A 72,089-nucleotide genomic window follows, 5' to 3' on the forward strand; every position below is an offset into this window, starting at 1 on the left:
ATTCTTGACAAATAATGTTCAAGATTTTGTTACTGGTTTACGTTTGATCAATAAGAAATAATAATTATTTGTTAATGAATTATTTATAGGATACTTTTATAAAAGATGCTAAATTTGAAGTGAAGTACAGCTCAAAATTAGTAGTTTTTCTGATCATTGCTGGACTATTAGTGATCTTTTTTGTTAAAAACTTCATGCTATACAAATATGCTGTGAAGAATCTCCCTCCAAGAAAGACCAAACCAAGATCGATTTCGAAAAAGAAGATAAAAAAGGAGAGACTGCTCAAGCAGGGAGAGTAAAAAACAGAGTTGTGTTGTGCTAGTTTGTAGTACTTTAATGCCTTTTTTCTTTTTTTCTTTTTTTTTTTTTTTATGTTTTTTCAGTTCAATGTGGCTAAAAAATAAAGTATCCAAACCCTTGTTGTTGTTGGTTGTTTAATATGTGTTTAAAAAGGAATCTTAGGTGTATTTATTTATCATGCTCTTGAATGATAAATAGAATACTCAAACTCTTCCTTTGCTTTTTTATTTTTTTTTTTTTTTTTATTTTATTTTTTTGTGATAGTAAATTAGTTAGACAACATATTTATATATACATACATTACATGAAAAATATTAAGTTTACTTTTTTTCATATAATAATTTACTTAATTTTGCATTGTTGTTTTGATATTTTGTGTGGAAAGTAGTTTGCTTATTGTACTCGATGAAGAATCAGATGGGTGATTGTCGAATTACAACTGAGAATAGAAGATCGAGATTTATGTTCCATTGTTTTTTAAACTGATTTTCTCTTGTTTTTGAATTATAACCTGTTTTTGAGTTATTATGTATTATTTGTTTTTATTTAATTTATTGTGGAACCGATTTTGTTTTAATTTATGTATAAGTATTTTAAGAATTGACTCCTTGTTTGTATATATTTTTTTTATTAATTTTAACCGATTCCAAATACTTTTTATATTGTTAATTTTTTTTTTTCCATCCAACATATTTGAATATTGACCCAAATTATGATTTTGCTAGTTATGTTGCGAAGATCGTGTTGTATTTATTTTGTATTCTTTCTAAGCTGATTTTCGATTTAGTTAAAGATCGTGTTACATTTTATTGGTGTTATTCGCAACTAGTTTCAAATGGATCTCCTAAAAAAACGCACTAGTATTTGTGATGTGGTATGATTTATATTTCTTTTTTTTTCAAAAAATTATAACTGATTTTTGAGTAGTTATTTGTTGTATGTTTTTATTCTTTTTTTTTGGTGTAAAACCGATATTTAAATTATGTCTCAATGTTGTTGGAACAATTTTTTTTTTTTTTTAATTATAACCGATTTGAGTTATTCTATGTTATTTGTTTGTATTCATTATGTTATAGAACGAGTTCTATTTTAGTTATAACTAGTTTGGGTTATTATGTATTATTTGTTGAACCGATTCTATTTTAATATATATGTGAGACATTTACTTTTGATGACTTTTTCAGTGACTTTTTTGGTGACAATAATTTTTTCAGTGAATTTTTCGATGACTTTTCCAGTGACAATAACTTTTCCAACACTAGTGACTTTTTCGACGACATTTCCAACACTAGCAATTTTTTCCACAAAACCTATTATTAAGGGCTCGTTTGGAACGCCGTATTAGGTCGTATTGTATTGTATTGTATTATATTGAATTGTATTTTATGCAATATTTTTATGTAAAACTATATGTGGTATTGACTTTTATGGACACCTAACTATATAATATTTTAGTATAAATTAAAGTTTAACATAGTATTATATAAAAATATAATATATAGTCAAATTTAATATAATACAATACAATACAATACGACCTAATACAACGTTCCAAACGAGCCCTAAAAGTTTTATCAAATTTATTTATTGTTTTTCATATTTTAATCTCTGATTTTTTTTATTTTTTTTGACGTAGTAATTAAAATTACTCATGAATCTACAATGCAGATATCCGCAAACCGCACAAAATCTCCTCGAACCAGAATAACTCATCATCTAACCAAAGGACATATTTTTTCAAACCATGAACTGCTAAAGTAAGCGAGCAATATGAAACAAAACTACCCGGAAAATTTAAACAATAAAACTATAACATCTTCAAGCACACCAAAATAGCTAAAGCTTCAACTCTATATCTTTAATCCCATATTTTTTACATCATTTATTTATACCATATAAAAATAAACTAATAAATTTTCCCTTATTTAATTTTTTTAAGAGGACCAATACATGCCCAAGACTACATCCGAACCTATATGTAATGGGAATTTTGATTTTATATGCTTAAATAATTAAAAATTTTTATTATTATACCAAAAACTTAAACCATAAAAAAACTATACTTTTTTTTTCAAAACCCCAAAAATACCCCCCTCACAATTCTCTCTCTCTCTCTGCATCATCTCTCTCTCTCTCTCTCTCTCTCTCTATCTCTCTCAGCCAACTCTCTCTCTCTCAACTCACAGTCGGACCCAAACGCCACCCACGAACCCAAACCCCATCGGACCCAAACGCCACCCACTCTCGGACCCAAACGCCACCCACGAAACCTTCGGCTGTGGGACTTTTCTTTTTTTTCTTTTTTTTGTTCTTCAGATTTCAGAGAGAGGAAGAAAGAGGTCCGATGGTCGGACCTTGGGGTCCGATTGGTCGGACCCCATCGGACCCCAAGGTCCGACCATCGGCCGTGGGATTTTTTTTTTTTTTTTCAGATTTCAGAGAGAGGAAGAGAGAGGTCCGATGGTCGGACCATGGGGTCCGATGGGTCCGATTGGTCGGACCCCAAGGTCTGACCATCGGCTGTGAAACTTTTCTTTTTTTTTTTCTGCGATTTGAGAGAGAGAGAGAGAGGAAGAGAGAGTGGGTTTCGGTCCGAGAGTGGGTGGCGTTTGGGTCCGAGAGTGGGTGGCGTTTGGGTCCGATGGGGTTTGGGTTCGTGGGTGGCGTTGGGGTCGACTGTGAGTTGAGAGATAGAGAGTTGGCTGAGAGAGAGAGAGAGAGAGAGAGAGAGAGAGAGAGAGAGAGAGAGAGAGAGAGAGAGAGAGAGAGAGAGAGATGATGCAGAGAGAGAGAATTGTGAGGGGGGTATTTTTGGGGTTTTGAAAAAAAAAGTATAGTTTTTTTATGGTTTAAGTTTTTGGTATAATAATAAAATTTTTTAATTATTTAAGCATATAAAATCAAAATTTCCTATGTAATTATATAATGGGCATGTTAAATAAAATTTAGAAAGCGTTGAAAATAAAAGATTCAGAATCAGAACAAATTACAAGAGTACAGAAATTCAGGAACAAACTCCCTCAGTTGTTAATTGTCAAAAATTACAAATACCAGTGCTTTAAGGGACTTCTTTTTATAATTTGATCCAAATTCAGAATCCTATCTGGTACAACAAACCTTGCCCAATCAATGCAGAAAGTTGATCCAAATTCCAAAAAAGCTTAAACTCAAATAAAAAATGGAGTCCTTGGTTGGTCAATGTACTTAGAAAGTCCTCGAGTACTTGCGAATTTCATACATTATGGAAGATATGGATACCAAATCCTTGTTGAGTGCAGAGCCACCGACGATCTTCTTTATGCAATCGGAGAGTCTGGTGTAGTAAAGGAGGAGCTGAGTCAATGCAGCCCTCAATATTTCCATACCACACAAGAAGTTGCTGAAAGAGGTGATGACATCTTTGTGCATCAGCTCAATGGCAACTTTCCATCTACTACCAAAATCTTTCACCAGTGGCTCAACCTCACCAACGGTTATAGGCTTCTCAGTAGTAGCAGTTGGGTCCTCCGCTGTTACACAGTACAAAATTGGAAAATCGGTAAATTTATGTGATGATTCAACAGAGTACATACTAGTTGTCGATTACAAACTTACAAGCTCGAGTTTTCACAAATTTGATCAAGTCATTGAAATGCTCGAGAAGCAATTCTTCCTGCAAAGATAAACAAATGAAATTAAGACAAGCTACAATGCGAGTGAAAGAACACGACAAAATAATGCAATCTAATTAAGAGGTCTCATAGTTCTCTCTTGTGTGTGTTTTTTCTGTTCACTTTAATATTTTATGGCCAAAAATAAAAATTGAACTGTTGTCTTTCATCATTAAAAGTTTCTGTGTGATGTTACCACAAACAATGCAGTGTTACTCTTCAACAACTCCTCAAAGTGCATTTGAATTTTTCCACCTTCTGGGCCAGCTTCCTGAAATATAAGTGCCAAAGGTTGTGTAAAGTCAGAGGCCAAAGGATATAGAAAAATTCTTGACCAACCAGCAAAGTATCAGATAAAAGGTATTTTATAAATAAGAAGACCGAATCCAACAAACTCATCAACATGAATGCCTTGTTCAATTTTATGGTAGCATAGATCCCCTAATTTAAAAGCAGAATTTAAATGATCCTTTTACCTTCAGCACAGCAATTGTCATATCATAGTTGTTAATCAAAAACACAGTTTGTAGCTTGGGTTTCGGGAATGTCTTGGCAAGCTTAATCAGCAAATCATCAATAGCCATTCGCAATCTTTCTAGATTCAAATCAAGCTGCGAAACATGGAGGGTATTATCAGAACTGACTATGAATAATTGACTAGCTTGATTAGTTTCTTCAATAAATTTTTTCGACTTCTCCACACTAACCTGGCCATCTCCATACTCAACATTGAGATGAATCAGCGAAGCTGTGAACTCGGCATAACGCCTCATTACATAGTGAGGATGAATATCATCTTCCCACAAAGTTCTCACGTTTGCATTCCTTAGGCTATTGAGATGCATGTCAAACACCATTTTAAATCGAGGCCATAAGACAATGTTGATCTGCTCAAAGTAAATCATCAGTTGAAGTCAGAATACACAATTTACCAATCCGACAATTTTAACACATCCCACTTACTCAACACTTGATGAATCTATGCTTTTAGGCTATAAGGATTATTATGTTCACACAAACTATTGAAGGACACAAACACAGGTGAGTGACACTGAAAAACAATCATCTATGGGTACTCGCATGCAGAAATATGAATATGAAACAAATATTACCTTGTCTAAATATGAATCCAAGCATGGTATCCGTCGCCTTGACATAATAAGCTATAAAAAAAAATGTCATTATCAAATAAAGAAATAGATATAAGGGCTTACTCAGAGCAATGCTTGTATTACGGTGGCTGCTATTTTTACACGGTAATACTTGCATTACTAGTTTAGGTGTATGATTGAAATAATACCTGATGCTGGTGTATGATGCGAATCATAAGCATTAAGCCTATAGCATCATAACAATTCGGAAGTATTGAATTGAAATGTTCATCAATGACAGCAAATGGGCCTGATATCCGAGAAATTATTTAATTAGTTATTTAACACCATCTCTGATATCATAATTAGTTATTCTAATATGACAGCAAATGGGCCTGACATCATAATTAATTATTCAAAAAATCCAATTTGAAGATGTGAAAGTAATGCCACAGCCATATTGTATAGCTTTAGAAATTAATTTTGCTGCCATATAAAGTTCAAACATCACAAATTACTAGAACTAATGCTGTTTTCCATTGCTTTTTTCTTAAAAAAATTTAACATCTAAGGTGGTAGCACTCCTTAAAGTAGCGAAGAGTTTATCACTGACAAAGTAACCATGCAGGACACAATAGAAGTTCAGAAGGAACCACACAGATGACGCTTTCATTTTCAAAGTACATTTAGTATTTACCGGCAAAAATATCATAAAATATAGATTCCTCCCCAAAAAAATCACCACAGAAATGATACCTGCAGATTTTAAACCAGAAAATTAGTGAACATATCGATGTGGACTATATCTTTGTCTCTTTTCTGAATATTATACGTAAAGATATTAAGGATCAGGGAAAAATCTTCAGTACTCAGAAGTAGCAGTATCCATAAGCAGCTTGTGCAAGCTCCGGAAGAGGACTTCGTAAGGGTACTTGCTAGAGCTGGCTTCAGCTATATGTGGGATTAAAGCTGGTTCCTCAACTTCCTGAAAAAAGAAAAATAATGAAAACTGAGAATACTATAAACTGCAAATAAAACTTAAATTTGCCTTCAGTGAAAAACTCACAAATTATTTTCACAGTTTTAAGTGAATTAACAAAGCATAAAAATGAGAGGAAAAGAATAACATGTTTGAATAACCTTTAAAATTTTACTTCTCTCTCCAAGAGCAAAAACAGCAGACCGGTTCTTCAGTGGTTCTCTTCCTCTTGAGAATAGACTAGTATTTCTTGTATCTACACCGATCAGATCACTCGATGTAGCAATGTCCAACTGTAGTTTCTCTAGGGCCTGAATATAAGCCCGGAAATGGGCACCTAAAACCTGTAATCATTCATCACACTTCAATATATGCAAGGAATATTTTTTATTACATTAAAACTAAATCTTCTAAGAAATAATTCATAATTACAAATTGAAGTACAAAAAGGACCTTGTTCATTGTGTCAATATATGCTCCACGAACCTCAACATACACATCCTTGCCATTTTCCTTGAGAAAGGTAACAATATACCTACATTTCCATGGATTTACAATATGAACAAAAAATAAATGTCTTAGCAAGTTTAGAGTTGAGAGATGTTGGAATAAGTAAACACTGTATAATATGATAATAAAAGCATGAGCTTAAATGTAACAAAAGCATTAGCAACCATAAATTAAAGAGAAACATTAACAATTCAGGAAAAGAGAACTACAGGATGTTACCAGAATTACTCACTTGTACTTCAAAAGAATGTTCTGTTGAAGGATCTGGATATTAGTTTTTGGTTTTCTCAATGCGTAAAGCTTCTGAACAATGAAGTCATACACCTGAAAAAAGATAAATATAATAGGCTCACTGAGATTTTAAGTACTAATCAAAGGTCCTTTAGTAACCTTCTATTTTCTGCTTTTCTTATCAAAGCTTGTTAAAAGAAAACCTCCACCATTTTTTTTATTGCTCAAAACTAAAAAATCAAGTAAAAATGCTATAAAGCAAGTTTCAAAACATGATTAAGTTGATGAATTTTAAAAAAAAAAAAAAACAAACAAAAAAAAAAAACACACTTATGGGGCTAGCTATGAATCTTAGCATCATAATTTTAATTAAGACGGAGTACTTCCAATCCACAGCAACTACGCAACCAAAAGTTCTATAAGAAGACATGTACATAGGTAATAAATTAAAGCAGCCAGTATACATATCACATGCATAAAGTTTGCCAGGATACAAGTACAGCATAAACGTTTTAGTGAAATAATTCCTAAAACAAACGTGAATATAAAAGTAAACAATCTATATCAGGTTACACTGGTAACTTTAAACGTAAATAAAACGTTTTAGTGAAATAATTCCTAAAACAAACGTGAATATAAAACTAAACAATCTATATCACTGGTAACTTTAAAAAACTCACCCTCGAAACTGCTTTCTGTCGAAGTTTTTCAAGCTCTGGTTGAACATCTTTTAGAGCTTTTGACATTTTAACCATCTGATCCACTTCTACGAACTTCAATTTCTTGCTAAGAATCTCAAGAGTTCTCATATACTCATCATTGACCTGGTGTACAAATGAAATCGAGTGCGTTAAAAGCTGTAGAATGTCAGGGTCAGATTAAGTTCCACAATAATAAAACAACCAGAAAATAAATGTACAATTCATCGTCTATGGACATGTTCAATGTAACTGCATTTAAGAATTTAATGACTTCTTTATAAAAAAAACACAAAAAAAAAAAAAACAAAATTCTGTGGAAAGATCAAAAGGCCGTATAAAGGAGTTAGAACACCACTAATGTCTGAGCATTCTAATAAAACAATTAAAATGGTGAACATAGAGAAAAAAAATGCCAAAACTGACAGTTTAACAAGAACTTTCAGACAAGGAAAATACAACCAAAATTAATCAACATCATTATCTTCTTCTTTTTTTTTTTTTTGGAATTTGGCCCTGCCATTCGACTGGGAGACCTCCCAATGGCCCCAAGTTTTTTCGAGTACTTAAATTTTTTTGACCTCCATAGGATATTCCAGAAAAGAAAAAGAAGATTGCACTAAACAATAAGGAATATATATATATATATATTTATATATTGTAATACCCATTAAGAGTGCACCCATATATGTATATGTATCTAATATTGTAAATGTCTATATAAATACACACACATACACACCACTAGATATGTAACTACAGCATACATTATACCTATGTGCACATGCGTGGTTGGAAGTGGATAGGTAATGCATATATACCTCTCCATCAATAATAATGTCCACCATCCTTGGAGGGACTATAATATCCTCAACAAAATTTGCCAATTTTGACTCAGCCACCTGTTAAGAAAATATAAACCAATCACATACAGAAGGATGTGAAAAATAAGAAACTAATCAAGTTTTTTTTTTTCTTTTTGAAAAATAGACAGGTTACACTTGTCTTAGACTGACCTCCTCCCAATCTAGAAATTAATCAATTATTTATATTAATATGTAAGAACCACATGAAGGAAAGTGAGAAGCACAATTTTAAGCAATATCAATTATGTTCAGGAATTCAAAATGGCATATTATTGCACACAACATAATATCTAAGAGCCACAGCAACAGAACAAGCAATAAACAGCTTGAAACTTGTGTGCCAAAAGATTTGTACTTTTAAACCTCAAGAAAAGAAACATTACAAAAGATCCTACCTTGCGATTCTTAAGCTTCAAACCCATGTCCATTGATTTCTCCTGGAGTATTTTTATATCTGAACTTATCGAACCAATTTCAGTCTGGAGAAAAGTCACTGAAGTATTAGTCATAACTCATGATAATAACACTACCCTTAAAATGAGGAAAAACGGTTCAGTAGGGTATAAAGAAAAAGTATTGTGGAAAATTGAGGGGAAATGATTAAAGAAGCTAACTTAAGAGCACGAAACATTATATGACGTGTTGATATAGCTTTAACAAAAGACAATAAGAACTGAATAAGAAACCTTATAACAAATGAATAAACAGATTGCCAAAACAAAAATAAAAAAAAGTAAATTCGGAAGAAGCACATATGAAGCTTGGGATTCTATATCCTAAAATGAAAGGCTGAAATTTATTGATATTACATTCATAAATAGATGCACATATGTTGATTGGGATTCAATATCCTAAAATAAAAAGGCTAAATCTTATGGACATTACATATATAAATAGTTCCTCTAGCAAATTATACAGAAACAACCAAGCCAGACAGACAAAAAAAATACCAAACATGAGGCAAACTACCTGAAACCCACTGAGAAGTGTTTCCATCTGTGACAAAATGTTATCACAATCACGAATTTGGTCATGAAGAGAAACCAAATTGTCACTCTCTTGTATATAATCCTGCAATAAAATTGTTGAGATATAAATAAACAATGGTATTGTGTTAGGAATATGCCACAAACATAGACAAAGAAATCCATGAAATCAACAATTTTACAAGGCTCTCAAATAACATCCTAAAGCTAGTGACTCATAATGCATTTGTAATGCTATTCATAAAACTTATGGGGGCTGGCTTATGAGTCTTAGCATCATAGTTCATAGTGCATGTGAAGCTTAAACGTACTGTCATCCATCTTTAATGTGATGAAGCAAATTTCTGGTGCTAACTAATGTGAACGCACAGTCCACCAGCTGAATGATACTCTTCAACTAACCCAAATCCAAAGAAATCTAAAATACATATATAAATAACTTTGCTTTTCCATCAATTCTTGGGGAAAATATTCCATTAATTTTCCAATATCCATAAATGAAGTTGCATTGGGAACACTGAAAGCACCATGCAACAGAATAACACCAGTTTAGTAAGAGGAAAAATCAAGGGATGGGCTCATAACATGCGTGGCAAAGCACTACTTTTTTACAACAGAAAATTTAAGACAGTGTGAGAATTCGGGTAGCCAATTGGCTGTTCAATGAGAAAGATTTTAAGAATGTGCCTTTCTCTGATCTAGGTAGAGATTTGCAACATTTGATGTACATGTTTCTTTTCTCAAGGTCTTGGTTTTTATATTCTAGGAACTTATTTTTTGTTATATGTTTTGCTTGTTATTGATGGGTAGTAAGCTTCGGGAAGACCCCATATCATTTGTATTATTTTTCATATTAATAGTTCAAGTTCTGATTTTTTGTTTAAAAATAAATAAATAAAACATTTACATGCCCATTCAGAAGACATAAAACATAAACTTATGGAAGACCAAAAATACTCTTTGGAAGAAAAACAAAATACAGACCTGGATTGAGTCCAATTCCACTTGCCGAATGTTGTTCTCCACCCCCTTTGTATATTCCCGTAGTTTTGTGCCTTTGGATAGAATATTTGCAACTACCTAGCATAGAAATATAATAGAATACATATTAAAAGTTTTAAAACTTGAAAATACTTGAACGGAAAAACATGAAGAAAAATCAAAACTGAACAAATGGGTAAAAGTATGTTACAGAATTTTCTTAAATAATGTCATCCTCTCTAATTTTCAAATGTAAGATATAAAGTTCCTCCTACACATAATGGTGTAAGCATGGACATGAGTTTTAACCCTCTAAAATGGCTTAAATCATGTTCATGTGAGAAAAATTAAATCAATAAAGGTAAAAAAAAAAAAGATAGTAGTAAAAAGTCGACACAGGCACAATATCTCATCCAATACAAATAATGCCAAAAAAAAAAGTGACTCTAAATGGCTACCCTCTACCAAAAATGCTAACTACTACCATATCAAAATCCTAAAAGTGCAACAAGATGTCATGCTTTTGGTCAATGTTCTTCAAATGCTTTAAATGAAACATTGAAGATCATTGAGCCCCTTTTTGAGGATTCCACACTGCAAAAGTTGGACTTCGTGCGTCTCAAGCAACCTATAAACATCACATCTTATTCTTAAATGACATTGCTTACATCATCATTTTTGCATTCTTCTAATTCTTGCTGAAGTCCTTCCAATGATATGTCATCACTGAAAATGAGGGAACAATAATTAATACATTCTTCTCAGTGTGCTAAGCAAATCACAATTACATATGGCCAGAAAACTTATTGCCTTAGAATTATCATGACAAGCATAAGGAGTGATCGTTCTTCTGTTTTTTAAAAGAAAAAAAATTGTACAGGATGACTGGATACAACAAAGAAAATTACAACAAAATAAAATCCTGCACCTAGCTAATCAAGAGCATTGTTCTTAAATTCTTTGACATCATGAAACCAACAGACAAAGCATAACAAGTGATCAATCATTTTAAGTAACGGCGTGAGTAAACTAGCTCACATTTTTTAACCTTGCTCTTCACAATTTTCCCTGATAAAAACACACACCCACACACACACCCACACAAGTAACATCCCCCACCCTCAAAAAAAAAAAAAGTGTGCAATTTCTGTCACATCATTTTGCACCATGTCCAGTGTCATTGTCTTTATGTTCGTCTTTTTTTCTTTCTTTCTAACAAGTAGCGTAGCATCTATATTTAATTGGTTTGTTCTCAACTTCTCATTACTAGCATGATTAGAAAAAGATTAAATTGTCATAATTTCATTCTCTACATAAAATCTTTTACATATATTAAGTACAGGATACAAAACACACATATACCTGTTTGTGTCTTCCTCAACATTCAAGTCTCCAACAAATGTATTCAAATCAAAAACATTTTTTTGCGTGTCATTGTACTCTTGGTAGGAGTAACCCTGTGCAAAGTATACATGTAAACAGCATAAGAATTTAATTTGCCGCAACTTAAAGAAAAGTTTTACATTCATTCTGTAAAAGGATTTCAGCTTTGTTACACACAGGCTATTTCAGGCATAATAAGCAAGAAATGTAACTATACCTCTTTATTGCTTGCAACTTCAGCCATGTTCAACTACATAAGACTTAGCACATCACCGATGATCTAGTTACACTGAAAATAATAATAAATTAAAATTAAAAGACCAATAATTGACTAGAAAACAGCAAAACAAGAATCAAAAAGCTAACATAAAGATTTGAAGTCGATACCTTTCCTTCTCCAACGCCGGCGTCTAGATCTCTGTTTCTTCGTCCAGATCGGAGCTCCGTCGCAGGTCCTATCGTCGCCTGAAGCTTTCCAAACTGAAGTTGATCTGCCTGTAGCACATGGGATTGAAGAGAAGAAGAACGTGAGTGTTTCTGGGTTGGGGATTTGGGTATTTTGATTTTTCTTTCCTTTTGTTTTACGTTTTATAAGATTAGTTCAATTATTATCCTTCCAACTAGCAAGACCCGAAAATCTCAAAGAACTTTCTCAACACCCCAAAGCAGGGAGGGAAGAACTTTAACATCATTTCACATCGAAGCTTATTAATGATATGAATGAAATAAAAGTCTCAATCACATTACATTATACTTTGAATTTCGAAACCATCAAAGTCGATGCAGACAACAAAGAAGCATATATATATAAAATGAGTGGTAGACTCGCAATGGGTGTGGATCGAGAAGATCAATTGGAAGAGTTTACCGGGATGAGATTAATAACATACGATGGGAAGTACCACAAGAGGTGAGCAGAGAAATATCAAACGTAATTAGCACCAAATCCAGAAAGCGTGGACCTATATATGTCAAGAACCTAGAAACCGTTTGGACTGTCAGCCATTGATATGGGTTGCAGTAACACTAGTAACGCTAATCATCATATATATGGGAGGGAGAGAGAAGATTTGAAGAATTTACCTAGTGGATATGGGTGAGTGTGCGAAAGAGAGGGGGTCAGGGGATATTAGAGGTTGAATGAAGAAGAGTTTCAGAGTGAGTTCTGAATTGAGAAAGCCAAAGTTTTGCGTCGCTGATTAGAAATTCTCAACAAAGAAGAAGAGCAAATACTCCGTCTCTGTACCGCCACACGTGCTTGCTAAGATGACACGTTACAAGCTAAGTGATGCTCACGAATTGGCTAAGTGGTGGCGCATGTTGTGGTGCATGCTGGCGGCATGCTGATGCTTAGTTTGTATGCAGTGGCATTTTCGTAAATATCTTCAATATTGTCCGGAACGAGACGGGACTTGGTATTCGCCATTTATTTGGGGTCTACAAATAGAATGGTACAGTCGGTTTGGCGAAACTATGTGATTTGATATATGGTGTAGGCCATATGTCTACAGAACCAAAATCATTTATGTTCCTAGTAGAAGGCTAAAAGCTCAGAATGCTCTTTAAAGGGGTACCCTGGTGTCAGCTCTCCACCACTCCTTGCACCTTGGTGCTAAGTGAGTTACTACTAGTTAGTGGGACTAGTAGGGCGGGCATATGAGGACCACGAGGGGACTCGTATGTCTCCACGAGTTGGAGTACTCATGGACATTATCGGGCCGACCCGGTAGTGCCTCGAAGAGTGCCGCCAGAGGTTCACTGGTACGTTTCCCTTAGCTTGCTGGTATGCCGCTTGCACGGGACGTGACCTAGATCCTCCAAGAGACGTCGTGGTGCACCTTGGCCACGAGTCTCAACACGAGATGACACGGGTAGTCATTCGTGGGCTAGCTTGCATGCACTGTTGGATATATTTGACCAGGATCTAGATTTACTAACAAGTATGTTTCATTAACATCTTAATATGAATTTTTAAAACAATGAAATAAACACATATAAAGTTTAGGAAACCTTACATTGGGTGCAGCGGAATATAATGACTCCTTCCGTTCAGATCTCTAGCCCTTGATTCATTTCTGTAGCAAAGCATTATCAAGATCTGAAACTGGATCTCTTTCTCTCCTCCTTGAGCCCGATTCTCCTTCTTATTGATTGGATTCTTTACAATCTTTCACACTATGATTGAGATACCACTTGATGTGTGTGGACACTCACTCTATCACTCAAGGCTGAAAATTTAGAAGAAGAAAAGAGAGGGAATGGTGGTTTCGGCCTATAGAGAAAGAAGCTTAAAATTTTACTGAAGGAAAGTGATGTATCATCATCTTTTTCTCTTAAGCCATCATTACCTATTTATAGGTAACCACCTAGGTTTAGGTTAGATTTATTTGGTATTAAAATAATAGAAAAATAAATGGTAAATTACACTAAGTGTGGCCGGCCATGGATTGTGGATTGGGCCCACTTTGCAATTTTGCCATTTTGTCATTTTCCCATCTCATTTTCTCAAAAACGCAAATTTTCCATTTTAACCACTTAAATGCCAATTCCAATTATTTAATAACTAAAAATTAATTATTAAATAATATTGTCATTAAATATATTTATTAATTAGACATATAAAGTCTCTTAATTAATAAATAAAACCTAGAAAATCTTTTCTTCACAATTTTGCCCTTACTTAGTGAAAATTCATAAACTAGACATAGTCTACTTTTAGAATTATAGTTGATTAATTAAAATTAATTAACTGAGTCTTACAAGCAATATGGTCTCAACTAGTATGGGGACCATGGGCCTATATAACCGAGCTTCCAATAAGCAGACCTAGAACTTACAAGGTAAATTCACTGACTTATTAATTCCTTATTGCATCCACGCATAGAACTTGGAATTGCACTCTCAGTTATATAGAACGCTTTATATGTTCCAAGATATAGATACGCTAATAATTATCCATTGTTATAATCCCAATAATCAATGATCCTCTATAGATGATCTACATTGCATAGGGATAAAATTACCGTTACACCATTTCAATGTATTTTATCCTTAAAACACTTGCCACCTATAAATGATATTTTAATGAATTAATATAGTCACTAAAATGAACGTTCTATCATTTATCTTTATTTAGCAAGCTCGAAGGAAATCATCGTTTCACTTCCAAATACCTATAAAAGCTATAGATTTCATAGCTATGATTAGTGCTCCCACTCAATTGCACTACCATGTTCCCAAAATGTACGTATCACCCTGACCAAAAAGTAGGCTTAACTAACAAATCAAAGAACATGTATGTTATCCCAAAATTGGTACTCTGACGTGGCATCACGAGAATGGTGACACGTGGACTCCACTTGGAGCATCAGCTCGGAACGACATGCCGAGCAGGATGCCTCGCTGGCACATCCAGAATGAAATATTCAACGAGCCGTGCAGAATGATCAACACTTAGCGAATTCAGCTTAACACGTCATGAGTCACCAGCTCAATCCCTATAACTCAGGGATCAACTTACGTGGATGTGGCACACACACAATCCCACTATCGGTGTATTCAGCCTCAATCCCACGATCATTGCATTCAGCATTGATCACATGATCTTTCTGTTTATGCGCATTGTAACGAGAGAGGAAACTCTTCCTCCTCAAGTTTCCAGCCCTATAAATAGTGAGGAATGTTCACTGGGCAAAGGACCGAAAAATTATAAGCCGAAACGCAGTAAGCTAAGGCTATCTAAGAATTATATATTCAGAGATACTATTGTAAGAGCTATAAGATAAGGAAACTTCTTCCTTGTTCTTAAGTCAATACAAATAACGAGGACTAGGCTATTACCGAACTGCTCGGGGCTGAACCTCTATAAAATTTCTGTGTCTTGTCATTGCTTTATTATATATTCTCATTACGACATATCGTTTATCGCTTTATCAAAAAGACTCATTGTCGTTGGCTAAAAGCGAAGTCAACATTTTGGTGCTTTCATTGAGAGGAGAATCATATATCGCTCTTTTCAATATTCGACACGATGGTACAAACTCGTAGAGGCCTGTCTGACCCAGCAAGCTCACAGACGCTGGATCCGACATTGCAAGACCCAGGGAGTTCAAGGGTTCCACCCGCTGTCAATCTTGGACAGACGGGAAGCGTGGTGAATGGTGGGATAACTCCTGTTACTGAAACTGCGCCTGGTGTGCAAGAGACTGGGAATAACGGTTCCGCACACAGCCAGGGTGTTCATAACACGACTATTCCACCAGGCATCAACGCCCAAACGACCATCGGAGACGTAACCGAATTGTAAAATCTCCGCGCTGCGCTCGGACTCATCAAGGGTCACAGCAATACTCTGCATCATGATCAGGAGGAATTACGTGCCGCAGTAAACCTCGCGTTTGACGAACAGAGGCATATGTTCGCCGAATGGAGGGACAAAGAGATGGAGGCATTAAGGGCTCACCATCCAGAAATCGAAGATCGTAGTCGGCAAGCTACTGTGCTGATACGAAGAGCCTATCAGACTGTAGGCCAACAAACGCCGAGCGTCATTCCCCTGGGAGAAACGGAGGATGACCCGACGATGAATGCCTCCCAGACAACCAACGGTCAGTCGTCCAATCCCCGGTCACGAGTTCTACTCGTGGGCCAAGAGGTAGGCTGACAGACCTTGTCTGGGAATTCATCTGGAGGGGTCATGCTCGACGGATCCACGCAAAATAATGGAGTCATTCCACCTGCCAACCAAGCGAACCAACCGCTAAGGCAACCAGGTTCTTCTGTGTTCGATAGGCTGGGAACAACCCATGACCTAAGGGACGATCTAAATAGAAGAAGGGGAACAGACGAGCAGAATACTACAACGAACGTGCAGCCCGGAGCCCATATTCAAATCCCCGCTCAGAAAGACGCTGACGTAATCCAACCCGACCAAAACGCTAATCAAGTCAGCCCAGCCGTACAGGCCCAGCTCGACGAACTGAAGAATATGTTTCATGGCATGGCCGGGCAGCGTAATAATGATCTTGAGTTAGACCGTGCACGCGGAACTCCCTTCTCACCAGAGATCAATCTCCTGCCACTACCCCACAAGTTCAAGATGCCAACGTGGAAGATGTACACTGGAAGAGAAGATCCTCTCTCCCATCTCAAGTATTTTGAGATGCAAATGGATTTACAAGGAGTGCGAGGGGACGTATGTTGCAGAATCTTCCCTGCCACTCTGTCGGAAGCTGCACAACAATGGTATTTCAAGTTGGCTCCTGGAAAGTTTAGTTCTGTTACGAATTTTATGTTTATTACGCAAGTATACGCAATCAAGTAGTATCTCACGCAAGTGAGGTCGAACCACAGGGAATTGGATTAAGTACTACTAAACTATACTTATGATTCTATTTGGTAAAATAATAATTTTGCAATTTAAAAGTAAATAACTCAGAAATTTAAAAAGAAAATAAACAACGATTAATCAAGATGAGAGATTAAGGAGGTGAATCCTGTTGATAAGCTACCAAAGTTAATACCTAATTGCTATCGTTATCTCAATGTGAATGACAGATTATAAATTAACCTAACTCTTTTCAGATCTTTTAGGTTCTAAATAATGTATTCTCTAATTAACTTCTTAATTAAATCAACACAAAATCAGCATTAAGCAATAATCTATTAGTCACTGAGGCTATGTAAATACTTTCGTTTCACATCAAAACCTAGACTATCCAAATTTTAGCATTCTCAATTCTCACTTTTCAAATTTCGAATTGAGATCATTAAACATGTAAAAGGTGATCAAGCTTGCACATGGAATTAAACACAAATAAAGATAGTATTCACACATAAGATGAAGGAATGGCAATTATATATTAACTAGGCATAAACTTAAACAACAATCATCATCCTCCCTTATTGGGAAATTTAGTTCATAATAACTCTAAAAACATCCATGATTAATTCAGAAACAAAAACAAACATAAAGAAGAATTTAAGGGTAAAGGAAAGAAACTAGAAGGTGATATCGCTCCGGGTCTTCAAGATAGCTTCCTCTCCACTTGCCTCCACTATTTAGGTCTATTTCTGCTTAATTCTGACCTTCAGTGTCGTATTCCTTATATAGGGATGAGTAGTGTGCCTCCAATTGAGAGAAAAATCAAAATTACGTCAAAACCACGACGTCTGTACCAAGTCGCGACTAGCCCTTAAGCTGGTCGCGACTACAGGCAAACCTCGAAAATCAAAGGTTCTGCCAAATCTCGAAGTCGCGACCAGAGTCGCGACCTGGAAAAAGGGTCGCGACCTGGCTCTCATGAAGTCGCGACTACTGTAGCTTCTGGAGCTGAATTTTCCATTTTTTTTCCAGTTTATCCCAGTTTTTCGCCATTTGATTGAATTTGAACTTTAACACTCCGGGAACCTGAAATAATGAAAATCAAGCGTGAAACTGCTCCAAAAGACACCAATAGACGAGATAATGCTAACTTTAAAGACTCGAAACATAGGCTAATTATAACCTAACAAAATCCCCCAAACTAGATTCTTACTCGCCCCCGAGTAAGATAAAAAAAAAACTAACTGCGCTATCAGATAATTACTATGCTGCTGACTCATGCTCTGTTTTCTTCCTTGCATAAACTAGAATTTTGATCCTACTAACTCTAACAATTAACTCGGATGCTCAATTAATAACACTATGTACAACTGCAACAATTTATTCAAATGTGAAACATTGTTATAAAAGTTTTACTCTTTCCAATAATTCCACAATCCGATAACTCATAAGCTTGCATGCTTACATTTCTCCACTAATGTTGACAGTATTCTTTGGAATCATTAGGTCTTTTAAAGGCTTAAGTATAATGGCTCAGATATTCAGGGATAGGCAAAAGACAATTTTTGGCTCAACATATCATAAGCACACAAATAGAACCCACAAGCTTCTTACTTTTCTTTTCTAGAATCCCAAAATGTTCCCCACTTTACCAAGATTGATAGAAGACATCTCTATAATTTTTCCAACATCACTGAATCTTTTTTTTTTCTTTCCAAACACATTTTTACTTTTTATTGTTCTTTTTTTTTTCATATTTCATTTTTTTTTCAGTGACATTGAATTACAATTTTTTTCCTCTGCTCAATCTTACAAGTTTTTCTCCCTCTCACTAAATGTTTCTCCTCCCCCAAACTAATTATGTAGCTTATGATATCATGGATAACATGGTGAAGAAAAATTAATAGTGTGGTTGCACAATTTTTCAAATCAATGGGTGAAGACAAAACAGGTTTAGGCTCAAAAGGTTAACTAGGGATACACATTATTATGGTAGGCTTGAAAGGCTCAAACTTTCCAACAAATGCCTAAGTCATATTCCAATTGAACACTGTCAAGGATTTCGCCTCAAAAGAATAAACATGCAAGTTCTAAGCTATCCTGTCAATCTTACCACAAACCATAGTAAAACAGTTATAACAATTTTCACAGATTGAGTATTTGCAGAAAAACATAGGTTTCAAAACATCCGAACTAATCCAAAGAGTTAACAAAATCAAGCACACAGTTATTTTACAATTTCAGATCACATCGCACTAATCAGCAGTATACAACTATCATCAAGCTTATTGCCATTCCTTGACTAAAACAAAAAACTAAAACAGAAAATTAAAATGCAGAAATTAAAGTGCAGAATTTAAAATTTTTAAGTCTCACCCCCCAAACTAAATATGACATTGTCCCCAATGTGTACAGTAATATGCAGAGAAAAGAAACTTACCTGAGACACTCTTAGAAAGGGTTGGGTGGTGGCGGCTGGTCATAGGGATAGAACCGAGGAGGTTGTGCCAAATAGTTCGGGTCATCAATCCCAATGTTCATTCTGTTGATAAGAGAGTTAAGTTGCTGAACTTGTCCCTCATCATAGATACTCCTCTGCACCATGTATTGTTGCATGTGGTTGTTCTGCTGAATTATATAACTCAGTTGTGCATGAGTGTATTGTGTTGTAGGATCGATAGGCCCAGGAAATTGTAGGGGCTGCTCCTCTTCTTCTTCAACACTAGGTTCGCGTTGCTGCCTACGCCCTTGCGGTGCATCAGGTGGTGGTTGGCCATAGGGATGTGGCTCTTTCAGCCTGTTGACAAAGGCGATGTCCATCTTGCGAAGTGGCAACACCGTGTTGTCATACTCTAATTGGGGAACTTCATATGCCCCGCAGAGTTCTGTGATAACTCCCGCCAAACCAAAACCACCTCCCGTGGCTCCTTGCACGATCTGCTCAATGCTTTGCCTTATGACTTGTCCAATGTTAATGTTGTACCCCTTCATTATGGCGTACACATATTTTAGGCGATCCATTTGGACATCGGAAAAGTGCTTATTTGGCACTAACCGAGCACTCACAAAGTACAGCCATGTTTTTGCCACCGGGTTCAGCTCACACCGGTATAGGATATTTGGCGACCCCTCTGTGCCATCATTGTCATGGAACCTCAACCCAGGAAATCCCACTGTCTCCGCCACATCCACCATATCAAACTGCTCTTCCTCCTCAATAATTCGGAGGCGTTGTTCTTCCCTAGTGTAATCTTGGACAGAGAACATCACATTAAATGCATCAGCAGTAGCGGGAACTTTCTTCCCACGCACTTTCACTTCCCCATTCCGACGGTTGGGCCAATTCGCAAGAAATTCACAAGCCATAGTAACATTAGGCCGACCCCGAGCATCGACAAAACTCCCCCACTTCATTCTTTCTATTTGAGCTCTGATTGTTTCAAATCGAGGTTGACGCCTCAAAGGATTCTCGGGGAATTCAATACCCCGATCATCAATATAAGCCCTATTCTTTAGCCTCATGAAGCGATTTTGGGCCTCAATGTTTCCAAAGCGGGTCCTATCAAAACCCGTTGGTGGTGGGTTTGAAGACGAACCCTCCTCTACATTCCTAGTCCTCTTAGGTGCCATTTTTTTTCTTTTTTTTCCGAATTTTATTTTTCTTTTTTTTTTCTGATTTTTTTTTTTCTAAAAAATTGGGCAGCACCTCCCCTTAATTTTTCTCTATCCCAAAAATAAAAAATTCACTCAAACAATATTCCCAAACACTCAATACCACAATTCAATAATGACAAACCTAATATCAACAATATTTTGCACAACACACAATTATACCACCCAAAATCTAGAAAAAGTTAAGCAAATTCATTAAAGATTGAAGAAAGTGATACTTACGAACCCGAAAAAGTTTTACTCCTTCTCCATTGTTGAATGTTCTTGAAAGCTTGAGGTTGAAGTTGAAGACAATGGTGATTTTCGGATTTGGGGTGTTATGGGTGATTTTTGGTATGGGTTTTGATGATATGTGTAGATTGTTGAGTGAAATTGGGTTTTTGAATGGATTGGGTTTAAGAAATTTAAGAAAAGATGAAAAAATTGAAATTTTGAGATGGAAAGGGGTAGGGTTCGGCTGAGAGGATTTGAAATTTGAAATTTTTGGTGTAGGGTTGAATGAGGGGGAAAATTTTGAATTTATAGAAAAAATCGTGAGCAAGTCGCGACTAGCTCACATTCAGATTTAAGCCCTCTCTGGAAAATCAGGAAGTCGCGACTGGGGTCGCGACTTGGAAAATAGGTCGCGACTTGCAATGTCCCTAGTTGCGACTTCCGAAACTCAGAATTTTTTACGAGTCTTTGTTAAAACCCAAGTCGCGACCCAGGAACTGCCAGGTCACGACTTCTGGGCTCCTAGTCGAATTTTTTTTTTCTTTTTTTCACGCTTTTCACGATTCAACTAAAAAGAAATAATGTCTGGTACTAATCTAAAAATTGAAAATACTAAAAATACTAAAGCATACTAAAAACATAATCAAAAAGTCTGAAAGATTAAAGAAAACACTTGGGTTGCCTCCCAAGAGCGCTGTCTTTATTGTCATATAACCGGACGCTGAGCCTTGTGCTTCAAAGTGGTGCCAGAATCATGGCGGACTTGGCTTGGTCAAATTGACCTCCCAAGTAAAGCTTTAAATGCTGTCCATTAACTTTGAAAGTTGCTGGACCAACACCTTTTAACTCCACCGCTCCATAAGGAAACACCTTGACCACTGTGAATGGTCCTGACCACCTTGACTTCAGCTTCCCAGGAAACAGTTTCAACCTTGAATTAAAGAGTAACACTTGCTGCCCTGGTTGAAACTCCTTCCGTACTAAACCTTGATCGTGCCACTTCTTAGTTCTCTCCTTGTATATTTTTGCGTTTTCATAGGCTTCGTTTCGAAACTCCTCTAACTCATTCAGCTGTAACAATCTTTTCTCCCCTGCAGCTTTTAGTTCCATGTTAAGAGTCTTCATGGCCCAAAAAGCTTTATGCTCTAACTCCACCGGTTGATGACAAGCCTTTCCAAACACCAACCGATATGGGGACATGCCAATCGGTGTTTTGAAAGCAGTTCTATACGCCCACAATGCATCATCTAATTTTCTTGACCAATCTTTCCTTGATCTTTGCACTGTTTTCTCTAGAATCATTTTGATCTCCTAATTAGAAATTTTGGCTTGGCCATTGCTTTGGGGATCGTATGGTAAAGCAGTTCGATGTCGGACGCCATATTTTGAAAGAAGTGCTTCAAACTGCTTGTTGTAGAAGTGACTACCTTCATCACTTACTATTGCTCGAGGAGTACCAAACCGAGTAAAGATGTTCTTTTGTAGAAAGCGGAGAACTGTCTTACCATCATTCTGAGGTGTAGCTGCAGCTTCGACCCATTTAGACACATAATCGATAGCCAAAAGAATGTACTGATTGCTAAAGGAAGAAGGAAAAGGACCCATGAAGTCTATTCCCCACACATCAAACAATTCAACTTCTAAAATTCCTGTTAAAGGCATCTCGTTTCTTCTTGAGATATTACCTGTTCTTTGACAACGATCACATGCCTTCACAAATGTAGTAGCATCCTTGAATAGCGTTGGCCAAAAGAATCCACTTTGCAACACTTTCGCAGTTGTTCTGTTTCCACTAAAATGTCCTCCACATGGTAAAGCATGACAATGATTTAGGATAGAATACATCTCCTCTTCAGGCACACATCTCCTAATTATCTGATCAACGCAGTGCTTGTAGAGGATTGGCTCTTCCCAATAATAATGTTTCACCTCAGAAAAGAACTTCTTCAATTGTTGACGCGAAAGCTCGGGAGGGGTTATTTTTGCAGTCAAGAAATTAACATAGTCAGCGTACCACGGTACCATCAGGTTTTCCCTCACATTAAAGAGTTGTTCATCAAGAAATTGCTCATTTATTTGTACCTCTTTTGTATTCTGACTCTCTTCCAGCTCTAATCTTGACAAGTGGTCTGCTACCAGGTTTTCGGTGCCCTTCTTATCTTTTATCTCTAAGTCAAACTCTTGAAGTAGAAGTATGATGAGTCAATATTTATCTTATAAATATGATTAATTTATTTATTAATATTCTTAAATTGATTCTTTAAATTATTGATTAGTGTGATTTTAATTTGTTAGGTTATTTTAAATACTATTCATCCATTTAGAGTCTTTTGGAGGGATTTTAACATATTTTGGTGGAAAATAATGGAAGTCGGCGAGCTCGATTGTACAAGGCAGAACTTAATTGCAAATTCGGACGAACTTAAAGGCAGAATTGGACTTGGAGCTCAACATGAAAGTTTTAGATCTCGTTCTTAGGTTTCCATAACATCTTGAATCGTCCAATTTCGAGTAATATTGAGAGAGTTATGGCCAAAATACTATCAGTCGTTGCAGCAGGAAATTTCTAAAGAAAAGATAGCGAAAATAAAGATAAATTTTCAATAAGAGTTGCGATTTTTATCTTTTGTTTAAAAGATGAGTTATCTTTATCCAAGATATTTCCTAATACTATTATAAATAGAATCCTAATTCTAAAAGGATTTATCTATCCACTATAAATAAAATCCTAATTCTAATAGGATTCAACTAACTTTTCCATTACTATAAATAAGACCTCTTAGACTACAAATGGGGGAATCCAAAAACTACAAATTAAATATTATGATTTTTATAATGTCTAGTTCTGAGTAGTTTTCTTTTAGTTAAGGGTTATTTCAAAACCCAAAACATGAATTCTTAATTTCATTATTGAATGTTAATTTTTAGTTTCTATTATATCAAATTGCTTCTATTCTTCTATGTTCAATAATATGATTATTGTTTTAATCTTGTTTAGACGACCGCTAAATTAGGTTTTACTTTAATCTACCGTCATCTTAGGATTACTATTCACCTAATAGTCTAGGATTCTAAGTGTTTGTGACAAATTACAATTTGTGATGAAGAATAGAACCTAGGTTAAATGAATTATATGCTTCATTGATTTGTTGCCTAGATTAGTCTATCTCAATAAATCTCAATGCTTTATCTAAGTTAAATAAATTGCATGCTTCATGGATTTACTGCTTTAGGTAAAAGAGTTAATTATTGAGCGCTTCGCCTTGATTACATACAATAGGGAGATCGGGATAATTGACTGCTTCAGCGTTATCTGCGGGATTAATAGTTTGTTTGGAAACTGAAAATTACATTCTTTAATAGGAATTAGGAATGATTGTTGAGGGTGGCGAATAACCTTTAACTAGTTTCTCATATCGTATTCTTTACTTTAAATTTGTTCTTTTCTTTAATTTTTATTTTTATTCTAATCTTCAAAACCCCTATTTTTCCTAATTCTTACTAATTTGTGAATAATTGAATAAACATAGTCCTCATGGGATCGACCTTTACTTACGATTATACTAAAATAATTGAAAGTATTTGAATTAAAAAAAAATAGTAAATTTGTTGTGGCTTACGACACGCATCAAAGTACCCACCGAATCAGTCTCGGTTTTGCATCTTTCTTGGTCATAAGGTACTTGATCGCTGAATGATCCGTGTAGACAATTACCTTATTTCCAATCAGGTAGGGTCGGAATTTGTCACAAGCAAACACTATTGCCAGCATTTCTTTCTCTGTAGTGGCGTAATTTAATTGAGCATCATTTAGAGTTCTACTAGCATAGTAAATTGTGTGGAATACTCTGTCAACTCTTTGACCCAAAACCACTCCAATGGCATAGTCACTCGCGTCGCACATCAACTCAAACGGCAACTCCCAATTTGGTGAAGTTACTATCGGTGCTGAAATCAATTTCTCCTTTAGAACCTTGAAAGCTTTTAAACAATCTTCTCCAAACTCAAATGGAACACCATTGACAAGTAAGCTAGACAAAGGTTTTGAGATCTTGGAGAAGTCCTTGATAAATCTGCGGTAGAAGCCAGCATGTCCTAGGAAACTCCTCACTCCTTTTACAGAAACTGGAGGTGGCAAATTCTCTATTGTTGAGACTTTAGCCTTATCCACCTCAATTCCTGCCCTTGAAATTTTGTGCCCAAGAACAATTCCTTCTGTTACCATAAAGTGGCACTTCTCCCAGTTTAGCACCAAGTTAGACTTCTCACACCTAGTTAGCACTTTTTCCAAATTTTCCAAACAATGATCGAAGGAAGAACCAAAAACTGAGAAATCATCCATAAAGATTTCAATACAAGATTCAATCAAGTCTAAAAAGATAGCCATCATACACCTTGGAAAAGTAGCAGGGGCGTTGCACAATCCGAATGGCATTCTTCTGAAAGCAAAGGTACCGTAGGGACATGTGAAAGTAGTCTTCTCCTGATCTTCAGGTGCTATAGCTATCCGGTGGTATCCAGAATATCCATCAAGAAAGCAGTAATATTCTTGCCCCGCCAATCTGTCTAGCATTTGATCAATGAAGGGCAAAGGGAAGTGATCTTTTCGTGTTGCTTTGTTGAGTTTCCTGTAATCGATGCAAATCCTCCAACCAGTGACTGTTCTTGTAGGAATCAACTCATTCTTTTCATTCTTTATCACAGTCATTCCACCTTTCTTTGGAACCACTTGCACCGGGCTAACCCACTTACTATCTGAAATAGGATAAGCAACTCCAGCATCCAACCACTTAACTACTTCTTTTCTGACCACTTCTTTCATGGGTGGATTGAGTCTTCGTTGAGCGTCGATTGTCGGTTTGGCATTGTCTTCCATGAGAATTCGGTGCATCACTGTTGAAGGACTGATTCCTTTGACATCACCTAGTGTCCAAGCGATGGCCTTATTGTGAGCTCGGAGTACCCTCAGAAGTCTATCAGTTTCCACATCAGAAAGAGAAGCTGAAACAATAACTGGCAGCTTTTTATCTTGACCTAAAAACTCATACCTCAAGTGACTAGGAAGCACCTTCAATTCAAGTTCTGGAGGCTTTTCAGTAGATGGCATTAGCTCTTTTGGAACTGCTCCCAATTCCTCAAAATACCTTCTGTTCAAGGGCCCATAGGAATCAAGCCACTTCACATAACCCATGACCTCTTGTCCCTCTTGCTCCGTCAATTCATCTTCAGTTAAGCTTAGTTCAAGAGGATCATCTATCAGCTTTTTCTCACCCACAATTTCATCAATCAAGTCAATGAAGAAACAGTTATCACTTGCCTTTGGGTACGTCATAGCCTTTAGCACATTAAAGACCACTTCTTCTCCTTGGACTCTCAGCTTTAATTCACCCTTCTGAACATCGATCAAGGCTTGGCCAGTTGCCAAGAATGGTCTCCCAAGAATGATTGGGACATTGCTATCTTCTTCCATATCCAAAACGATGAAATCAGCTGGAAAGATGAACTTGTCGACTTTAACTAACACATCCTCAATGACTCCTCTAGGATGGGCTAGTGATCGGTCCGCCAATTGGAGAGTTACTGTGGTTGGTTTTGCTTCACCCAGCTGCAATCTTTTAAACACTGATAGAGGCATCAAGTTAATGCTGGCTCCCAAGTCACAAAGTGCATTTATTCCTTCAATTCTCCCGATAGTACAAGGAATAGTGAAACTCCCTGGATCTCTGAGTTTGGGAGGGAGTTTCTTCTGTAGAATGGCGCTGCACTCTTCAGTTAGAGCCACTGTCTCATAATCCTCCATCTTTCTCTTCTTTGACAGAATTTCCTTCATAAACTTCACATAACTTGGCATCTGCTCTAAAGCTTCAGCAAAGGGAATGTTAATGTGAAGTCTTTTGAAGACTTCTAAGAATTTGGTGAACTGCTTGTCTAGGCTTGACTTTCTAAGCCTTTGAGGGTAGGGTATTTTTACATGGTGATCACTGTTAATTGGTGGAGACTGTTGTGGTTGTGTTGGGCTGTCAGTAGCCTTCTCTGATGTTGGTGTTGGGGTTGACATTGGTTGAGCTTCGGTCTCCTTTTCTCCATTCGCTAGTTGTGGCATTTCAGGACCATCATAATTTTTACCGCTTCTCAGGGTAATTGCTTTGCAGTTTTCTTTGGGGTTTACTTCACTTGTGCTAGGAAGATTCCCTTGAGGACGGGTTGCTACTTGAGTTGCTAGTTGGCCCATCTGTGTCTGCAGGTCTTTGATTGAAGATCTAGTTTCAGTCATGAATTGAAGCAATAAATCTGTTTGCAAACTAGAATTTCCACCAGAGGTTTGTTGCTGATTAAACTGTTGGTTCTGATTCTGGTTCAGATTTCGTTGCTGATAGAACCCACTGTTTCTTCGGTTATTACCCTAGTTGAACCCATAATTGTTGTTGTTATTCTGTGAAAAATTTCCAATGGCTTTAGCTTCATCTATTGGCAAATCATCCACATCTGCTTGACACTCTGAAAAGTGGTGACTTCCTCCACATAACTCACAAACAACTTGGGCTTGTTTAGCTTGCCCTGCAATTAGCTTTGTCAATGCCTCAACCTGGGCTGTCAACTTTGTGATGGCATCAACCTCTAACACACCAGCTACCCTCTTTGATTGACTCCTTTCAGTTGGCCACTGCTGATTGTTTAGAGCCATCTCCTCCAATAGATCATAAGCCTCATTAGCATTTTTTCTCATAAAAGCTCCACCAGCTGCTGCATCTATTAGAGTTCTAGTGTTTCCTACCAACCCATTGTAAAAGTTGTGGACCAGCATCCACTTCTCTATACCATGATGAGGGCACTTTCTGATCAGATCTTTAAACCTCTCCCAAGCCTCATGGAGAGATTCATTATCTTGTTGGCAGAAGTTGTTGATTTCTCCTCTCAGCTTTGCAGACTTGGCTGGAGGAAAGAACTTTGACAAGAATTTCGTTGCCAGATCAATCCAGGTGGCAATAGAGTTGGGTGGTAAGGAGTTTAGCCAACTCTTGGCTCGTTCTCTGAGAGAGAATGGGAACAGTCTCGAATGGCATCATCACTAACTCCATTAACTTTAAAAGTTTCACAAAGTTCCATGAAGTTAGAGAGATGCAGGTTAGGATCTTCAAAAGGGAGGCCACCAAACTGAACTGAAGACTGCACCATTTGAAGTATGGCAGGTTTGATCTCAAAGTTGTTCGCATCCACTGCCGGTGGCCTGATACATGACTACACTCCCGTCAGAGTAGGGAGAATGTAATCTCTCAAGCTGCGGCCATTAGCTTGATCTTCCACGGCGCCACCATTATTACCGTTATTACCTCCATTGTTCGCAGCATTAACATTCACATTAGCAGCCATGATTTCTGAAGTTTCAGCAGTTGCTGAAACTCCTTCTTGCCTCTTGTTCTTTCGGTTTCTCCTACAAGTTTTCTCTATTTCAGGATCAACTGGTAATATGACAGCTTGTCGTTGACGGCGCATACACTTAGGATTCCTGAAATGGATCACGAAAATATTGCAAGAAAAAGGTTAGAAAAATCTGCAAGAGAAAAATATACCAAAGTAGAAGTTAGTATAATTTTGTGTAATATTAATCTTTAAACAATTCCCCGACAACGACGCCAAAATCTTGTTACGAATTTTATGTTTATTACGCAAGTATACGCAATCAAGTAGTATCTCACGAAAGTGAGGTCGAACCACAGGGAATTGGATTAAGTACTACTAAACTATACTTATGATTCTATTTGGTAAAATAATAATTTTGCAATTTAAAAGTAAATAACTCAGAAATTTAAAAAGAAAATAAACAACGATTAATCAAGATGAGAGATTAAGGAGGTGAATCCTGTTGATAAGCTACCAAAGTTAATACCTAATTGCTATCGTTATCTCAATGTGAATGACAGATTATAAATTAACCTAACTCTTTTCAGATCTTTTAGGTTCTAAATAATGTATTCTCTAATTAACTTCTTAATTAAATCAACACAAAATCAGCATTAAGCAATAATCTATTAGTCACTGAGGCTATGTAAATACTTTCGTTTCACATCAAAACCTAGACTATCCAAATTTTAGCATTCTCAATTCTCACTTTTCAGATTTCGAATTGAGATCATGAAACATGAAAAGGTGATCAAGCTTGCACATGGAATTAAACACAAATAAAGATAGTATTCACACATAAGATGAAGGAATGACAATTATTTATTAACTAGGCATAAACTTAAACAACAATCATCATCCTCCCTTATTGGGAAATTTAGTTCATAATAACTCTAAAAACATCCATGATTAATTCAGAAACAAAAACAAACATAAAGAAGAATTTAAGGGTAAAAGAAAGAAACTAGAAGGTGATATCGCTCCGGGTCTTCAAGATAGCTTCCTCTCCACTTGCCTCCACTATTTAGGTCTATTTCTGCTTAATTCTGACCTTCAGTGTCGTATTCCTTATATAGGGATGAGTAGTGTGCCTCCAATTGAGAGAAAAATCAAAATTAGGTCAAAACCACGACGTCCGTACCAAGTCGCGACTAGCCCTTAAGCTGGTCGCGACTACAGGCAAACCTCGAAAATCAGAGGTTCTGCCAAATCTCGAAGTCGCGACCAGAGTCGCGACCTGGAAAAAGGGTCGCGACCTGGCTCTCATGAAGTCGCGACTACTGTAGCTTCTGGAGCCGAATTTTCCAATTTTTTTCCAGTTTATCCCAGTTTTTTACCATTTGACTGAATTTGAACTTTAACACTCCGGGAACCTGAAATAATGAAAATCAAGCGTAAAACTGCTCCAAAAGACACCAATAGACGAGATAATGCTAACTTTAAAGACCCGAAACATAGGCTAATTATAACCTAACAAGTTCATGGAAAACCTTCTCTTCGGAATTCGATGCACAATTCTCTTCTTCACTCCAGCTCCCATTACATCTGGGAGATTTGGTCGAAGTAAAACAGCGACCAGGCGAGCCACTCCGGGTATACATAAGCAGATTCATGACGGAAGCGACCAAGGTGTCACAGGTAACCGAGGATGGAAAGTTATCTGCGATACTGGGGGGCATTGAAGTCCTTGGCGAACTGTGGAAGGATATAAGGAAAAACAGACCGGTCGACTCAATGAGTGATTTCCTTGACCGGGCCGAAGGTTTCATCAAGCTCGAGGAAGCCATTCACCGAGCAGAAGGTGAGCAAAAGCCGAGCAAAACGAAGGTTCCTTCCACTGGAACATCCGCCCAACTTCCCTATTATTCCAGCAGTTCAAGTGGCAAGCGTTCAGGCAACAACCACAAGCAAGGAAACCAGAAGAAGGGAAAGTTCACCGAAAAGCTCGGACAGACTCCCCGTGATCACGCCAAACACACTGCATTCACTATCTTAACTGAAGATATAGAGAGTGTGTACATAGCAACTCAGTCGTTAATTCCGTACAAGAAGCCCGGGCCCATGAAGAAAGATACTAGCAAAAGGGACATGACGAAATTTTGTCGGTTCCATGGAGACTGTGGCCATGACACCAACAAATGTTACAACTTGAAGCGGGAAATAGAACTTCTGATCAAGAAAAACAACCCGCACTTACAGAAGTATGTCAAGGCCAACCAAGGTCAGAATAACCAGAATCTGATGCCTCCGCCAATAGATGGACACTTGCAAGTCATTATTGGAGGCCCGCATATCGCTGAAGACATGGGCAAAGCTTGAGAGAGATATGCCCGAACGACTCAGTACGAGCAAGAAGAAGTCGTCCTGGCTGTGGAAGAAAGGAAGCCCAAAGTTCCACGCGCAGGAGAGCCAACCATAACGTTCAACGACGAAGATGCTGTCTAGATAAGATTTCCGCACAACGACCCGCTGGTCGTGGAAGTCCAGATAGCAAACAAAACGGTAGCCAGAACCATGATCAATAATGGGGCCTCTTCAAACATTTTGTTCAAGACTGCTTACGAGAAGATGGGGCTCCAGATCAAGGATTTAACTCCATGCCTTCAGCCTGTCTATGGTTTCTCCGGTTAAGGAGTTGCACCCCTAGGACAAATCCAGCTACCCCTCACAGTTGGACAAGCTCCGACGAGCATAACTATCATGGCACAATTCTTGATATTGGATGTTCCTTCAGCCTTTAACGTAATGCTAGGCCGACCAGCCTTGTATGACTTAAAAGCTGTCACATCAATATTTCACTCGTGCCTGAAGTTCTCAACCAAAAACGGGGTAGGGTGTCTTAGAGGGAATCAGCAATCTGCTCGGGAATGTTACAACCTTGCAGTGGCCAAGGCTAAGAAGGAAATATCCTCCAGCCAGAGCCCAGACAAGGGAATAAACATTCCCAAGTAGGAAACTTCCCAAGGCGAGGATGAAGATGTGGATCCTCGACTTGGGGACCCAAGCAGCAATGTTGGACCTGTGGAAGAATTAGAGGAGATCAAGATCGATCCAGCTATCCCGGCCAGAAAGCTAAGAATTGGAAAGGGTTTGTTGCTCGAAGTAAAATCAGAATTGATAAAATTTCTGAGAGCAAACCTAGATGTTTTTTCCTGGTCACATGCGGATATGGTCGGAATCGATCCTTCTATTATTTCGCATGTCCTGAATATCGATCCTAACATCCGGCCAGTTCAGCAAAAATGAAGATTGTTGGATAAAGAACGAGCAGTAGCCCTGAAAGATGAAGTCGAAAAGCTGCGCAACAACAACTTCATCATTGAAGCCTTTTACCCAGCTTGGGTCGCGAACCCCGTACTCGTGCCTAAGCCGAGCAAGAAATGGCGAGTTTGTATTGACTTCACAGACCTCAACAAAGCATGCCCTAAAGACTGTTTCCCACTTCCAAGAATCGATCAGCTCGTCGATGCAATAGCTGGGCACGAAATATTAAGCTTCATGGATGCTTACTCAGGCTACAATCAAATAAAAATGCATCCACCAGACCAAGAACATACAAGTTTCCAGACAGATATGGGTCTCTACTGCTACAAAGTCATGCCGTTTGGTCTTAAAAACGCCGGAGCTACATACCAAAGATTGGTCAACAAGATGTTTAAAGACCAGATCGGACGAAATATAGAAGTGTACATGGATGATATGCTCGTCAAATCCAGAAAGGCTGGGGGGCACATAGACGACCTGGATGAATGTTTCAAAGTTCTCAAGAAATACAACATGAAACTAAATCCCTTAAAATGCTCCTTTGGAGTCAGCTCGGGAAAGTTTCTAGGCTTCATCGTCAATGCTCGAGGAATTAAAGCCAATTCGGAAAAAATCCAAGCCCTCCTGGATATGAACTCGCCAACAAAAACCAAAGAGGTGCAAAGCCTAACTGGTTGAATCGCCGCACTTAACAGATTCGTGTCAAAATCAACGAATAAATGTGTCCCATTCTTCAACATCCTGCGAGGAAACAAAAAGTTCGAATGGACAGAAAAATGTGAAAGAGCTTTTCAAGATCTAAAAGCACAGCTCGCAAAACCTCCCGTCCTTTCTAAACCTCTGGACACCTAGCAGTAACGGAGCATGCCGTGAGTGCCGCACTGATCAGAGAAGAAGACGGCGTGCAACATCCAGTCTATTACATCAATAAAAGACTCATCGAGGCCGAAGGCCGATATCCGTTGATAAAAAAGCTCGCCTACTGCCTCATTCTACCAACAAGAAAGCTGAGACCTTACTTTCAAGCTCATCCTTTTCGAGTGTACACCGACCAACCACTACGACAAATACTGCAAAAGCCAGATGCCTCTGGGCGGTTACTCAAGTGGGCGGTAGAATTGGGTCAGTACGAAATCAACTTCCAACCCCAAACAGCTATCAAAGGCCAAGCCTTGGCCGACTTTGTGGTGGAATGCACAAGGAAAACTGAAGGCATACCAGAAAGCGATCTCGAGTCAATACCACAGCCGAGTAATACTGAAAATAAACTGACCTGGAAGCTACATGAGGATGGGTCGGCAATAGATCAATTATCCGGCGCAGGAATCGCCCTTGTCACACCTAAAGGGCAACACCTGCATGCAGCGGTCAAAGTCGGATTCAAAGCCTCTAACAACGAGGCCAAATACGAAGCCCTAATCGCTGGACTTAAACTAGCGAAGGAGATGAAGGCCGAGCGCATTGAGATCTGCAGTGATTCACAGCTAGTGGTAAATCATGTATCTGGCGAATACGAGGCTCGAGGAGAAAAAATGATAGCATATCTGAGCAAAATACATGATCTGCTCGCACAATTCAAAAGCTACAGCCTCAGACAAAGTCCGAGAGAAGAAAATACAATGGCAGATGCGTTAGCCCGATTGGCGAGCAACAATATAAGTGACAAGGCAAACCTAGTCCCGATCCAGTTTCTTGAAGAGCCTAGCATCACTGGCACGGAAGAAATCGAAATGATCGACACATCTCCAAACTGGATGACGCCAATAGCAGCCTATGTCAACTTTGGGGAACTCCCAGATAACCGAAATGAAGCTCGAAAAATGAGAAGAAAGGCAGCATGGTATATCATAGTAGAAGGGATCATGTACAGAAGAGGATTCTCAATGCCATTACTCAGATGCGTCACACCAAATGAAGATGCATGGCTTCTATATGTAGTTCACGATGGATTCTGTAGAAATCATGTCGCCGGACATAGCTTATCAAAGAAAATCCTAAGGCAAGGCTACTTCTGGCCGACGATGATTGAAGATTTGAAAGCTTATGTCAAGAAGTGCGACAAATGCCAGAGATTTTCAAAGATACCAAGAGCTCCGCCCAACGAGCTGACACAAATGCAAAGTCCGTGGCCCTTTGCCATTTGGGGAATTGACCTAGTCGGGCAGTTACCTAAAGGTAAAGGCGGAGTGCAGTACGCAGTGGTAGCGGTCGACTACTTTACTAAGTGGACTGAAGCCGAACCACTCGCAACTATCACATCAAAGAAGGTTCAAGACTTTATAGTGAAGAACATCATATGCTAGTTTGGACTACCGTACAAAATAGTTTCGAACAACGGCAAACAGTTCGACAGTCAATCTTTCACTGATTTCTGTGCGAACCATGATATCATCAAAAGTTTCTCCGCAGTGGCACATCCTCAAGCAAACGGTCAAGTTGAAGCAGTCAACAAAACCTTAAAGGATACACTAAAGAATAAACTTGAAGATGCCAAAGGAAATTGGCCAGAAGAACTCCCCGAAGTTCTATGGCCAGAAGAACTCCCTCGAGGTCCTTTGTTAGCACGGAGATCTTCTTCTCGGCAGCAAACAGCTTCTTGTTGGCTTCGCCCAGCTCATGCCGAACAGCTCCAGTTTCTGCCCTGGCCTCCTCAGCTTCCTTCTTGGCCAAGTCCGCCTCCGCCCTCAAGGTGTCGGACAGAGCCGCACTCTTGGAAGTAGCAGATTTAGCCCGGGAGTAAGTGTAAGTGAACTTCAGATCGGCCTGCACAAAGGAAAAGGTCAGCATATGGAGCTAAGTGTGAAAAGTTAAAAGGGACGTATCAAAAAAGACTAACCCTGGTGAGCTCCTTCAAGACTCCGCCCACCAACACATCCAGAGATGAGTCGCTATCAGCACCAGCCAGTTGCTCACTGACCTCAGGAACCAGCCGGTTCATGTAGTGGGCCAGCATCTCCTTGCCCTTCTTGGCCTCTAGCAGCACGGGCAAAGGTGGAGTTGGTGCCTGCACCCGCTCAGGGACCCTCCTGACCAGTTCAGACCCAATCGTTGGTGGTCCAGACTCCTTAGACTTGGCAGATTTGGGAGTAGAAGGATTTACAGCAGTCAGCTCCTCGGAAAGGTCAATAACCTCTCCAGAAGGTCTCTTCTCCGAAGACCCCTCTCCGCCCTTAAGCTTCTTAGCCGGAGGGGAGGCGCTAGAGCTTCCACCCATCCTCTTCCTTAAAGCATCAAGCATCTGCCGAGACATGTCTGCACAGAACAAAAACAGTGTGGTTAGAAAAAGCCAGCAGAAAATACAAAGCATGAAAGTCAAGAAACTGAAAAAGAAGTAAAATGCAGAGTGACTGCCCGCCCAGAAAATCAGAAGTCCATCATCACCTGACATCGAGTTTATCTCAGACATGACAGCCTTCCCTTTTTCGGCAAAGGGATAAGATGGCCGAACAGGTGAAATGGGCTCCCTTATGCGAATTGCATGTTCAACAGGCCTGGGCGTGGCCGGGAGTTTCTTCTTCCTCTTCAATGGGGTCACCTGCTCAGCCTCAGCCTCAGCCTCGACTTCATCTTCAGGATTCAAAGGCTCCTGAGCATACTGCTTGACCCTAGCACCTCCCTTCAACTTGGCTTCACGCTTAAGTTGAATGAGCTCATCCTCCTTATGAGCTCATTCAGGCCGGCCAGCATCAGACCTCTCCTTCTTCCCTGCCACGGACTTAGGAGAAAAGTCCTCTAGGTAAAGCCCATACTTCACCAAATTATCATCGGAGGACAACCAGATGATATTCCTGTCTTCCTCCCGCAACCGGGCAAGTTTTTGACCTCTATCCCTAAGAGCAAGGGTGAGGGGAGGACGGTGATATGTCGGAATCTGCTAAAACCGAGTCCGGGTGATGCTCGGATCCTTCACCATGAAATACTCATCAACAAAATGCCCTATTTTGCTGATGGCCTCGTCATCCGTGCCGCTCAACCACTTGAAGCCTGGCTGAGAGAAGTAAAAATACCCCGACCTACCTTGTTTGGGGGTAGACTTCAGGTCGAAGAACCAGGCGACTTTGTGGGGGGAAGGAGCATCCCATCCTTGGGAAGCGTAGAGGATGAAGAGAACGGACAAATACTTAATGCTCTTTGGAGTAATCTGGGCCGGGCAGAGGCCAAAGAAGTCCGCCACATCCCTGAAGTACTTATGCAAAGGCATCAGCGCCCCTTGCTGGTCGTGAGCCCCCGACCAGGCGCACATTCCCTTATTAGGATTTGTGGCGCGATTGTCGTGGGCGGGAATGTAACAGTCTAGTTCGCCCAGGTACCCGCCCTGGTCGAGAGTGCGGAGGCGCGCCTCCAAAATCTTGGACGGAGGACTTACCCACCTGGTTCCCTAGGCACCCTGCCTCCTATGAGGAACTGCCTCGGCAAGCTCCTCACTAACGTAGTCCACGCCCTCAACCAGGACGTCTCCATCAGCATCGACTGGTTGCCCAGCCTCATTATACTCCCCGAAGTCAGGGGGTCCAACCTCTTCCTCTCCCTCCGCAGCGGGAGGACTGCCCGGACGCGCCTCGTCCAGCTCCTCAACCTCCTGGACTTCAGCGTCCCCCTCACGGTCCTCCTCCATCGGGACTGCCAAATCCTGTTCGGCGTCGGGCAGAGTGGCGAGCCGAGCCATTTGAGGATCAGAATCGTCAACCAGATGCGTGGTTTTCTTCGTACGAGCCATCATCCTATGGCTGAGTACAGGGTCAGAAGAATTTCCTTCGCTAGAAGGAGGACTAGCACGAAGACGAGGGTGAACTTCGTGCAGAAGTTGAAGCAAATCCTGGTCGATTTGATGCTCGAGTTCCCAAGACTCACCTGGGTTCATCTACAAAAGACAACACACAAGATGAGTGTTGGACGGAGTATCAAACGAAAAACAAGCAAATATGCCGACCAGGAGTACTCAACAGATTAAAGAACGACCATGTTCGAAGAAAAGTCAAAACTCAAGAAGTCAGAAAGTTTTCTTGAGTTAGGGCAAAAAAGTTCATGAAGCTTGGAATAAGCAAGATGGAAAATAGACGCAATGCAGTTCAAAAATAAGCCCTACGACTGAAAGCCAACATAAGGACATGGAAAAGAAGAGTCGTAGAAGTTTCAAACCCTAGGGTTTCCTAAGCATTCTTTCTACAACATAGTTACATTCAAAGCGTAAACATGCAAAGGAAAGTATAAAGGGAATCAGAAACTTACTCAAAGATTCGAATGTCCGGGTCAAGCAAGCCAACAATCGTCTGCAGGCACTTCGGCAACTCTGAAGCCAGAGAACTCTCTCTTTTCGCTCTGAAGTTTACTTAACAACGAATGGTGATAAAATGAGTAATGTGCCAATACAAGGAGTATTTATAGGCAAAAGGGTAACTGTACATAAAGGAACCTTAGACGCCTTGGCTTCCCGCCTCAAAAGTGAATATAGGAAATCAAAAGTAATCGAGTGCAACCGTCAACCGTGGAGAGAGAAATTCGGATTTTCAAAATATTGATTGTCAGAGCATTAATTAGCCGAAAACCGAAGGGACGCCCAATCAGCTTCACATCGAGTCTCGAACGGTCATGCTCGACACGTGTCCCCATCCAAAGGCAGAACAAGCTCGGAATAAGTCTACACGCAACCTCGGAGGTCCCGTACAGACTTGGGGGGCAAATGTTATCCCAAAATTGGTACTCTGACGTGGCATCACGAGAATAGTGACACGTGGACTCCACTTGGAGCATCTGCTCAGAACGACATGCGGAGCAGGATGCCTCGCTGGCACATCCAGAATGAAATATTCAACGAGTCGTGCAAAATGATCAACACTTAGCGAATTCAGCTTAACGCGTCATGAGTCACCAGCTCAATCCCTACAACTCAAGGATCAACTTACGTGGATGTGGCACACACACGATCCCACTATCGGTGTATTCAGCCTCAATCCCACGATCCTCGCATTCAGCATTGATCACACGGTCTTTCTATTTATGCGCATTGTAACGAGAGAGGAAACTCTTTCTCCTCAAGTTTCCAGCCCTATAAATAGTGAGGAATGTTCACTAGGCAAAGGACCGAAAAATTATAAGCCGAAACACAGTAAGCTAAGGCTATCTAAGAATTATATATTCAGAGATACTATTGTAAGAGCTATAAGAAAAGGAAACTTCTTCCTTGTTCTTAAGTCAATAAAAATAACGAGGACTAGGCTATTGCCGAACTGCTCGGGGCTGAACCTCTATAAAATTTCTGTGTCTTGTTATTGCTTTATTATATATTCTCATTACGACATATCTTTTATCGCTTATCAAAAAGACTCATTGTCGTTGGCTAAAAGCGAAGTCAACAATGTATAATACTCTTGAGATCGAAACTAACCATATCAGGATTAAGATCATTTGATCTAGGATCAACTAGGTGATATTGAATTGAATTGATATTACGATAACTTTATCATATCTTATCAAAGTTCAATATCGGTCCCTTCCAATGTATACTCCATACATCCGATACTGGTAAACTTTGCCAATGCCCTGGAAAGGACATAACACTTATCCAAGGTGTAAACATACCTATCGTTGATTATCATGCCAGTCTAAATCCAGTGAACTGACAAATCAAGGAATTAAACTTTCGAAAATATAATTAAGATTATATTCCACTCTGCTGACAACACTATAATCATTAACAAATACATATGTTCTAGACTTAAATAGAATTTATACATTAAACAATCATGAAATAAATCATGTGAACCATGCAACATAAAAAATTATTTCCGATCTTTATTAACTAGTAAATCTGATTATATTGAAATGGGTTTTACTTAGGGCACAAAACCCAACATGCATGCATGGGACGGATGAACCATGTGTTGGAAATATTTTACCAGGATCTAAATTTACTAACAAGTATGTTTCATTAACATCCTAATATGAATTTCTAAAACAATGAAATAAACACATAAGGGTTTAAGAAAACCTTACATTGGGTGCAGCGGAATATAATGACTCCTTCCGTTCAGATTTCTAGGCCTTGATTCCTTTCTATAGTAGAGCATTATCAAGATCTGAACCTGGATCTCTTTCTCTCCTTCTTGAGTCCGATTCTCCTTCTTATTGATTGGATTCTTCACAATCTTCCACACTATGATTGAGATACCACTTGATGTGTGTGGGCACTCACTCTATCACTCAAGGCTGAATAATTGAAGAACAAAAGAGAGGGAATGGTGGTTTCGGCCTATAGAGAAAGAAGCTTAAAATTTTACAGATGGAATGTCATGTATCATCAATCTTTTCTCTTAAGCCATCACTATCTATTTATAGGTAACCACCTAGATTTAGATTAGAATTATTTGGCATTAAATAATAGAAAAATAAATGGTAAAATCCACTAGTGTGGCCGGCCTTAGGATGTTATTGGGCCCCACTTTACAATTTTTCCATTTTGTCATTTTTCCATCCCATTTCTCAAAAACGCCTATTTTCCAATCTAACCACTTAAATGTCAATTCCAATTATTTAATAACTAAAAATTAATTATTAAATAATATTGTCATTTAATATATTTATTAATTAGACTTAATAAAGTCTTTCAATTAACAAATAAGACCTATAATCTCTTTTCATCACATTTAAGCCCTTGCTTAGTGAAAATTCATAAACTAGACATAGTCTAATTTAAGAATTATAATTGATTAATTAAAATCAATTAACTGAGTCTTACAAGCAGTATGGTCTCAACTAGTATGGGGACCATGGGCCTATATGACCGAGCTTCCAATAAGCAGACCCAGAACTTACAAGGTAAATTCACTGACTTATTAATTCCTTGTTGCATCAACGCATAGAACTTGGAATTGCACTCTCAGTCATATAGAACGCTCTATATGTTCCACGATATAGATATGCTATAAATTATCCATTGTCATAATCTAAATAATCAATGATCCTCTATAGATGATCTACATTGCATATGGATAAAATTACCGTTACACCATTTCAATGTATTTTATCCTTAAAACACTTGCCACCTATAAATGATATTTTAGTGAATTAATATAGTCACTAAAATGAATGTTCTATCATTTAACTCTATTTAGCAAGCTCGAAAGAAATCATCGTTTCACTTCTAAATACCTATAGAAGTTATAGATTTCATATCTATGATTAGCGCTCCCACTCAATTATACTACCATGTTCCCAAAATGTACGTATCACCCTGACCAAAAAGTAGGCTTAACTAACAAATCAAAGAACATGTATAATACTCTTGAGATCGAACCTAACCATATCAGGATTAAGATCATTTGATCTAAGATCAACTAGGTGATATTGAATTGAATAGATATTACGGTAACTTTATCATATGTAATCAAAGTTCAATATCGGTCTCTTCCAATGTATACTCCATACATCCGATACTGGTAAACTTTGCCAATGCCCTGGAAAGGACATAACACTTATCCAAGGTGTAAGCATACCTATCGCTGATTATCATGCCAGTCTAAATCCAGTGAACTGACAAATTAGGGAATTAAACTTTCGAACATATATTCAAGATTATATTCCACTGTGCTGACAACACTATAATCATTAACAAATACATATGTTCTCGACTTAATAGAATTTATACATTAAATAATCATGAAATAAATCATGTGAACCATGCAACATAAAATGTTATTTCTGATCTTTATTAACTAATAAATCTGATTATATTGAAATGGGAAAAACCCAACAAACTCCCACTTGCACTAATATAAAAACAAAAAGTGCATTTCAAATAATCTCAACACTTTGATATACAAATCAAGTGTAGTATGTAGTATACTCTCCGTAATAGGATCTGACAGGTTGTATTAAACACAACATTTCCTCCACCATTACATTTCCTTAGTCACAAAAACTTTGATATTGTGAAATTCCTCTCTATATGTCTACTCCTTTAGGGATACTGGATTCTTTACTTTTTGGCAACTACTTTTGTGTTAATTTGGAAGTAACACTTGTAGTTAATAAATGTTGGAACAAATGCCAAAAATGTATAGAACTCTCCTTAGACTAAATAAGTATCTTTCCTGCAACTTTAACATTCAGTCTCTCTCTGGTAGACTTAGTGACTTCAGATAGGTTTTTACACTACTCCAAAATCACTAGTCCACCCCCAGAGTAATCACCATCTCATCAGCAGACTTTTAAGCACTAAGGCAAGTCTAGAAATTTGATTTGGTGTAGTCTAAGAGTATTAAATACTCCCTTATCGACTAACATATAATTCCTCTTCTTGATCTTAAGATTCACTTGATTGTCTTCCAATGTTCCTTTCCTGGATTAATCTGATACCTACTCATTACTCCTACTCAACAGCAAGTGTCTGGTCTAAGGCATACTAAAGCATATCTGAGACCTCTCACTGTCGATTCAAGAAATTTCTTCATGGCTTTATCTTTTCTGGAATAGTTGAGACTTTTCCTTAGATAAATGAAATCTATGTCTAGAAGTCGAGAAGCTTCTATAGATTGCCATTAGAAAAATGCTCCAGCATCTTACTAAAGTAAGTTGCTTGCATTGGAGTAAGTAAATTACCAGGCATACCACAAGCCATAAGTTTAGATAAACTCAAACCTTTAATACCAAGAACATGAAGTTTTGTTAAGTCCATTGAATAGACTTATTAACGAAATTTCCTTTCATGTCCTTGTAATAGAAAACTTTTGGTTGTTCCACATGAATGGTTTTAACCATAGTTCTCTTGGCTTTTCTTCTTAGTTTCTTATTCTGACAATCCATTACTTGTTTAAACTAACAATGAATTTTAATCACTGGTGTCTTCCAAGTCATAATAGGGTGAGTTCCTTGAAACCCTCCCACTACGACAAAGTACCTTGACTTTTGTCTAAGAATCTAAATGGTATTGTCCTCTTCAGTTGTGTTAAGACAACAAAGGTAGTGGGACCATCTTATAAGAATAAGATGATAGAACACATTTGGAATCAAGAAAAAAAAAATTATCTCCTTTATTTGCTACTTTATTTTCAGACTTAAGTCATTTTTTTAGAAAAGTAGTATTTGTAAGAACAAACACTTTCTTATCTAATGACTATGGGATGGTCCAATCCTAATCACTTAGAATAGCTAACAAACATGCAAACCTTGGTTAACAGTTCTAGCTTTTCTTAAGATTTCGATTAGGTCATCCATGAATCTAGTAATGGTTTATACTAAGTACACAACCATTTCATCATTCTGAAATTTTCCTATCACTAGGGAATTTCCTTAGAAGGACTTAGGCAACGATTAGTAATTAATTATCAATATGCAAATCGAATTTCTGGGAAGGTAAATTTGGATATAATTCAAAAAATCAACTTAATGATCTTTGAACTGCATATCAACCAAATATATCTCCACCCCTATCAGTTCGCAAGATCTTTAACCACTTACCTTAATATTTTTCAACATTGCTAGAAATTCATGAAATTTTTCAAACATTTCAAATTTCTGTGCTTAAGGTAAAATCTAGAGTGATCGTTTTAAGAATATAACGAAAAACTCATATCCACCCCTGAATGTACATCCATCTGCAAATGAGATGATTATACTTTCAGTGGATATAGGCACATTGACTCTTTGCAGAGAATGATCTTGTCAAAACCACTATGAACAAGATACAAATGCCATAGATTTATAAAATATGTGGTCGTGGTCTTTTAATGACTTAGATCTAGTTACATTAAAGAGTTTTTAGAATAGTCCAAGTGGATCCTGGTCACAGAATACTAAACTCATATCCATACTTTAACATACAACTTGAGTCCATTGATAGAAAATAGATATTAATAACTTGTGAAAATTGAACTGTATTGTATTCTGGAAATTAGAAATATAAAATTTTTATTTGGAATCAAAAATTTAAAGTCAAAGACTTAAATTTATACCAAATATACATGAGTATTCTTCTCTCTTGGACCACCACTACTAATCTAACTCTAAGTCTGATTTACCTAAAGTAAGCATATATAAGTATGAGATTTCTAAGATTGAGGATTTATATCATTTCGGGATAGAATTTTGGGAATATAATCATATACGCCATTCAATTTCTTAAGAGAAAGTAAAATGACATTATATGATTTATAAACCATTCATCCAATGATATATTATTCAAGCTAATTCGAAATGAATAAGCTAAGAGGAATAAATGATAATTTCGAATTTAAATAAGAATCCAACAATGTCCTGATTAGCGAGAGTCAAAGTTATTCTTATTTTTATAAACTTCTTGTTTCATATTGTAAATACTTGTCTAAGGTGTCATCTATTGATGAACAGCTAGATGTTGCATTTACAATATTTATCTATCGAGATCTAACACTATTATGTTTGTTTAATGGATGACAATCCATTAGGGATTTGTCCCATTAAAACAACAAGCCAAGTTAGACTAACAATGAAGATTCGAAATTTAAACTACATTAATAACAGAAAATAACATGGTTCAATATAAATTCACACACAATTCAGAAATTATTAAACATATAGCAAATAGGAATGACAAGAGAAAATACTAAAACATTCAATCCTAAATAATTTCCAAGGTCTTCAACAAACTGATATCAGTGTCCCGTTTAGGCGAGAGTCAAAGATACCATCCATTGAATAGAGTTGTCAGCTCATCTAAAATGATAAACATTCTAGCAACCTTTTATTTCGATCAAGATTAGAATCTAGCGTTGTCCCGTTTAGGCGAGAGTCAAGGCCATTCTATCTTATGAGCTTCCACCATTGTTTCATACTTTTGTAAGCCTTATTAAAAGTCGCCACCATTAGGGTGATCCATACTAAAATAAACACTTACAAAAAAATACTTATCTTTCGAGATTCTACGGCGTTAAATTGCTAATGAACGTTCCTCCATTATGAAGGATTACTCACAAAAACAATAACTATGTAAAACCAACAATGGAGATCGAATATCCTAATAATAATAAAGCTCATTATTTAAAATGTATTTTCTTCTAATATTTATTTTAATCAATTTATTTTAAATGTATATTTATTTAATTAAAATTTCCAATTTAGAATAAAATTCTAAATATAAATTTTAATTTAATATTTATAAAATTATATTTAGATGGATATGAAAAATAAAATGAATTATTTCCATCTTAGTAATAATTTCTAATAAATATTTAGAAAATTATTCAATTTAAGTTATATCAAAATTACTTTAAATTAATTTACAACTCAAATTTAATTTTCTATAAATATATATTGCATTTCGAAAAATTAAAGTATATAAGAATACATTTTCGAAAATGCTCTAAAATAAAATAAAATAAATCCTGAAAAATTATTCTAATTTTATGTTGGTCCAAAATTAATAAAATAATTTTCAACATAAATATAATTTTCCTATTTAATTAAATATTTAAGAAAATTTCAAATATTTAAGTATCATGATTAAGAATCAACTTAAATATTAATTTTCTATTTAATTAAATATCACTAGAAAAATACTTCAAGCAAAACAGATAATATCTATCTAGACTTTCATTGACTAATTGATTCATTTTCTAATTATAATATATTTTAGTTTATTTATTTTAATTAATCATTAAATTAAAAAATTATTGATTTAAGTTGGTCCAAAATTAAAATAAGTAATTTTCAACTTTAATCTATTTTTCAAAAAAAAAAAAAATCAAAATTTTCTGCATTTAAGAAATGCAATTTCGAAATTAAATGATTAATAAAATAAAATATATATTGAAAATTATTCAAAAAATTTAAATTGTTCTGAAAAAAAAAATCAACTTAAAATAATTTTTCATTTAATTAAATATCATGAAAATTATAATATTTAAGTATCAAGAATGAAATCAACTTAAATATTTAATTTTTAATTTAATTAAATGTATTAAATACAAGAATTAAATAATCAAGTATATAAGAAACTTAATTATTAATTCTAATTTAATACTAGGAAAAATATTCTATAATTAAGTTGGTCCAAAATTAATTAAAATAAATAATTAATTTTCAACTTAAAATATTTTCCTAATTAAATATTAGAAAATATAACTAGTACTATAAATTACTATCTAGAATATATATCAATTAACTAAGTGTTTTTCTAAAATAAACTTTAAAATATTAAATGAAAAATAAATTTCATATATTTTAAAAGTTAATTATGTTGCTAATTCAATTTTAATTAGGTTAAACCAATATAATTAACCTAATACAATTATTTATATAAGGCAAATGAGTCTTTACAATTGAGGTTGTTCATGTAAGGGAGGGTTGGGTTTAGTATGTCGTACCCACTGCTATTGGCCCCCTAACTCTCACACAAGGCCCAAAGGAGAGAAATTTAACCTTTAAATAAACAATTGTGATTAATTGATTAAGCCCTATTCTAATTGAGCCTAAATAAAATTACTTATGTCAAAATTTATTTTAGCAACCTAGTCCATTTACTTAGTAAAACTTAAATGGGCTTCTTATGTGCATCTAAGCCCAATAGCAAACATATAGGCTCACACAGGTCAAATTAATTTGGATGGGCCATATCATGTTACTAGGTTTACACAGATGAAAGAAGTACAAAATTTACCTGTTACAAATTATTTATAAGATCTATTGACAATTGGACTATGATTAAAATCAGATCATTGGATTTGTCAACAAGTTAATCATAGCAATTTAGATCAAATAAATAATAGGTTTGTTAAAAAAAAGTTTTGAATAAACAAAATAAATAAACAAACATTGTCCATGTCAAATGTGAAATAAGATATTAATATAATTAAAATATTATTCTTAAACTAACCAACTAAATTTTGAAAATTTAGGGTTGTTAAAACCAACCTTAAGAAATTCATCAAAATTTAAAATTCAAAAATGAAAAATAATTTAAAATATCTAGGTTTATTTTGAATTATTTTTATCAAATTCTTTTAAATATCAAATAAGATAAATGATTTGAAAAAAAAAAATATCTTCAATATCATCTTCTAATCTTATAATTTAATAAAATTAAAATAATAAAATAAACAAATTTTAAAATAGATGTGGTTACATAATTATTATTTTAAGAATAAAATAATAAATAAATAATAATTTTCCTAATTATATGTCAAAATATTTCAAATTAAGCATTATTGAAATTTCTACAAAAATATCTAATTTATTTAAATATTTAAATATAATTTATAAATTTTTAATAAGTAAAATGATATAAAAAAGTAAAATATCATTTTTAAACTTATAATTTATAAACAATTAAATATTTAACAAAATAACACATTTTGGAATTTGAAAATATTTTGGTTAGAATATCTATAAAAATATCTAGGTTAATTTCAAATTTATTAATTATTTAATTTGTCATATAAGATAATTTTAATATAATATTTCAAATAAAAAAAGATAAAGTTATCTTTTAATTTAAAATATGTTAAATATCAAAATATCTGATCTTATAATTAAATAATATATAAATATTAAAGAAATTAACAAATTTTTAAATCTGACCATAATTTAAAAAATAAAATAATCAATTTTAAATTTAAACCTCAAAATATCATAAAATAATAATATTCTATTAAAAATAAATATTATTAAAAAAATGATATTTAAGTTTAAATATAATAAAAATAATATTTTAGTTTAAATTTGGGGTTTGAAAATTGGAAAAATTGAATTTTGGGGAAAAATCCCACAAAATTCGGGTTTTTGGGTGTAAGCAGCCCAGTAGGCTGCACGTGTAGCCCCAGGAGGCTGCAAACCCAAAGATGCGCGCGCGAAAGTGAGGGTGAAGCCGAGAAAACTCGGCACTGTGCAGGGTTCGTCGAGCGGATGTCCAGGGTGCTCCTCGGGCGGACACGGCTTCAGATAAGGGTGATGTCCGAGCCCATGCGCGCGTAATGGTGTCTTGTCCGAACACCTGGTGCGTGCGAGCACCATGCTCGACACCATTGAACCCGATTTTTCCAAAATTCATAACTTTTGCAATTTTTATCAGAATCGAGTTCCGTAAAAACCAAAATTGCTTAGTTTTTCACAAGGAATCCAAATAAAATATTTTCAGAAACAGAAAAAAAAATATTTTTCATGGAAACATTTTGTACAACACATACATTCATCAAATAAGCACATAAACCACATGAAGTCATCCAAATCAACACAAATCATCGTTTTAATTCATATTTCATGAAAGTAAATCATTACCATGGCTCTGATGCCAGTTGTTGGAAATATTTTACTAGGATCTAGATTTACTAACAAGTATGTTTCATTAACATCCTAACATGAATTTCTAAAATAATGAAATAAACACATAAGGGTTTGAGAAAACTTTACATTGGACAGCAGAATATAATGACTCCTTCCGTTCAGATCTCTAGCCCTTGATTCCTTTCTGTAGTAGAGCATTATCAAGATCTGAACCTGGATCTCTTTCTCTCCTTCTTGAGTTCGATTCTCCTTCTTGTTGATTGGATTCTTCACAATCTTCCACACTATGATTGAGATACCACTTGATGTGTGTGGGCACTCACTCTATCACTCAAGGCTGAAAATTTAGAAGAAGAAAAGAGAGGGAATGGTGGTTTCGGCCTATAGAGAAAAAAGCTTAAAATTTTACTGAAGGAAAGTGATGTATCATCATCTTTTTCTCTTAAGCCATCAGCACCTAGGTTTAGGTTAGATTTATTTGGTATTAAAATAATAGAAAAAATAAATGGTAAATTACACTAAGTGTGGCCGGCCATGGATTGTGGATTGGGCCCACTTTGCAATTTTTCCATTTTGTCATTTTCCCATCTCATTTTCTCAAAAATACCAATTTTCCAATTTAACCACTTAAATGCCAATTCCAATTATTTAATAACTAAAAATTAATTATTAAATAATATTATCATTTAATATATTTATTAATTAGACATAATAAAGTATTTCAATTAACAAATAAGACCTAGAATCTCTTTTCATCACATTTAAGCCCTTACTTAGTGAAAATTCATAAATTAGACATAGTCTAATTTTAGAATTATAATTGATTAATTAAAATCAATTAACTGAGTCTTACAAGCAGTGTGGTCTCAACTAGTATGGGGACCATGGGCCTATATGACCGAGCTTCCAATAAGCAGACCCAGAACTTACAAGGTAAATTCACTGACTTATTAATTCCTTATTGCATCAACGCATAGAACTTGGAATTGCACTCTCAGTCATATAGAACGCTCTATATGTTCCACGATATAGATACGCTATAAATTATCCATTGTCATAATCTCAATAATCAATGATCATCTATAGATGATCTACATAGCATAGGGATAAAATTACCGTTACACCATTTCAATATATTTTATCCTTAAAACACTTGCCACCTATAAATGATATTTTAGTGAATTAATATAGTCACTAAAATGAACGTTCTATCATTTAACTCTATTTATCAAGCTCGAAAGAAATCATCGTTTCACTTCTAAATACTTATAGAAGTTATAGATTCCATATCTATGATTAGCGCTCCCACTCAATTATACTACCATGTTCCCAAAATGTACGTATCACCCTGACCAAAAAGTAGGCTTAACTAACAAATCAAAGAACATGTATAATACTCTTGAGATCAAACCTAACCATATCAGGATTAAGATCATTTGATCTAAGATCAACTAGGTGATATTGAATTGAATAGATATTACGGTAACTTTATCATATATAATCAAAGTTCAATATCGGTCCCTTCCAATGTATACTCCATACATCCGATACTGGTAAACTTTGCCAATGCCCTGGAAAGGACATAACACTTATCCAAGGTGTAAGCATACCTATCGTTGATTATCATGCCAGTCTAAATCCAGTGAACTGACAAATTAGGGAATTAAACTTTCAAACATATATTCAAGATTATATTCCACTGTGCTGACAACACTATAATCATTAACAAATACATATGTTCTGGACTTAATAGAATTTATACATTAAATAATGATGAAATAAATCATGTGAACCATGCAACATAATATGTTATTTTTGATCTTTATTAACTAGTAAATCTGATTATATTGAAATGGGTTTTATTTAGGGCAGAAAACCCAACACGATGCTAGAAAAGTAGAAAGGGACAGAGGTCTAGTGTATGCAACTAGTTTGGTGGCTTGTCTCGAGGGTCTGCCAACATGCGTGGAGGCATGGGGCCTTGAGGATTGGTCCATGGATGTATGGGAGTCCTTGGGCGACGAGCGAGACTGTTCGGACAGTATCGAATGGGGCATGATAGAAGCGGTGGCACGTCGGCTTGGTGTTGGCATCTTGCCACACATTCTACCTTGGTCACGAGTGACAAGGTGAGCGTCAATGTTGGGATTTGCCTTATCATAGTGGGAACCTATGCACAGTGCGAGTATCTTGGCTAGAGAGCCTCGATGCATGGATGCACTCATGGATGCTTGCGTGCATGACTCGGCGGGAGTTGTTCGAGCGACAGAAGTGTTCACGAGGCACACGGTCACGCGAAAAATGAGCCCATTGTTACTCGGATGGTTGGAAGGCTGACATTGACTTAGAGAAGTCAAGGTGCCGTACGGGCGTTTCGTTGCTTGAAAAGGTGAGCCCGTGACAGTTGGTATTAGAGCCAAGTTCATCTCAGTGGGAGGTGAACCTGGTTGGCCTATCCTAGAGAGGATGTAGGCGTGTGGAAGGATGCTAGAAAGACAACTACCACGTGCAATTGTAGAGTGGCGCAACAAAATGTTTGAAACTCGTTGGCATAGTACAAGATTGAGGGGATAGTCCATACTGTATGCTTGGTACACTAGGCCAAGTTTGCCTGAGTGACATCGTAAGCTGCATGAGGCGCTTTTGTTGAAAAGGAAGCTTGTTGGCATGGGTGTGGAAGTAGTGCAGGGGCCGTCAGATTCTTGTTAGTCACGACAGAGGTCGAGAGTTGATAACCGAGATGGTTCAAATTGGGACAGACATGGAATGCTTCAGTTGCTACATTGTGTGTCAAGAGGGACGCACATGGAGACCAAGGGGGCGGAGGCCGCAATCATCAGAGGATGGTTGTACTTGGAGGTGTTCGCATGTGATTTTTATTTGATCCATATGGAAGTGTCGAGGCAGTTGAGTGGGATGTGTGGGCTTGTAAAAGCGTCAAGAGGGCGTGAGTCACACAAAGGCATCGATAGAGATGCGGAGTTGTGGAATGAATGCATCAACAAAACCAACAGGGCTAAAGAAGACCGAGCGCAAGCGTTAAGATGGCGCTAGAGTTTTAGTGGAGGCCAGAGGGTCGTGCCAGTGAGACTTAGTAGTCATGTGAGCCTGCGAAAGTCAAGAAGCGTGCTAGAGTTTGCATGAAGGTCAGAGGGCCGCATCATTGGAACTTAGTACATCGTGGGAGCCAGAAGGGTGTGATGCAAGTGTGAATCAGTTTGATGGTTGAGCGGACTTTGCATGCATATAGAAATTGACGGGGGTGTTATATGAGATAGGCCTGTTCATATAAATCAAAAAACCGCGGTTTAAATCTGGACCACTACAATTCGAACCACTGTAAACCGTAACCGGAGAAACCATTTTTGGTGGTTTGGTCAATCCGGACCGTTTACGGTGTAATGGTTTGCTTGCGGTTCGTAATATATAGTTAACAGTTAAATCTGACTGGACCGTTTATAATAAACAATTAATTTATATATATATTTTATATATGACTATATGTATAATTTTGAACTTTTTTATGTGTCAAATTTTTTATTGCATGAATTTTAGATTTTTATGGTATGTATGACTTTTGAGAATATTTTTATATTGTTATTTATAGGTTATAGATCTGTTACTTATCATGTTAAATATATATTTTAAAAAATAAAATTAGAAACTTAGTAAAAATAGTACAATTACTTAAAAAATATGAATAATTATAAATTTAACTTAAACCGTGGTTTCGAACCAAACCAAACCGTTCTTAATGATTTGGTTTGGTTTGAGAAATTTTTTGGTCCAGTTTGGTTTCTAATATTCAAAAAACTGTACTTGTTTGGTTCAAAAATTATGAAAATCCGGACCAAACCAATCCGTGAACATTCCTAAGATTATGAGATAGTTGACTCGAGAGTCACATCCTACGGGATGCCCTTTTAGATGGCATGGTGTGCATGAAGAGTTGGGGCGGTCAGGCATCCGCTTGTGGGCATGTTGTCGAGGACACCAACAAATGAAGTGGGGGAGAGACCTTCACGATTCACTCAATAGACTAGTTATTTATTACAAGCATCGAGATGAGTATCATGGAGATTGATTGTTGTTCAGAATGTAAAGTCAAGAAGACTCAGGACACAGGCAGGGCCAGTTATCTAGGGTGAAAGTCTGCAGGACTCAGGTGCTAAGATAACACCATGGCAATGTTGGCCTAAGGTGAAAGTCGACAGGACTATGGTACTAAGGCAATATTGAAATGTCGAGGGGCGAAGAGTCAGAATGACCGAGGCATTAGTTTGTCTCAACTAGTATGGGGACCATGGGCCTATATAACCGAGCTCCCAATAAGCAGATCTAGAATTTACCAAGTAAATTCTCTAACTTATTAATTCATCATTGCACCACTATAGAACTTGGAATTGCACTCTCAGTTATATAGAACGCTCTATATGTTCCACGATATAGATACGCTGTTAGTTATCCATTGTTATAATTCCAATAATCAATGATCATCTATAGATGATTTACATTGCATATGGATTAATTTACCGTTACACCCTTCAATGTATTTTATCCTTAAAACACTTAGCAACCTATAAATGATATTTCAGTGAACTAATATAATTACTAAAATGAGCGTTATATCATTTATCTCTATTTAGCCAAGCTCGAAAGAAATCATCGTTTCACTTCTATGTCCGGATAGAAGCTATAGATTTCGTACCTATGATTAGCGCTCCCACTCAATTGAACTACCATGTTCTTAACCTATACGTCACGGGAAGAACCATTTGGTCGACTTTAACTAATAGGTTAAAGAACACAAATAATGCAACAGAACTAGAACCTAACCATGTCAGGATTGAGATTATTTGATCTAGGATCAACTAGGTGATATTGAATTGAATAGATATTACGGTAAGATTATCATATCTAGTTCAAGTTAAATATCGGTCCCTTTCGATGCATACTCCATACATCCAACCCAAGCTTTAACCAATGCCCTGGAAAAGACATAACACTTATCCAATGTGCAAGTAAACTACGTTGTAGATTATCATATCAGTTAAACTCTGTGTACTGATAAATCTAGGAATACATTTAATCACACAATCTTGATTACTTTTCACTGTGTTGACAGCACAATAAACAAGAATATGAGTGTGATAAAGGTTTGAATGAATTTATTAATCAAATAAGTAAATAAATGATCACATGAATTAAATAACACATTAAACAAGTAATGAAATTAAATTTGTTTCTTTCTTGATAATTGAATAAAAAAGATTACATTAAAATAGAATTTTATTTAGAGCACAAAGTCCAACAAACCACCCAAAGCAAACTAATATTACTTTAAACACAAAGAGAATCTCTGTTAAAATTTATGTAGGAATAAATCTTGACAACAAATTATATCTCAGATTTGATTCAATTTAAAATTTAAATTGAATTAAAAAATAATAACTAAACATTATCAAATAATGTAATTGAATTAATTAAGATATCAGTTAAATAATCTTTTTATTTTTAAATAACAATAAAAATATTTCAATACCTCAAATTATCACCAAAAAATGGTAAAATTTTAAATCCATACAAATTGGTACAAAAATTTCAAATGAGCTCACTAAAATAAATTTAAATAGTGAAACGTCAACTCATAAAATTTCAAAGAGATCATTAACCTCATAAAAATCTCAAAATGATAATTTTACCTAAAAAAAATTAAAAAAAATACACTAAAATTCAAAGCCATAATAAATTAAATGACATTCTAAACAGAGGTCATTCACCTCTTAATTAACAAAACATCATAAAAAATTCATATTCGGAACTACGTTTGACTTGATTCCTAAAAAGGAGACGTACGCAACTTAGTTGATAAGACTAAGTGTAGTTGCCAATACCACAAAATTGTACAAAACACAACTCTCAAAATTTCACAAAAGGTCATTCACCTACAAAAATTTCCAAATTTTCAAAGAGCAAAGAATTCAAAAAAGCGGTCATCTACCGAAATTCTTATATTCAAATTCTAAAATACCTCATTCTGAACTACAAATGACTTGATTATTCACAAAGAAAGTATGTAGGCAGCTCAATTAGTCAAAATTGTTGAATTCAACCGCAATTCCAAATTCATCCCAATTCTTTCAAAGTTTACCTCAATTATTTAATATCACTGTAATTGAAATAAAAAAATTTCTTTAAAACAAAAGGATTGTAATTAAAAAGTTATTCTTATAATCTTAGATGGATCGAATTTAAATTAATAAACTCTTATACTATAAATTTGACATAGGTGAAATTGTGTTTTGCATTTATTTTTAATATTTTAAATGTGAAAGTTTTGCTTAACAGTAGTAATAAAAAAAAACCAAGTACACAGGCGAATCTGAGTCCGACCCAAAACCTGGTCACTTGAAAAATCAAACCCGAAATCCGCTCGAAAAGTATACCAAAGTTGAACCCAACCCGCCCAAATTAAACGGGTTTCTTTAAACTTTTGGGTTGGCCGGGTCATGTCTGGGCTGGTTGGTCAGGTCCAGGTCAAACCCGGTAAAAATGTTCAGCCCTATTAAAAATGGTTTCTTTTTTTTTTTTTCTAAAAAAATAACCCTCTCAATTTACTGTTTTCTTGCAACAAAATGAACCACAAACTTTCAGTTTGCGATTCCTATATGTTAAATTTGGGGAACCAAACTATTACCAAATGACAAAACATGTTAGTTGTTGTAAAAAATAATAAAATCTAGTGCAGATGGTAATTGACAATTTTGTTAATATGATGTGTCATTTAAACGTTACAGTAGAACCTCTATTTAAGAATACTCTATTTAAGAATAATCTCTAATTTGTTATAAAAAAATTAAGTCCCAATTTGGGCCAGTTGTAAATAAGAATAACCTCTATATTGTAATTAGTTATACATTTTTCACCTCTATATAAGAATAATTACATCTTAAAAAAATATATACATATATTTTATAAATTTATTTATGTAGAATTAATAATTTTATTTCAAATTATAGTACATGTATAAATATTATATGTACTCAAAAATAATTTTAATATAATATAGTATTAAGAATTGTTTATTGGTATTTTTCTTACATTGATATTTTTTGATATTTTGATTTTTTTTTCAAGTGTAACTCTATTTAGTTATAATCTCTCAATTAGAATATTATTTTCTTGATCCCAAGTATATTCTTGGATAGAGGTTCTACTGTATATAGAGAAATCGCTTTGCTTATCTTGCTACCTCACTTGATGCAAGTGTACAAACTAAAAAAATTGCAATGAGTGATAATAATATGCTGACCCTGAACTCTCCAAGAACATATAATTTGAGTATATAATAACTATCTTGGAAGGGTTGACTTTTAAGGACAGATTTCTGTCTTTACCTCTTTGACTAATACAAGATACTCACAAATGTTGAGCTCTCCAATCAACTGCGAAATTCTCATCGCTGTCATCATCACTAGACGACTCCTCAAGTTTTGGCCTTACACTAACACCCTCTGTACCTTTGCTGCGTTTGGCAGACCGATCGGCCTTCAATTCCATCTTCTTCTTCCTCAACAATTCAACTTTCTCTCTGTAAGTCCTGAATAAGGACAACCAAGAAGAACAACAGTAAAACAGTAAGTGAAACAGGGCTTGAAAATAAGAATTATGTTGACACAATAATACTCTGCGGACAAAACACACTTTTGCTCAACAGACTCAGCTTCTTCGATCATTTCGGCAGCATCAATCTGCACATGAGACAGGTTTGAGAATAAGATTTATGGTAGTCTATTCAATTGTTGTTAAATATACCATAGACTACACGCGCTAAACGTCTAAATGAATATAATGACAACTTATAAAACATTACCTCGTCTTCTTCCATACGATTGTCCACCTCTTGCAAGTCGTCTTGAATCAACTTCTCAAATTCTTTGTACTCATCTCTAACAAAAATTGGAGAGAAAAAATAAAGACATGATGTGGTTTCCATGATAACTACAATGAGAAATGACTTTGTTAACGAAAATTTTAATTGGACCAAAAGATTTGGCCAGGATAAGTAAAGCACATTGACAAAGTTGGAAAACCTGACTTAAAGGAAACTCCTTAAACCCAATTTCCAGAGGGAAAAAAATACATTAATAAATAACAGAAAACTGTAAATCCAGGAGATCAAAATGATTGTGTAACATTGGAAAAGGAAAACAAAATCATAATCGGAGAGATCAAACCATTATAAGTAGGAACTTACTTGACGTCTGGCTTTACAGGCTTTATGCCCCTTGCAAGTAAATCAGCTTCCTTGTTATCAAAAAATCCTTCTGGAAGTGCTCCCTTGACTTGCTTTGCTTCCGAACCAGTTATTTGAGATGTTTGTGTGAGCCCCTTGGCAGGCGTCATAATATCCGTCTTAGTACCTTGACAATCACAGCAAAACAAACATAAAGTTGAAATAAATTGAATGGGATAATATGTCATAAAGGTAGAGAAGATACTACCACAATAGCGATTAACTAATTAAAAAGAGAATTATAGAAAATTGCAGGAACACAAAGAAAAATGCAGGAAAAGGAAATCATACTAGAAAATTATTGAGTTTTAAGCTCTTGATTTTCTTTTTTCACAAGAGAGAAAATTCAAGGACCCTAAGCTATGTTAACCAAAGAAAATTTATAACGATAGATTTCTTCAATTTTTGTGTAGATTTCCTAATAAATATGAAAAAAGAACGTAGAGAAAAAAAAAGAAATAGATTAGTGTTCTTCACAGAACCACACAAGAAAGGAATTTTGAGATAACATCATTCTGTTCCAAGCTTCCAGATATCATGCATTACAGCAGAAACATTGTAGGCAATTACTGGAAGTAGTTAATGGAAATGAACTTATTGCCCTCAATGTTATGATTTTTTTCAAATGTAATGTAAGACTATAAACTGACTCCAGTCTCAAGGCAGGCTCCATATCTCATTCATTCGTAAATTAACAACATAGAGTTATATCCAAAAATAATTTAAACCTTCTTCAGTAAATTGAGCAATTTAGGGGGGGGGGGGGAGAGAGAGAGCAAAACACCTTACCTGTAATTGCCATTTGTGAGTCACTGTCATCAAAAAAGTTGGGAGGAAGGCCTGATGACAACTGAGGTTTGGTTGATACTCTAGAATTGTCAGGTTGAGTGCCTTCACACATGAGACAAAATTAAAAGAACCATTTTCAGTTCAGGATATTATCGATTACAGCATATATATTCAAAAACTATTGGCAGTTGCTGAAAGATATTACTGCAAATGAATGATCTCCCAAACTGTAATGATTAATCCTAAACAGCATTTTTTTAGATATAATATAAACCTATCCAGTCCAACTCTACTCCCAATAGGAAATTTGTATCTCATAAATCTAATTAGTTAACAAAATACAGCAACATTATCAAGCATAAACCAAAAAATCTACAAAGAAAATTGTCAAATTAAGCAATTATTGTTCACCAAGCAACAACTATAGGTCTATAACCATAGTAGCAGTAACATGGTTTTCATGATCACGGATTCAAAATAAAAAATAAAAATAGAAGTCTTACTTGTATTTGCCTTCTGTAAGTCACTATCATCAAAAAAATTTGGAGGAAGCCCTGATGACAACTGAGATTTGGTTGATGCTCTTGCATGCTCCGGTCCAGTGCCTTCAAAGAATGACATGGGAAAATTTAAGGGGACCATTTTTTACTAATAAATGTTATTGATTAAAGCAGACATTCTAACATTATCGGCAGCCATTGAACGCAGTGGATGCAAATAAACTTGTCTCGCTAGACGTTATGACTTTTACTATCTTAGCCTTTTCAGATATAACATAAACCTATCTACTTCAACGCCACTTTCAATAGAGGACCCCATATCTCATCAGCCTAGTGAAACAACAAATTATAGTAGATCATTGATTGTAACCCTTATTTATAATAAAGTAATTTAATGTTCACATAGGCATCAAATTTAACCAAAATGACATTAGCATGGATTTATAACTACATAAAAGAGCTGTGGGAAAAAAGGAGAAGAAAGTCATACTTGTATTTGGATTTTGTGAGTCATTGTTATCAAAAAAATTTGGAGGAAGCCCTGATGATAACTGAGGTCTAGTTGATGCTATTGAATTCTCAGATCGACTGCTTTGCAACTCTTCAAAAATTTCATGTTTAGATTTAGGCAACTCCTTACGGGACTCAGGTTTTCCCTGGTTTCCCGCATTTAATGCAGCTGCAGAGGCTTTGAATTTACTCATCGCCTATCCCAACATCAAGTCTCGGTCAGTACAGTACTATCACAAAGAGCATGAAACTAAAAAGGTTCACAAAGCATTATTATGTTTCATTTCAAACTAATTTAGTATTCCATTTCCATCAAACAGGACTATCATTTATGAACTGGCGAAGCTGCTACCTGTGTGGTGTCTACATGTGAGCAAGGAAAACATGGAATGATCTCATATGCAAGTTTAAGAAGTATAATATTGATTGAAATCAATAATAGAAAATCACCTCGTGATGTTTACGGGAAACTTGATGCACATCCCAAAAGGATTCTGACTTCAAGACAACATCACAGACCTTACATATTGGCTGATTATTGTCATTATACCTGTATGCATAAGAACAAAGGCCAAAAGGGTCTTCAGAAACAACACCCTTGATACTTCAAACTCTATCTATTATATGTATCAATTCTTCGAAATTTTAAGAAAAGTAAATTCCACAAACAAAATCAACTAAAACAAGACTTACTAATAATAATAATAAGAAAAAAAAAGTCCCCAAGCATTGGGAAACCATATAGTGCAAAGACTCGAAAAGGGTGTGCAAAATCAATGCTTTAAACCCAAAAAGTGAAAATCTTTGTTTACAATAAGAACTAATTGAGGAGATTCAACGAAATGTTTTGCAGTTGTAAGGATTGAAGAGAATAATCAGTAATGCGTTAGTTGTTTGTTAAGTAATTCCAAAAGATAATATTGCATAAATCAAAAAAGAGCTAGAAAACATTAAAAATTAACGAATGGAAGACAGACCTTACAAGAGCGGAAACTATGCGCTTGACTTTTTTCTGATCATTCAATCTATCACGAAATGATGATTTTCTTTTAGCTTTATAATCCATCCTTCTTCTTCTGCAAAATTAAGAAAAATAATCTCAAATCCCCCTTTTTTTGGTTTCTGGGCTCCTTACACGAAGAGAAGGGAAGAAAGAGTATAAACAGAAGAAAAGAAAAGAGAAGGTAAGGAGAGAAACCTGAGCTGCAATTGGTGCCTTGGTGGTGACTGAGTGAAGTTGTGAAGCCAGAACCAGAATCAAAGAGCAGAAGAGGAGTCCACGAAAGAGCGAGCGAGAGAGAGAAATAGGAATACAACTTACCAAAAAACTAATTTGTCCAACCTATTATTTTTATTTTTTCGGCTGTTTTAATTTTTGTTAGTAGATCACTTGTGAATTTACAATGTAGATATTCGTAATCGGTTTAAAATATTCTCGAATTATTATAATTCATCGTCTAATTAAAAGATGTGATTTGCCTAAAATTCTTATCACGAGCAACATACAAGACAAAACTACTTCTAAAAATTTAAACAATAAAATTCTAACATTTTTATAGTCTATATTACAGTTATAAAAGCGAAAGTTGAATTTGATAAAAATAATTTTTATCTAATATGAACTATAAGTTAAAGGATCTCAACATAATATGCATAGAATAAATCTAAACTATTAAAAGAAATATAATACCTCTTGAAGCATATCAAGGTATGTTTATTTCTTTTCGTATAATTAACAATCATCTAATCTAAGAATTTTGTTGAAGAATCTACACATCGATCTTTCAAGCCAACCTCAACACTCAGTAATAGAGTAGACTATTAGATCTTATTTGGATGAACAAATTTAAGTATTAGAGTGTGTACTCAATTTATGAGACACTATAACTGAGACGGGGTTGTTTAATCTCATACACACATGAATTGGTGTATTTGTGTGAGATGAAGAGAGAGTGTGTAGGCGTGAGAGAGAATAGGGAGTGAAAAATCAATTCCTATTTTTCTCTAACTTTGTTACCGTATACCTCAAGCTATTTCTTTCAAATATAAATATATAATAACCGAATAATAAATATCAGTTAGATTTTTTATTTTAATTATTATTGTTGACCTTGAAAAGTGATCAACTGACAACATGGTCGTGCAGATCGGATGCTTGCCACGTATGTGCACAAATAAGAATGAAAAACAATTGATAACAGAATTTGTTATAGAGGTTCGGCCCCCTTGTGATAGCGGGTAATGACCTACTCCCTTTTTAGTTGTATTATACCGAGAGAATTACTATCCAAATCGCTATAGGTGGGATCTGCTATAGTACCCTTAGGATTACAATGTAGGAATCGATGCCTAGCAAAACTCAAGTGTTGGACAACCTAAGGTGTTGTATAGCCTAGGCTAGGCGTGTGAGGGAATGAAGAAAAGAGAGAGAGAGAGAGAGAGAGAGAGAGAGAGAGAGAGAGAGAGAGAGAGAGAGAGAGAGAGAGAGAGAGAGAGAGAGAGAGAGAGGTTTCTAGCTTAGAGGCGGCTTAGGCACCTTAAGTTTTCAGTCAGAGGTTAAAGCCTTTATATAAGAAGCCTTAAACCCTAGGTTTACAATTTAAATCCCTTATAAATCGTATAGTTAGTTAGATATTTATAAAAGACCAAAATGTCCTTGATTCTAGATATTATTCAGCTATTCTGTTGGGCTTTAAGGGCCCAATTCCCAGCCCATCTTGGTTGTCCACGTGCAGGAGTGTCCTGTGGGGCATGTAGTGCAATCCTTAGTCGGGCAGGCCTTTGTGCTGGCCAGGCTGGCTATCCATGATGTTGTCCCTGGGCTGGTCAACTCCTAAGAGGGAGCTGGTCCGTCACTTGATTCCCGTTTGAGTGTCGGGGTCTTTGTTGGCTCGGATGCTGACTTGGCATTCCTTTTAGTGAGTTGTGCTGCCACGTGGCACAGGTTTCATCTACGTAAGCATGCCATGTCATGAGGACAAAAATTGAAATAACAATATCTTTTTAATTAAATAATTATCTAATAATTCATTTAATTAATAATTAAAAGATAATTAGCTTAATTTAATTAAGATTATTTTAACCAATAATTAAACCAAATTAATTATGGGCCTTTATATGCAACCCTACACGTATGGATTGGTCCTACACGTGTGAGCCATATTTTTAAGTCCAAAATTGATTTCTCAATTTTATAAATAAGATTTATTATTTATTCTGCCAATAAATAATAATTGATTAATTCTCATTAATCTCTTATTTCACAATGATTAAAATAAATATTATTTTATTTCTAAAATAATATATTTCTTTCTTTAATATTATTTAAGAATAATATTATATTTAACTAATTAATATAATTTTATCCAACAAAATAAAATAGTTAAATACTATTAATTATATAATTCATAAATTGACATAATTAATCAAATCAATAATTTCACAAATTACTATTTTGCCCTTAAATATTTATTTTCCATAGAAATTAATTCTCACTCGAAAGTAATTCATCAAATTAAACATTCTTCTGTACAATGTTGTATAGAAGTGACTCAGGGACCATGGACCTATATTTCGAAGCTCCAATAAACACTTCATTATTATTGATCTCATCAATAGAATAATCCAATTTATTAATTCCACTATTACTCTACTATAATTATAGAATTGCACTCTTTGACAATCTAGAATTATATTTACAGAATTCTTACTTGTAGTCCATTGATATAATCAATATAAGTAGTTTGCCCTCCAATTATTAGTTCATAATTAGAGTTGGTCAAAATGACATTTTACCCTTCCAATTATCTCTTTATTCCTTATGTACCATTAATCCAATGTGAACAGTTAATCTATAATTTATTATAGATTTTTGTATCCAACTGTTAGCACTCCCAGAATTAACACTATAAGAAAACTAATATTCAATCCATTAGGGAAGCTTAAATTCTACTATTGTATAGCATATTCCCAGTCACTCATGTTATTAAGTTCACAAAACAGAAGTTGTAAGAATCATCTTCTCTGAAAAACTTAAACAAGTGAATCAAAGAACCCAATGAACACAAATATGAGTTCATGTATACTCAAGATTCAGGCTGATCTACTAATGATCATTATTGTGATATGAATAACTCTTTCATGGTAAATGATACATCAGTGAAATATATTTATTACATATCGGTCTAGTCATGCATAATCGAATTATACACAACACATTTACTACATGTCTATCCCCATATGTGATTAGAATTAAAATTACACACACTAGAAGTATATTGTATAGTAAATCGTACTTAGCAGTTCTATATTAAAGATTCTCATTACTTTAATACACTACCAATTTATTTTATTCATATCGTATAATCTAATTCTCTTGTACATCCTTACAAGATTATACCTTCTCCATGTGAATAAAGAATTTTTAGATATTTAATAATTATACTCTTATAATTAATTATTATTTATCTTATAATTGTATTTCATATATTCTCTAATATATCATCCATTAATTACTTACTTTTAGGGCATAAATCTCAACATTCTTCCACTTGCACTAGAAGTAAGTACAACTTATTCTATAACTCTTATAGACGTATCTCATTTGACTGTTCAAACTAAGTCATATGAACGAGACCCTTCACATAATGTTAGTTCCAGATTCCGGAGACCACCACATCATCATTTAACAAATATACAAAATTTGATTTTAGTATATCTAGTTTATTCATTCTTTTGTTTTCTTCAAGTTCATGTTGTATGATTAATTATGTAATATTCTCAATATTAAATATATGTCTATTCAAAATTTTATTTTAAAATTGATTAATCTAAAACCCTCCATTAGTCACATTTAGTTGATTCTATTAATTAAGATAATTAGTAAACTCAATAAATCTCATGACTAATCAAGTCGAATGTTTGTAATGAACCGTTTCATTTCACATTCTTTCTTGTTTTAAATTACTTGTCACAATTAAGTGATTCTTTTATTTAAGAATACATAACTAATAAAAATATTTATTTCTCGTTTCTGAAACGATACCATAATGTGTATATTCTTCAATTAATTATCTCTCTTTAATCTTAAATTCTAATAACTCTTTCAAATGGATTCTCCTCTTGAATGGTCTTTTAAATATACTCTCAATATACTCAATACTCCCACTAAATTAGACAGTTAATCTATTTGTCCACTATCCTTGATCAATTAAGACCTTTCTTAATTTATGATTTGAAATGTATTACTTGTTTAATCTCATTGTACAAGTTTTCTTAAATTTCAACAGATAAACAATTATGATATTTAAATAATACTTTGAATATATTCTTAAATTGTTTATTCAATACTTTAATAACATCCCTAATTTCTATGTTGTATTATTAAATCTACATTTAGTAATACTGTTTATTAGTAATTATTAATTACACATATCCACTACTTTATTCTCCTAAGAATATTTGATATCTAATTGTTGACCGAGGTTTTTGGCAACCGATAAAATAATAAGAATTTAGAGAGCTGTAAGAAAATAAGAGAGAGATTTTTACGTGGTTGAGGCGTTAATGAGCCTTAGTCCACGAGTCTGTATATTTATGATTGTATTTAATACAGAGAATGTTCTTGGTGGGTATTTACTCTTCTTGCACTTATGCAACCCGGAATTCTCGACCCCCATTAATGAGCTTTGAGGGGGTATTTATAGTGTTTTCGTGGGGTGATCCCCAGAATTAAGGTACATGTATTTCTGTAACTATCAATAAAGTTGTGCATTCCCAATGAATATACCATGGGTAATGCATGGTCAAATCCCTAGGTGCCTTAGGGATTTTATGAGGGCTGTCCTTATTCCCTTTTGACTGATGTGATTCTTCACAGAGTAGCCGTCATTAGACTTTATTGGTCATAGCCTTGTAGGTGCAGATCGGGGGTTGTGTCGTCAGACTTTATTGCGTGTGGCAGTTCCAACACGCCTCCTCCCATGCAACATTAAATGCGAGATGACTGCTCAGAGGAAGCCTGACACCACCCGGAGATGCTTTGATGCTATCTTGCTCTCCGGGAGCATATAAAACCTTGCATGCCTTCTCCGGGAGGCATATCCAAGATAATGCCTTTCTTCACAAAGACTTAGCTATTAATTTAAGTGCTAAACCCTTTGTGTCCACGCGTCCTTGTCTGGTTGGTCCACGCACATTAGGCAAAATCAAGGGCAACATTTACCCCCCAAGCCTTGTTTAATTGTGAAATGAACAAGGCTTGCTTAGATGCATCCGGTTGGCTCCTCGGTTTCCTGGCACGTGCTTTGGGCGCGTGGAGGTGTATTTAATGATCACCATTACTGAAACGATTCACTTTTTGCAGGCGTCGATTCGATTCTTGTCCATTAATTGATACGGCGCATTAATGGGTGTCAGACGGACACTCAAGCGTTTCCACCGCCTTGATGACGAACCAATTCAGCCGTTGGATCCTAGGAATTCGAATCGTGTGCCTTCCCAACCGTTCGATTGGTAGATGATCGCGCCTGTTCCACATGCGTTTTGGCCTATAAAAGCCACCATTCTCACTTCATTTGGTTACTTTCAGACTTTCACCAAATTTTTTCAAAATTTTTAGAGAAAGAAACCTTCGAATCAGAAAACCCTCAAACACCATAGATTTCTTACTGATCTTCCTTCGCCGCTGTCAATCAACTTTTTACCGCCGATCAACAACAACGCCCAGTTCTCAAGCTTTATGTAAGTTCTTCGCATCTCGTACTTTAGTTTATTGTTCGTGCACATCGCATGCTTTACTGTTCATCTGCTTTTTCTGAGTTTGATGTTTGAATTTTCTGGGAATTCCTGTCTTGAGTTTCTGTGTAACACGTTAGATTCCTATTTTCTGGTGTTCGAGTTACTTCTATTCTACGTATTTTTGTCAAGGACCCATCTTTTCTTTACGCAATGACCTTCAAGGGTTCAGAGAGGACTTTGTCTTTCTCGATTTTCACCCTTTTTTTTTTCTTTTCTTTGCTTATTCATAATGTCACCATCTGTGGGATTCTTGCACCCGACTTTTGTCAAGGAAAACCTTCTAAGGCTTTCTTGTTGACAATTGTCCGGAGGGGGCCTCTTTCCAGCAGTTAGGGGACCCCCATTCCCTCTTTTGATTTAGGGTTTGGTTTGGGGCCTGACTGCTGGAATTTTCAATCTTTTTCAGAGCCAAGATGTCTGCATCCGGTTCCAAATCTTCACAGAAAGGCGGGAAACGTCTGGCCACCTTGGAGGAAGTAATGAAGGGTCTAGTGGCCCAGGAAAGGTATAAGCCCCGTGCTAAGGAGTGGGAAGCGGGCGAGCTTCACTCTACCCTTACTTGCCCCCATTAGCTGGAGCACATTGTGGTGGTGGCGGGCATCAAGCCTGCGACTTCCGGGACTTACCACCGGCCGCCCCGAGACGCGGAGACGCCTAATCACAACTACGGGGGCTTCGAATCTTGGAGCCAAACGCACTTGATGACCGGGGCCATGCTTCCCCTTCAAGATTACTTTATTAATTTTCTAGTATTTGTCGGCCTTGCGCCATATCAACTTATTCCTTAAGCTTACCGCCTGCTTTCAGGCTTATTTATTTTTTACTCTGCCCGGGGCTGGGGCTCTCCCAGTCCGGCAGAGATTTTGTATTTTTATGAACTTGTTTCCGTCCCTAAAAAGGGAGACAAACTTAAGGACGACTTTTACTGTTTCCGGGCCCATCCTTTGAATGAGGGCCCGGTCCCTTTCAACCAGCAGAAACATGTGAAGGAGTACCGTCGCCGCTTCTTCTTCTCCTCCGGGTTCCAAGCTGTGGAACATCCGGAGCTTCTCACGGAGTGGGTTAGGATCCCTCTGTTGGAGATTATTTTACCAGGATCTTAGATCTACTCACAAGTATGTTTATTAACATCCTAAATATGAACTTTCTAAAACGATAAATTAAACACATATAAAGTTTAAGAAACCTTACATTGGGTACAGCGGAATTATAATGACTCCTTCCGTTCAGATCTCTAACCCTTGATTCCTTTCTGTAGCAGAGTATTATCAAGATCTGAACCTGGATCTTCTTCTCTGAATCCTTGATGCTGAATCTCCTTTGCTGATGATCTTTCTTCACGATCTTCCTCACTATGATTGAGGTATTGCTTGATGTGTGTGGGCACTACTCTAATCACTAAGAGAGGTTCGAAATATAGAGGAAGAATAGAGAGAGAGAGTGGCGGCTAGAGAAGAGAGTGGAGGCTCAGGTTTTTCTGATTCAGAAAGTGTAATTTTCCTGAAGCCTTCACTATCTATTTATAGCATTCCACTAGGGTTAGATTTGAATTATATGGCATTAAAATAATGAAAAAATCATTTAAAAAAGATAACATAGGTGGCCGGCCCTGGCTAGGTGGACTGGGCCTTGATTTTTGCAATTTTGCAATTTTACCACCTTTTGTATCTGATTTTCTCAAAAATGCCAATTTCCTAATTCAATCATTTAAATGCCAATTCTAACTATTTAATAACTATAAATAATTATTAAATAATATTGTCATTTATCATATTTATTAATTGAACCATACAAAGTATCATAATTAACAAATATGCCCCTGTTAACTCTTTCTTTACAATTTCGCCCTTACTTAGTGAAAATTTCACAAATAGACATAGTCTAATTCGTGAATTATAATTGATTAATCAAAACCAATTACATGAGTCTTACAAGCAATATTATCTCAACTAGTGGGGGGACCATGGGTCTATATAACCGAGCTTCCAATAAGTAGATCAAGAATTTAGCACTAAAATTCACTAACTTATTAATTCTTCGTTGAATCCACGCATAGAACTTAGAATTGCACTCTCAGTATATAGAATGCTCTATATGTTCCACCATATAGACACATCATTAGTTATCCATTGTTATAATCCTAATGTGATCAATGATCCTCTATATGAATGATCTACACAGTAAAGGGATTAAATTACCGTAACACCCTACTATGTATTTTATCCTTAAAACACTTGACCCCGTATAAATGATATTTCAGCTTATGTGAAATGAGATCTCCACCATTTATTTTCGTTTGGTCAAGCTCGAAGGAAATCATCCTTTGCTTACTATTTGCCAGATAGAAGCTATAGATTCCATGTTTATGCTAGCGCTCCCACTCAATTGCACTACCGTGTTCCCAAAAAGTATGTATCACCCTGACCTAAAAGTAGGCTTAACTAACAATTCAAAGGAACACGAATAGCCTTTCAAGATTGAGCCTAATCATAACAAGATTAAGATCATTTGATCTAGGATCAACTTGGCGATATTGACTTGAATAGATTTTACGGTAACTTTAATTAAATCTAATTCAAAGTTCAATATCGGTCCCTTCCGATGCATACTCCATGCATCCAACCTGAGTTTTACTTTAACCAATGTTCTGGAAAGAACATAGTATTTCTCCAAATACAAGTAAACTCTTGTTGTAGATTATCATATCAGTAAAACCCTGTGTCTGATAAATCTAGGAAACTTTATTCACATAGTCATGTTTACTTTCCAATGTGATGACAGCACAATAAACATGATCAAGTATGTGAAAAGGGTTTAAGATGAATTTATAAATCAATTAGACAAGCAATTGATAAAGTGAACCAAAACATACACAAATGAATGAAAAATACTTCTGTTTCTTTATTGATGTTGAATAAAATAGATTACATTGAAATGGAGTTTTATTTAGGGCATAAAACCTAACACCCTCCTTATGCGCGGACTGAACCTACTCAACTTTTCCTCCAACGGGCTAAGACCTTCGCCACATATGACAAGAAGGCCCCCGACGTCGGGGAGTTGGTCACGACGGAGAATTGCCAGAAGGCCAAGCTGATCCAGGGGCATCAGTCGGTGGATGACTCCAACCTTTCCAAAGTCATCTTCCCAAACGTGAGGGTTCTGGCCGCGGAGAAGGTACTCCGGGAGGACATCATCGCCACGGTGAAAGATAAGTACCAGAAGTACCTCTTCCAGAAGGCCTAGGAGCAGGCTTATAATAAGGCCCAGGTGGCCGCCGGAAGGCCCCTTTGTATCGGGAGCCCGGTGGAGAGAAGGACCCCCAGACCAAGGCATGCGGTCCAGGTGCCGAATACGGGGGCTCCCAATGCCAGCATTTTTGGTTATGGTAAGTCCCCTTTAATGATAGATTACGTCCCTCCTATCCGTGAGTATGCTAGCCTTAGGCCTATAGGGTTCGATGAACGTCTCCATAGGTTTAGGATGCCCTCCACTCGGTGGGGGGATCATGCAAAGGAGTATTACTTCTCTCACTTAGGCGATTATTTAGGCCGATCCCGGATGGGTTCTGGACCTCCAGTGCCCGTTCCCTTGGACTCTTCAGCCTATCTGTCTTCTAGCTGGTTCCGTCCCTCGGACAGCTATCTCGGGGATGATGCAGCCAGTGTTAAGATTCGGGACTTTGCTAGGGCCGAATTAGAGAGTTAGGGTAGGGCTAGCTTGATTGCTTTTTAAGTGTACACTGCTTTCGCAGATATTCTAACACTTAACCCTTTTCTCTTGTTGCAGCAGTCGTTCCCATGGATGAGATCTTGGCCACCCTTGCTAGAGTCCACAGTCCTGATGTTTCCCCTCCTCCTACTTCTTCCCAGTTGGTCACCCCCGGGAAAGCTTCTTCCAGCGCCCCTCCGAACACTATTGACTTAGTGGACGAGCAGGAGGTACTTCTTGAGGAAGCTAAAGAAGGTGAAGAAGAGCAAGGGGTACTTCCTGAGGAAGTTGAAGAAGGTGAAGAAGAGCAAGTGGTTGCTCTCGTGCGCAAGTGCAAGGGCAAGATGGTAGAAGAGGAGCCTTCCAAACGCCCGCGGAGGGTGGACACTCCGGCCCCGAGTCATGACTCTGGGATCCCCTCCGAGGCGGAGGAGTATACAGTGCCTCATGGCATTGTGTTGACTCCGATCCCCGGAGATGAGGAGAGGCAGAATCTTCGGATAGCCAAACATAACTACGCCCTCGACGAGTACACTCGGGGGCATGCTGAGGTGGAGGCCTTGGAGAGGGTCTTACGAGAGGAGCTGCAAAACACCCTCAACGAGGAGAACTTCCGAAATTCGTGGGATCTAAACATGGACCCCCTAACGGACTGGTTCAACCCTTTCCTCGGGCCCACCTTGGCCCCTTTTGCCTCGGAGCTGACCAGCGAGTATGTCTCCCATCTGACTCAATTCCCGCCCAAACGGTATGCTTCTTGTGCATCCTTGAACTCCTTCTACCAGGTTCAGGACATCAGCAATGCCCTGGCTGTGGTACGTACTTGTGATTTATTTCTTTCCTCGATATTTTGCCTAAGGCTTTTATTCTCACTCATACTTCCTTTTCCAGATTACTGCAGAGACCAGCCGCCTTTCCAAGACCATAATTAATCATGGCTTCGTCCTGTCCGAATTTGGGGGCATAGACGAGGTCGTGAGGATCCTGCAGAACTTGTCTGCTGAAAGGCGGGCGATCCAGGAGGAGGCTGAGCGAAAGGAAGCCCTCGCCAAGGCGAAGCTTGAGGAGGAGGCCAAACAGAGGGAAGCCCAGGCGGAGGTGATGATCCGAGAGGAGGTCCTGCGGAGGGATAGGCTGGAGGCGAGGCACCGGGAGGCGCTGAGGGCGGAGGGCGAAGCCACTACCAAGGCCAAGCGCGAGCTTCGGGAAGCCAGGGAGGAGATGGCCGCTAAGGTGAGGTCCTTAGAGAAATTGCACCAGGCGGACTTGGAGTCCAGGGCTAACTTAGCCGTGGAGATGAAGGAGCTCAAGGACTTCAGAGATCAAGCCTTAAAGAAGGCTAAGAGAGATGAGCTCCTCTCCCCTGTTTCCTACAAGCGTTGTATTAAGCGCTTTGATGATGGCGTCTACATGGCCTGGTCGACAAATGGCCAGAGCATCAAGCTTGACTTCTACCCCAAACCCGAGGAGATGATTGCTAAATTTCGAGAGAAGAAGAAGAAACTTGACGCCATGCTCGAGGCGCGTATTGGTCCTCACTTTCCTCCTCGCATTGATTAGGCCGTTTGAATCCAGCTCACTTCATCAAGCTTTTTCTTATTATTCTTTCTTCTTTTTTTTTTTACAGATATTTTTCTTTTATTTAAGACAATATTTATCTTAATAGCTGCCTTATTTTCTAAGGGGAGACAATGACTAAAGCCTGTCCCTGGGCTCTTTGTATATATTTTTTTTTACCTGTCCTTAGGGCCAGGATTTTTATATACATGATCTTTTTTTTTCGATGCATGTTTTTCTTCTTTTGGACCTGCCCTTTGGGTCAGGATATTTATACATATGATCTTTTTTGATGCGTAAATTCTTTTTGGACCTGCCCTTTGGGTCAGGATATTTTACTTTCGGCTTGTTTTTCATCTGTCTGTGTGGTATGCTTTAGTACCCCCCTGAGTGGCATGAAAACTTTGTTTTTAAGGCACTCAGTTTTATTTAAAATTCAGAGGTTGCATACACTTAGACGGTACAAATCCTTTAAACAAAGCCTAAGTTACATATTTGGACTATTGGTAATATTTTCGGAGGTGATCGGCGTTCCAGGCCCTTGGCACAATGGTTCCATCCATCCTTTTTAGCTTATAGGTTCCGGAGCCGATTTCATCCTCGATTTAATATGGCCCTTCCCAATTTGGCCCAAGTACCCCCACTCCGGGTTCTTGGGTGGATGGGAAAACTCTTCTTAAGACCATATCCACAATAGTAAATTTTCTGTTTTTAACTTTGGAGTTAAAATATTTGGTCACCTTCTTTTGATAAGCTGCCATTCGTATTTGCGACTCGTCCCAGAGTTCTTCAACCTGATCCAGCGCTTCCTGTAATAAAGCTTGGTTTGTAGCTGGATCGTAAGTCATTCTCCTGTGGGACGGGAATAACGTTTCTACCAGGACCACTGCTTCACAGTCGTTCGCCATTGAGAAAGGCGAGTGGCCGGTCGTGGTTCTGGGGGTCGTCCGGTAGGCCCATAACACTCTTGGCAACTCTTCGGGCCAGTTGTTTTTGCAGGCCAGCAGCTTTTTCTTCAGGGTGACCTTTAGAATTTTGTTGACTGCTTCTGCTTGTCCGTTTGTTTGCGGCCTTGCCTCCGCAGAGAAGCTTTTTACGACTCCGTGTTGGTTGCAGAAGTCAGTGAATTCTTCGCAATCAAATTGCTTTCCATTGTCAGAGACTATTTTGTGAGGCAAGCCATATCGACACACTATGTTTTTAATAACAAAGTCTAGTGCTTTTTTAGCAGTTATAGTCTTCATTGGCTCAGCCTCCGTCCATTTGGTGAAGTAGTCTACTGCTACTATTGCATACTTTACTCCTCCCTTTCCTTTTGGCAGGGACCCAATAAGATCTATCCCCCAGACCGCGAAGGGCCAGGGGGTAGTCATCAGGGTAATCTCATTGAGAGGAGATCTCGGTATGTTCGCGAACCTTTGGCACGAATCACATTTTTGGACGTAGTCTATGCAATCTTTTTTCATTGTTGGCCAGAAGTATCCTTGTCTCAATATTTTCTTTGAGAGACTCGGTCCTCCTGTATGATCTCCACAGAACCCTTCATGGACCTCTAGCATAATTTGTCTAGCTTCAGGGTCCGATACACACCTTAAATAAGGCATGCTGAGTCCTCTTCGGTAGAGAATTTTGTCCATCATTACATAACGGTGAGCCTGATACTGAATCTTTCTGGACAGTGCCCTTTCTTGGGGCAACTCACCTTTCGTTATGTATTCTATGATGGGGACCATCCAGTTGGGTTCTTGCCCAACCGTTGCTATGGCCTCTTTTATTTTGATGCTTGGCTCTGCCAAGCGTTCCACGGGTACTACCCCCAGTCCTTCAATCTCACTGTCTGAAGCTAACTTAGCCAGGCAGTCCGCGTGAGCGTTCTTTTCCCTAGGGATTCTTTCTACTTTATAATCCGTGAACTCGTGGAGCAGTTCCCGGACTATCATCACATATGCGGCCATTCTTTCGCCGCGCGTCTGATACTCTCCTGATATCTGGTTCACGACCAGTTGGGAGTCGCTGTAGACCTCTACTCTTTGGGCCCCCACAGCCTTTGCTAATCTCAGCCCTGCTATCAAGGCTTCATACTCGGCTTCGTTGTTTGAAGCTGAGAAGTCGAACCGTAGGGCTGCCTGGAGTCGAAGTCCACTCGGGGATATCATTGCAACCCCCGCTCCGGATCCATTTTCGTTGGAGGCTCCGTCCACAAATACTTTCCATGTTGGGACCGACGGTACCGGTGCGTTCGCGGTTGCCTCGGCTTCATTACATTCGGTGATGAAATCTGCCAACGCTTGTCCCTTTATGGAGATACGGGGTATGTAGTGTAAGTCGAATTGACTTAACTCCATTGCCCATTTGAGGAGCCTTCCGGACGCTTCTGGCTTTTGCAGGACTTGCCGGAGTGGGTGATTGGTCAACACCTTGATTGGGTGAGCTTGGAAATAAGGCCTCAACTTTCTTGAGGCCATTAGGAGGCAAAAAACCAGTTTTTCGATGACGGGGTACCGCGTCTCCGCCCCTATCATGCGCTTGCTGACGTAGTACACGGGATGTTGAGTTTTCTCTTCTTCCCGGACTAAGGCCGCGCTGACCGCGTGCTCGGAGACGGCCAAGTACAGGAACAGGTCCTCTCCGAGAACGGGTTTTGACAGGATTGGAGGCTTGGCCATGTGCTCTTTCAATTTTTTGAATGCCTCCTCGCACTCGTCAGACCATTCAAACTTTTGGCACTTCTTCAAAATGTTGAAGAAGGGAATGCACTTGTCTGTAGACCGGGAGATAAAACGGCTCAGGGCAGCAACCTTTCCGGTTAGGCTCTGCACGTCTTTGTGTTTCTTGGGGGATGGCATGCTCAGGAGAGCTTGAATTTTCTCTGGGTTTGCCTCAATCCCTCTCTGGCTGACGATGAAGCCCAGGAACTTTCCTGATTTGACCCCAAAGGTGCATTTCTTTGGGTTGAGCTTCATTCCGTATCTCCGGACTACCTCGAAACATTCTTCTAAGTCGTCCGCGTGGCTATTGCACGCTTTAGACTTGACTAACATGTCGTCTACATACACCTCCACGTTTCGCCCCAGGTGTCCTTTGAACATTCGGTTGACCATTCTTTGATAGGTCGCACCAGCGTT

The 72,089-nt window shown here is 37.0% G+C and overlaps 3 protein-coding genes and 1 non-coding gene across 11 annotated transcripts; 1 reads left to right on the forward strand and 3 right to left on the reverse strand.

Annotated features, from left to right (window-relative positions):
* Positions 1 to 3,237: 3,237 nt before the first annotated feature.
* Positions 3,238 to 12,929, reverse strand: LOC115712667 (vacuolar protein sorting-associated protein 52 A). 8 transcript variants are annotated; one of them, XM_030640989.2, is made up of 23 exons: positions 12,762 to 12,929; positions 12,569 to 12,657; positions 12,066 to 12,173; positions 11,896 to 11,967; positions 11,658 to 11,752; positions 10,964 to 11,021; positions 10,299 to 10,394; positions 9,298 to 9,399; positions 8,724 to 8,807; positions 8,284 to 8,364; positions 7,445 to 7,588; positions 6,766 to 6,857; positions 6,477 to 6,558; positions 6,185 to 6,367; positions 5,914 to 6,029; positions 5,742 to 5,800; positions 5,254 to 5,354; positions 5,066 to 5,116; positions 4,661 to 4,840; positions 4,430 to 4,564; positions 4,150 to 4,224; positions 3,898 to 3,955; positions 3,238 to 3,812 (listed from the first exon to the last, which is right to left on the reverse strand). In XM_030640989.2, exons 4-23 carry the CDS (start codon positions 11,920 to 11,922, stop codon positions 3,508 to 3,510), a joined length of 2,124 nt encoding a protein of 707 aa, XP_030496849.2. In that variant the 5' UTR covers positions 11,923 to 11,967; positions 12,066 to 12,173; positions 12,569 to 12,657; positions 12,762 to 12,929; the 3' UTR covers positions 3,238 to 3,507. The 8 variants fall into 8 exon arrangements, with proteins under 8 accessions (XP_030496849.2, XP_030496852.2, XP_060969383.1 ...); XM_030640992.2 differs by having other exon boundaries at positions 12,581 to 12,657; positions 12,762 to 12,918; XM_061113400.1 differs by having other exon boundaries at positions 12,547 to 12,657; positions 12,762 to 12,918.
* An 8,692-nt stretch (positions 12,930 to 21,621) lies between these two features.
* Positions 21,622 to 22,188, reverse strand: LOC133036839 (uncharacterized). The gene has a single exon (XM_061113600.1). The coding sequence runs from the start codon at positions 22,186 to 22,188 to the stop codon at positions 21,622 to 21,624; it is 567 nt and encodes a 188-aa protein (XP_060969583.1).
* Positions 22,189 to 27,701: 5,513 nt separating this feature from the next.
* Positions 27,702 to 27,808, forward strand: LOC133037529 (small nucleolar RNA R71). The gene has a single exon (XR_009687616.1). It is a non-coding gene; the product is annotated as a small nucleolar RNA R71 (small nucleolar RNA).
* Positions 27,809 to 54,070: 26,262 nt separating this feature from the next.
* On the reverse strand, positions 54,071 to 58,250 carry LOC115714937 (protein ABA AND ROS SENSITIVE 1). The gene is made up of 10 exons (XM_030643702.2): positions 58,097 to 58,250; positions 57,876 to 57,974; positions 57,349 to 57,448; positions 56,879 to 57,095; positions 56,392 to 56,493; positions 55,889 to 55,990; positions 55,061 to 55,226; positions 54,677 to 54,752; positions 54,508 to 54,554; positions 54,071 to 54,403 (listed from the first exon to the last, which is right to left on the reverse strand). Exons 2-10 carry the CDS (start codon positions 57,962 to 57,964, stop codon positions 54,223 to 54,225), a joined length of 1,080 nt encoding a protein of 359 aa, XP_030499562.2. The 5' UTR covers positions 57,965 to 57,974; positions 58,097 to 58,250; the 3' UTR covers positions 54,071 to 54,222.
* Between the last annotated feature and the right edge of the window lie 13,839 nt (positions 58,251 to 72,089).

The sequence above is a fragment of the Cannabis sativa genome, chromosome 4, assembly GCF_029168945.1.
Source record: "Cannabis sativa cultivar Pink pepper isolate KNU-18-1 chromosome 4, ASM2916894v1, whole genome shotgun sequence".
In the NCBI taxonomy this organism is placed as follows: Eukaryota; Viridiplantae; Streptophyta; class Magnoliopsida; order Rosales; family Cannabaceae; genus Cannabis; species Cannabis sativa.

What these genes read in the sequence shown, in the direction of transcription:
- LOC115712667 (XM_030640989.2), bottom strand. Translation starts at nt 11,922, where the DNA reads ATGGCTGAAGTTGCAAGCAATAAAGAG. An exon ending in ACATTATTATTGATGGAGAG is followed by an intron (nt 7,589 to 8,283) that starts GTATATATGCAT and finishes TTTGTACACCAG; the next exon opens with GTCAATGATGAGTATATGAG. An exon ending in ATGGATACTGCTACTTCTGA is followed by an intron (nt 5,801 to 5,913) that starts GTACTGAAGATT and finishes TAAAATCTGCAG; the next exon opens with GTATCATTTCTGTGGTGATT.
- LOC133036839 (XM_061113600.1), bottom strand. Translation starts at nt 22,188, where the DNA reads ATGATTCTAGAGAAAACAGTGCAAAGATCAAGGAAAGATTGGTCAAGA.
- LOC115714937 (XM_030643702.2), bottom strand. Translation starts at nt 57,964, where the DNA reads ATGGATTATAAAGCTAAAAGAAAATCATCATTTCGTGATAGATTGAAT. An exon ending in CTCACAAATGGCAATTACAG is followed by an intron (nt 55,227 to 55,888) that starts GTAAGGTGTTTT and finishes GTGATTGTCAAG; the next exon opens with GTACTAAGACGGATATTATG. An exon ending in ATCGTATGGAAGAAGACGAG is followed by an intron (nt 54,555 to 54,676) that starts GTAATGTTTTAT and finishes TCTCATGTGCAG; the next exon opens with ATTGATGCTGCCGAAATGAT.